Source organism: Pantherophis guttatus, chromosome 1 (genome assembly GCF_059756535.1).
Source record: "Pantherophis guttatus breed Tessera chromosome 1, ASM5975653v1, whole genome shotgun sequence".
NCBI lineage: Eukaryota > Metazoa > Chordata > Lepidosauria > Squamata > Colubridae > Pantherophis > Pantherophis guttatus.
Window position 1 is genome coordinate 24521350 of NC_142063.1, and position 72089 is coordinate 24593438.

At 40.2% G+C, this 72089-nt stretch overlaps 1 long non-coding RNA gene across 1 annotated transcript; it reads right to left on the reverse strand.

Annotated features, from left to right (window-relative positions):
- Positions 1-11863: 11863 nt before the first annotated feature.
- LOC148116359 (uncharacterized) lies at positions 11864-46445 on the reverse strand. Its single transcript, XR_015733476.1, has 2 exons — positions 46168-46445; positions 11864-12002 (listed from the first exon to the last, which is right to left on the reverse strand). It is a non-coding gene; the product is annotated as an uncharacterized LOC148116359 (long non-coding RNA).
- Positions 46446-72089: the final 25644 nt, after the last annotated feature.

Sequence of the window (72089 nt, forward strand, 5' to 3'; positions counted from 1 at the left end):
AGAGCCTTGAGTAATCTTCTATTCCTTCTTTAGGAGATTTTATTCCTCCCTGATTAATACTGTTTATTTGTGATTTTTGGACAGCGCTAGCTTTTTCCAGGCAATATTTTGGCCTTGTAGACAGCTCTGAATAAATCTTAATTTCCATTTCTTTCTTTGTTGATTTACTTTCCATTTTCTACCTAGAGAGGCTCAGTCTCCACTGCTCTAAAGATTTCTTCCAATAGATCATTTTTTGTGCGTGCATTTGTTTCAGTTCTAATGGATCCTATGCAAGGCTTCTACTTAAGGGGGAATTGAGTACTTTTTGATGGCTAGGAGTCTTAAGAACTTAGAGGGCTCCTTCCTTCCTTCCTTCCTTCCTTCCTTCCTTCCTTCCTTCCTTCCTCCCTCCCTCCCTCCCTCCCTCCCTCCCTCCCTCCCTCCCTTTTCTTTCTTATCTTTTTTCTCATAGTCTTTTTCCCATAGTCTTTTTAAGAACAGTATTACCCAAATGGCTACAATCGGTTTTAATCCAGTTTTTTTCTCATTGTAGTTAATCAGAGGACAGCAAGAGTTGAATATATGATCCTCTCCCACCATTTTTCTTTGCCATTGGTATTTAAAAACATACTGCTCCCACTTCAGAAATATCATTTAGTCTTCAGGACAACTAGCCCTTGATAGATATATACTCCATGTATTTATCCAATCTAAAGTCATCCAATCAGTGAGCATCACCATCTCATAGGATAATGAATTCAAACTATATGAATTATGCTTTCTTGCATCTGTTTTAAATCTCCTTCCCTTCGGCTTCATTGGCTGCCAATTGAGCTTTCCCTGTCCAGTGTCTGCCACCTATACCCACTCTTCCAAGCCAAAAAGTCCTGAATATTTTAGTTTTTTTCCCCCATAAGGATACCCATCCTGTAGCCCAATCATTTCAATTGTCCTCTTCTCCTTCTTGCTGTGTCAGTAGGATCCAGTGGTGAAATCCATTTTTTTTAACTACCGGTTCTGTGGGCGTGGCTTGGTGGGCGTGGTGTGGCTTGGTGGGCATGGCAGGGGAAGGACACTGCAAAATCTCTATTCCCACCCTAAGGGAAGGATACTGCAAAATACCCATTCCCTCCCCACTCCTGGGGGAAGGATACTGCAAAATCTCCATTCCCACCCCTCTTCAGGGGAAGGATACTGCAAAATCTCCATTCCCATCCCACTCCAGGGGAAGAATACTGCAAAATCTCCATTCCCACCCCACTTTGGGACCAGCCAGAGGTGGTATTTGCCGGTTGGTTCTCCAAACTACTCAAAATTTCTGCTACCAGTTCTCTGAACTACTCAAAATTTCCGCTACCAGTTCTCTGAACTACTCAAAATTTCCGCTATCGGTTCTTCAGAACCTGTCAGAACTTGCTGGATTTCACCCCTGGTACGATCTCACTGTTGCTTTTTCCTCCCCTCCTGGTAGCAATCACAGGATTGCTGTATAATTTATGCCCAGCAATACAACAATTTCCTGAACTGAAGGAAGATGGAAAAGGCTTCAAAAGGGAAAGCAATGGAAGAAAGAAGGAAGATTAGATTATTGTTTCACTGATTTTTAATTGGAAAATTTAATTTTCCCTCCATGGTTTTTCAGGAGACTTCCAGCAGGTTATGCTCAATGACTTTAATAGAAATCCTGAATTTCTCTGAGGATTTTTGTGAAGATGGACTAGCAAAGATATTTTCCTCATTTTAGGTTCTCTGTTAGTTTTCCCTTTATCATTTCTACTCCTTATGGTCAAGTTCTGTTTTTCTTTTCAGGAATTGACTTTTTCTCCCCTCTCCAATACCAACATCATTTTAGACAGAAGGGAAATGGAGTAATATGTTGATCTATGAATTAATCCTGAAACTTTTAGTCCAATCATATACAGATGTTTCTGAAAGGAAAACTGAAAATAAAGAGCTTAGTCTGAATCCCCATGTCTTTCTATCTTTATGGGAGAAACATTGAATGGGGGTAGAAGAAGCTTTGTTTCATAATTTACAGAGGGGGCTTCAATCAATCTCCCAGGACAACAGTAACATAGAATGAAAATAGAAAGTTACCTATTTTCCCAGTGATGTATGTATCATATAAATCTTATCTATCTCACTCCCTTTATTTCAGGGCACATTTCTGTTCCAGCAGATTTATGGATGGCTTTTAAATTGAATTTGTCAAACCATTTAGGATTTTATTTACTTTTGAATATGTTCAAAATGTCTGGAACCAGAAGCGTCTGTTGGATAGAAGGCAAAATGACAAAAGCAGCATCCTGCAATTGTTCTGTAGACTCTGACCTCCTTTCTGTGATTCATATCCTGGTTATCTCCCATATGAACTGTTGCAATGGATCCTATATGAGCCGCGGTGGTGCAGTGGTTAGAGTGCAGTACTGCAGGCTCCTTCTCCTGACTGCCACCTGCCTGCAATTTGACAATTCAATTCTCACCAGGCTCAAGGTTGACTCAGCCTTCCGTCCTTCTGAGGTGGGTAAAATGAGGATCCAAATTGTTGGGGTCAATATGCTGACTCTGTAAACGGCTTAGAGAGGGCTGTAAAGCACTGTAAAGCGGTATATAAGACTAAGTGCTACTGCTATTGCTATACGGAGCTTCCCTTGAAGAATATCCAGAAGCTGTAGCTGGTGCAGAATGGACTGCCGCAAGCAATGCTGGGCTCACCAAGGGTTACACAGATAACACTCTGTTACACAGGCTGTATTTGGTGGTGATTTGCTTCTGGGTCCAATTCAAGGTTTTGGTATGAGCAGTGGTGGGTTGCCCCCAGTTCAGACCGGTTCGCAAGAACTGGTAGTAAAACCAGCGGGAGGCTCCACCCACTGCCCCAGATGTCATCATAGGCACTCTGCGCAACGGTTCACGATCCCATTGCGAACTGGTAGTAAAGGTAAGTAGAACCCACCCTGGGTATGAGGCCAGGTTATTTGAGGAATGATCTCATTCCAGTTATATCATCCTGTCCCACCCAGCTAGACAAGGAGAATTTAATAAGTTGAAAGATTTTGAAAAGGGGGGGGGGTTTCCAGGAAGAGACTCTTCTCTGCCATTTTCCCTGCCCTCTGGAACACTTTACTCCCAGAAGCGAAGCAAGCTCTAACTCTTCTGGTCTCCAGAAATAATGTTTAGACCTCGCTCTGCCAATTGGCGGGTGGGTCAAAGAGGGATACGCAACCTTGGGATGGTTGATGTCATTGGGAAGTTCTCTCCACCTTGTTAACTAGTTAACTTTTAATACTATAATCCTATCTTTTGAATTTTGTTTTCAACTTTGTTCTTATTTATACTTTTATATTTTGATATTTTTTTAAGTGTATATAACCCAGAGTCAGGTGAGATGGGCAGTATAGAAATGGGATGGATGGATGGATAGAAGGATGGATGGATGAATATATAATGTGACATCTGAATGCCCAAATCCACAGCCTGGAGCTGTGTTGTATCATAACAATGCAATTCTGTTTTCATTATTCCCCACAATACTTTCTTTCCCTGGTCCATGCTTCTGGCTAGAACAGATGGCTTCTTCTTTCTTTTCAGATCATAGCAAAGTGTGCACCTTCATTCACTAACTTCTTTTTCCCATGCCTTCCTGGAAGACCATGCACATTTTTGTGAGAAGAGAAGGGACAAAGAAAAAAAATGAAAGGAAATCAAATTTTAACTCATTATTTGAAGGGACTAAAGATTAAGACCATTAAAAATAAAAGGAAGGAATATGAAGTTTATTTATTTAATCAAGCTTAAAATAGATATGCTGTTATCCAGGGGTGGGTTCTACCTACCTTTACTACCAGTTTGCAACAGGGCTGCGCGCGCACACTCGCTTCGCTCGCACACACATATGATCTTCTGCGCATGTGCAGAAGCATTTTGATGACATCGGGGTCGGTGGGCGAAGCCTCCTGCCGGTTTTACTACCAGTCCTACAGAACCGGTGAAAACCGGGGGCAACCCACCACTGCTGTTATCTCTGGTAACCCTTAATGGGCTTTTGCTGACATCAGGACTGAAATGAGAAGCTTTAAGGATTTGTTTATAGATAAGAGATGAGATATGGGAAGAAGAGATCATTTGTGTATTTTAAGGGAAGCCGATAAGTTACTAAAAATGTTTATACTTGTGATAAAGATAGAAATAATTTCTTTATATATTTTCCTTTTTATTTACAATATTATTTTTTTCTTTTTTGAATTTGCATTAGTATCTTTGCAATTATAATTATAATATTTAATAAAGTTACCATCAAAAAGGGCATTCATTTCCTAACCTATGTTCTATCTAGGCAAATATTACCAATGTTATCAGCTGGAAGCATCTGTCCTTACATGTTTTGTATTCCTAATTACCAGTAATCCTTAAAGAGGGATATTTATTGTATGAATTACCAGTTATACCAGGTACATTACCCTAAACCATCCTCCCATCACCACAGTAACTAATGTTATCCTGTTGTCATATTTAACTGTGTTCTAGGGGAAAAAAACCCAGATTATTGACTGAGTTCATGAATTATTTATGTCATAAATAAATGACATAAATAAGGTGGAATGCTAGTACAACGTGCAAAGAAAAGTCTTTAAATCAAGACTTAATTAGTTGGCTCAGAAAGATGGGAAGTTGACATGCAATCCAGCCAACCTTAAATAGACATAAGCTTTACTGTCCCCATTGTTTAACCCTCCCTGTCCCTGTAACTCACCTGATTTCACCCCATAGCCTTGTTGGGTGGTTTCACAAGTTCACAAGGAGCCTGGATAGCTCAGCAGACTAATGCATTGTAATTTAACTCCAGCTGTCTGCAGTTACTGTAAGTTCGAATCTCCCCAGGCTCAAGGTTGACTCAGCCTTCCATCCTTTCTAAGGTAGGTAAATTGAGGACCCAGTTTGTAGGGGCAATAAGCTGACTTTGTATAAAATATACAAAAGTATGAAGGCTATTGCTTAGCACATTGTAAGCCGCCCTGAGTCTCCGGAGAAGGGCAGCATATAAATCAAATTTAAAAAAAAAGTTGAGGCATAAGGGAGATAATACTACCACAAGCACAGTACAGCAAAGAACAATTTGAGCCCCTTTCACAGATGGGGCTGGGGATAAGAGGAAGGCAAAGAGTATGAGAACACATTGGGGGAAAAAGATGGAGGGCAGGAAGAGAAAGGGAGAGAGTGGGAGGGAGAGAAAAGTTGCCACAGTTTAGGAGCTCTAAAGTTACAGAAAGCAAGCAATAACTTTTGGTATTGATTGATTGATTTTATTTATTTAATTTGTCGAACATGTATGAGATAACGGATATAAGTATAAACATGGATATGAACACAGGAAATGGGTATGGTAAATGGGGACAGTAGGACAGGGATGGTAGGCATGCTGGTGCGCTTATGCATGCCACTTACAGACCTCTTAGGAATGGTCCACAGTAGACAGTTTAAGATTAAAGTTATGGGGGTTTGAGGATGTAAAAACAGAGTCAGGTACTGCATTTCAGGCATTGACCACTCTGTTGCTGAAGTTGAGTTTGGAGCGGTCCAAGCCCAAAATTTCAAGCCTGGTAGCATAAGGTATTCTATTGTGAGCAGAGGAGTTGAGTACTCTTCTCATGAAATACCTCTGGACTTGCTCAATTGTATTAATGTTCGATACACAGTGCGGATTCCAGGCAGACGAGCTGTATTCAAGAATTGGTCTAGCAAAGGTTTTATATTTGTATTGTTGTTGAGGAAAAGAAATGCCCCTCAACTGCATCTTATTCTGTATCAGTAGTTGAAGCATAAAGGTGGATAGTCATCATGTCAAAGGATGTCCATGAAGTCTAATTAATATTAATTGGTCATTACCTGCATTGTACCAATGTACTGTCTTTGATATATCCTTTCTGATTATGAAGGAACGTAAAGAACACCATTCCTTTCTTGTTTTCCATGTCCTGAATAACAAAGTATGTCCAATTTCAGTCCAGTTAAATTATTTGATGCATAAAATTCAAAGTGTAGTTACTATATTTTTTGGACTATAAGACGCACCAGAGTATAAGACACACCTTAGTTTTTGGGGAGGAAGATAAGAAAAAAGCTGATTGGTGGGTGGGCCGGCCTCCCGGAATACCCACAATCAGCTGTTCCCAGAGGTGAACTTTAGCAACAGGTTCGTTGGTTGTGAGCTCTGCGCCTTGCTTTTTCAGCCTTTGAAACCTCTGTTTCAGAGGCTTTTTTTTTTCAGCCTCTGAAACCTCCGTTCCAGAGGCTGGGCGGAGCTACATTCATATATAAGACACACCCACATTTTCACCCTCTTTTAGGGGGAAAAAAGGTGTGTCTTATACTCTGAAAAATGTGGTAATTCATTTCATTTTTTGCCCTGTTGAGGTTTCTTACATTCATGCCGTTATGTCCCATGTTCTTCCTTTCTTCCTTCCTTCCTTCCTTCCTTCCTTCCTTCCTTCCTTCCTTCCTTCCTTCCTTCCTTCATTCTATTCTATTCTATTCTATTCTATTCTATTCTATTCTATTCTATTCTATTCTATTCTATTCTATTCTATTCTAATATTCTATATCATATTAATATATATATCCTATTCTATTCTCATATTGTCTCAGTCAAGACAACAATGAATCTGCATACAGATGGGAGGTTGAACAACTAGCCTTGTGGTGCAACCAGAACAATCTTGAACTAAATACACTCAAAACCATATAAATGGTGGTGGATTTTAGAAGAAACCCTCCTACACTATCACCTCTTACAATACTAGATGACACAGTATCAACAATAGAGTCATTCAGGTTTCTAGGTTCTATCATATCTCAAGACTTAAAATGGACACCTAACATCAAAAACGTCATCAAAAAAGCACAACAAAGAATGTTTTTTTCTGTGCCAACTCAGAAAGCTCAAACTGCCCAAAGAGCTGCTGATTCTGTTCTACAGAGGAATTATTGAGTCTGTCATCTGCACCTCCATAACTGTCTGGTTTGGCTCTGCAGCCAAACAAGACAAACACAGACTTCAACAGATAATTAAAACTGCAGAAAAAATAATTGCTACCAACCTGCCTTCCATTGAGAATCTGTATACTACACGAGTCAAAAAGAGAGCTGTGAAAATATCTACGGACCCCTCACATCCTGGACATGAATTGCTTCAATTTCTACACTCAAAACGATGCTATAGGGCACTGCACACCAGAACAATTAGACACAAGGACAGTTTTTTCCAAAATGCCATCACTCTGCTTAAGAATTAATTCCCACAACACTGTCAAATAATTTACTAAGACTGCATTACTATTCTTCTTCTCTTTCTTACTAGTATCTATCTCTTCTTATTACTATAACCATATTGCTTGTATCTTTCAATTTGTATTGTTTTGATTTGTTTCATAGTATGATTTGATAGTTTATTAGTAACCTTGACTATCACTAACTGTTATATCTTTTTATTCTTGATGAATGTATTTTATTCTCCTTATGTACACTGAGAACATATACACCAAAGACAAATTCCTTGTGTGTCCAATCACACTTGGCCAATAAAGAATTCTATTCTATTCTATTCTATTCTATTCTATTCTATTCTATTCTATTCTATTCTATTCTATTCTATTCTATTCTATTCTATTCTATTCTATCCTATCCTATCCTATCCTATCCTATCCTATCCTTATCCCTATCCCTATCCCTATCCCTATCCCTATCCCTATCCCTAGTCTAGTCTAGTCTAGTCTAGTCTAGTCTAGTCTAGTCTAGTCTAGTCTAGTCTAGTCTAGACTATTCTATTCTTCTATCCTATCCCAATTCTGTATTGCAACCTTATATCAGCATTAGCAACTAGACCTCCTGCAGGCTTTAATCTAGCCACTTTATAAACAACATTAGTACGCCAAAATATCCTCAGTTGTTCCTCAACTGCACATTAAGTGTCATCATTTGTGGGACCCATGTGGAGCAAGGAACTTGAAAGTACCCCAAAAATATGTAGTTAAACTTATAGGCTCAAGTATATACTTTGGGTAGAGATGCATTTTCCTGCCTTCAAGAAATGTCTTGAGAAGGTTGACTATTTTCATTTCTCTCCTGGCACTGAATTGTCCATCTGCTGGCTGTGCAGAAGTTCCCTGAATGGAGAATTAGATGTGTACTTACCAACCTATGCAACCCCATGGGAGGAGTTCTTTTATGATTCATGGCACTCAAAATAATCAATTCTAAAATAATAGCTCTATTTGACATCCACCAAAGCAGTTGGAATTATGTTTAGCATGGAGCTGATCCAGGTGTTTTATAAGAAAGGGCTATTAGCAGCTATTACTATTAAGAGTGGAAAGGTTGTGCAGGAAATATCCTGAAAGGGCAAATGAGACTTAAATTATTGAAATCATTTTTTCCCCAAGTATGGAGGAAAAAGAAGAAAAAAGGCACTTTTTGTCATATGTCCCCATTCTGCTTCCATCTGTGATGAATATAAAGCAACCCTAGGTGTGTATTCAGAACATCAGAAATTGGATTGAACTTTGGGCACAAAACTGAATTATCAGGCCCGAGTACATAGACGAGAAAAGAAGGCTTTAGAAAGCCTAAAACTATATTTATTGAGATTGATTATAACAAAAGAATCTGGCACACATGATTATGCTGTCTTCCCAAGCTCCACCCTCTTATATTTCAGTGAATCAGGAAGGTACCTTCCAGAGCTGCTTCAGAATATCATCTGATTTCTCAGGGCTTAGAGCAAGGGTGTCAAACTTGCGGCGTCAGATTGTCATCATGTGACGTATCGTGACTTTTTTCTCCTTTACTAAACTGGGGGTGGGGATGGCTAGCCTTGACGCATCAGGCTCGCAGGCCATGAGATTGACCCAGTGGTGGGTTGCTACCAGTTCACCCTGGATCGGGCGAACTGGTAGCGGCAGCAATGGGAGGCTCCGCCCACCCACCCAGACATCTCTGCGCATGCGCAGAAGCATTGCACACGCGCATGCCCACCCGTGAACTGGTAGCAACCGAAATTGAAACCCACTACTGGATTGACACCCCTGGTTAAGAAAATGTTATTTTAACTCAAGGCAGCATACTAATACTTCTGCCTTCTATTTTCTCCACAATAACTCTGTGAGGTGGGATGGGCTGAAAGAACATGGTTAGCCCAAAGTCATCTAGCTGGCTTCCATGCCTAAGGAAGGACTAGAAATCATGGTCTCGGTTTCTAGCCCAGTATCTTACCCACTACACCCAATTAGCTCTTGTAGAAAGTTAGCACCCATGCCTCTCCTAGAAGAATGAAATATTTTGAGAAATATTAAAAAGGCAGAATGTTATATTTTCCTAAAGGGAGAAATATGCTCTTGGAGACAGAAAGCAGCCCCCACCTTTCTTAATAGCCCTCAGCAGATGTCAGACCTTAAGAGATAAAGAGGTAGATAGTTCTATTCATAAGCAAATACCCTCACCCAAGATCCAACAAAAGTAGGATTAGCCCTCAGCCATAATAGGAATTGCCCAACGCTCCTTCATTGCATCAACCCAAACTTCAACCAAACGTAGCTCAGACAAACTCCTAGGATTTGTACACGGCCCCATGGGAGTCTGGCAACAGCCAATAGAATACATGTTCTTGCACAGGAACAGAAAGTTCAAGGAGCTTTGGTGGCTCAGCAGAGTAATTAACATCCACTTACATCTGCTGCCTGCAATTACTGCAACTTCAAATCTCACCAGGTTTAAGGTTGACTCAGGCTTCCATCCTTTCTAAGGTAGGTAAAATGAGGACCCAGATTATGGGGGCAATAAACTGACTTTGTATAAATATACAAAAGTATGAAGGCTATTGCTTAACGCATTGTAAGCCACCCCGAGTCTCCGGAGAAGGGCAGCATATAAATCAAATTAAAAAAAAAAGTGCAAAGCCCATTCCATTCTCTAATCAAGGTGCAACTACCCCAAAAGCAGAATGGGATTAATTTCCACCCTGACAAAGAGAAGGTATAAATAAACCCCAATCTCATCTCCATGTGATCAGCTACCCAGAATCACCCATGTAGTTCTGCTTCATCATTAAACCATTTTTCCAATCAGCTTCCATGTTTCCAGTGTTTTTCTCCCAGCTTTGAACAGACCCAGATGAATATTTCTTCCAACACTCTCAAAATGAAAAATAACAATCCAGTAACATTCCATTAAAAAATAACAAGTCAAAACATCAGCCAGCTAGAAGCAGACCAAGATGTGATCCAAAGTAACTTACAATTATATTTAGTATAAGTCTTCAGCTAAAATCTGTCTGTCCAGCATAGCCTTTAGCATCATTAGAGCACTCCAGTCCTTGCACCATACTGTTTCTTCAGAAGAGATTATTGTTATGGGTTGTTGCACAATCAGCCAGATGTTTAGATTAGATTTGACATTTTAGCATAGAATAACAGACTTGAAAGGGACCTTGGAGGTCTTCTAGTCCAACCCCCTGCTTAGGCAGGAAACTGTACACCACTTCAGACAAATGGTTATCCAACATCTTCTTAAAAACCTCCAGTGTTGGAGCATTCACAACTTTCTGGAGGCAAGTTGTTCCACTGATTAATTGTTCTAACTGTCAGGAAATTTCTCCTTACCTGTGTTTTCCTGAAAATAAGACTCTGTCATATTTTTTTGAACCCTGAAATAAGCGCTTGGCCTTATTGCCATGTGCTCAAAAGCCCAATTAGACTTATTATAAAGGGATGTCTTATTTTGGGGAAAACAGGTTAGTTCTAAGTTGTTTCTCTCCTTGATTAGTTTCCATCCATCTCTTCTTTGTGGCAACCCCTGAGATATTGGAACACTGCTATCATGTCATCCCCTAGTCCTTCTTTTCATTAAACTAGACATACCCAATTCCTGCAACCATCCTTCATATGTTTTATCCTCTAATCCCCCCATCATCTTTGTTGCTCTTCTCTGAACTCTTTCTAGAGTCTCACCATCTTTTTTACATCATGGCAACCAAAATTGGATGCAGTATTCCAAGTGTGGCCTTACCAAGGCATTATAAAGTGGTATTAATACTTCACATGATCTTGATTCTATCCCTCTGTATATGGAGCCTAGAACTCTGTTGGCTTTTTTGGCAGCTGCTGGCCATGCCCACCCCTGTTTAGCAAAGGGGGGGAAAGTCACACTATGTCATGTGACAATGACATGATGACATGAGTTTGACACCCCTGTCCTAGATGGTAGATAGATGGTAGAAAGCAGGGGTGAAATGCTCCGGGTTCAGACTGGATTGCCCAATCCAGTAGCGATGGCGGCGGGTGCTTCAGAGAACTGGTAGCAAAAATCCCTGCCCCCCCATGCCCAGCTGAGCCCCGCAATCATCAGCGGCTTTATTTTATTGTTAAAAGCATTTTTTCTACAACCTCTCCGGCCGAAAAAATGCTTTTAAAAGTTAAAAAAAAAGCCTCTGATGGTTGTGTGGCTCAGCTGGGATCGTCAGAGGCTTTTAAAAGAAAAAAAAAGAGGTTGTAGAAAAAATGCTTTTAAAAGCCTCTAACGATCCCAGCTGAGTTGCCTGATCGGCAGAGACTTTTTAAAGCATTTTTTTACAACCTCTTCTGCTGAAGAGGTTTTAGAAAAAATGGTTTTAAAAGGGGAAAAAATTGGCCACGCCCACCCAGTCACATAACCCCCCCCACCAAGCCACGCCCACAGAACTGGTAGTAACAAATTATACATTTCACCACTGGTAGAGAGATAGATGGCCCAACAGACAGATAGTTTTCTCATGTAGTTGTCATTATGTATCTAATGGACAAACACCTCCAGTAATTTTTTTGTTTACAATAAGAGGAAAGAAAAATAAATATTGTTGGACATTAGATAGAAAATTTATGTGGAAGAAAATTCTGTTACTGTTATTTGTGGAAAGAAGATTTAATTTCTCATAGAAAAATGTCCTTGTTGATTTTTATTGTGCATTGTGAGGCTTTCTCCAGGCACATCACCTAAGATGAGAGAAAGGAGAAATATGTTTTAAATGTTGCACAATTAGCAACTAACTCAGCAGCTATATTGCAGATGGATATGCAAAACTTTATTGTCATGAAGAAAAAGGTATATAGCTTTTGTGGGAAGGAGGAGGAGAAAGAAAGAGAGAAAATTCCCACAACCTCAGCCTACTTAATAGCCATGTTGGCAAGAAATTCCAAGTGCTTAGTTCAACATACCTAGAGAGGGGGAAAGTTTGCATAAACTCAAATCAGCTGGTTAACCAATATCTTAATGCAAGACAGCTCTAGATGACTATCACACTAAGCTGACTTGAGCTGAATTTGGGAGCCCTCCAGATTTCAGTGGCCTGGCTCCAGGGTTTGAGGCTTTGTGTGTTTCCCACAAGGAACCTGAGGAAAAAAGTCAAACGTTCTCTGGCTAATCTTAAAAGTACCCTCTCTTTGTAAATGAATAGCATCCTATGAAGCTCAAAAGCCAATAAAAGCACAATGAATTTGCAAGTCTGCACACTTGGTAAGCATAGATTAGCAGGTTGGAGATGAGCCAATGCAACCTTAGCACTATGTCACTTAAAAAAGCAAACTGCCTTGTAAAAGACATTTTCTTAACACCAAAAAAATTCACATAACAACCAGAGACCAAGCCCAACACACATGAACTTCAGGAGGAAGAGAGATGTACATTTACCATTATACATAAATGGTGAGGAGGTGGAGAGGGTTGGTAGTTTTAAATTTCTGGGCATTTATATCTCGGAGGACCTCTCATGGACTATGAATGCTAACATGCTTGTGAAGAAGGCACAGAAGAGGCTGTACTTCCTGTGAATGCTCAGGAAGATAAATCTATCTCAGCATCTACTTCTGTCCTACTATCGCAGCACCATTGAGAGTGTCCTGACATACGACATTCTTGCATGGTATGGGAGCAGCTCTGCAGTGGACATAAAAGCTCTACAGAGAATTATTAAAACTGCCCAGAATATTATCGGGCTCCAGCTACAAGCCCTGGATGACATCTTCGCATCTCGCTGTTTAAGGAAGTTGCACAACATTCTCAGAGACTCTTCCCATCCTGCTTACAATCTTTTTGGGCTGTTGCTTCTGGCAGAAGATACAGAACAACTAAAACTCGGACCACACATCTTCTGAATAGTTTTTACCCCAGAGCTATAATTACACTCAACAATGAACTAAAGGGCCACCATCAGTGAGCTGTTGGACAGCATTATTTGGTCTGCTGTATGGAAGCTTGGGTGGTTTTGGGGTGGGGAATTTGGGGTGGGTGGGGGTGTGTTTGGGGGTTGTCATGTGTGTTGGGCTTGGTCTCTGGGTGTTATGTGAATTTTGTTGTATGGGTATACTGTGTATACACGTACAATGACAATAAACTTTATATAATAAAGCAAACTGCCTTGTAAAAGACATTTTCCATAATTCCTAGCAAATCACACATTCCATTAGGGCCTCTGAGAACCAGTTGTTTCTGCTATGAATGGCCACTTAATGAGCCTGAATCACTTCAATCTGGGAGAGGAAACTCCCAAGAGAAAGATGTACTTCAACATCTATCTCCGGTGGTCATTATAATGCCATTGACATTTAAGCTGCTTCTTGACCAACCCCCCCCCCCCAACCCCCACTTGTTTCTTTAGTTTGCTAAAAGGGGAGAATTAATAGTCTTTGTCCATCACATCAAGGAAGTTAAAAATTGGTGCTGATTTAATTGGCTTCCTCTGACATGAAGGGGAGGTAAGGCTTTACAGGGGAAAAAATAGATGGTTATTTTAAACCATGATTTGATGAACCTGCTGTAGTTATTATTGGTATCTCAGACATGGAAATTACTGTCTCCTGCTTCTCATTTGATCTGCCAATATTAGGAACTCTGGACCTTGTATACTGGTAGCTGAAAAGCTCAGCACATATGTTAAGACAGACATGGCTAGCAAAGCGCCCTCAAGACCTTTTTATTCCATCAAGCTGGCCTGGCCTAATCTTCATTTTCTCCCCTTTTCTTTTTAAAATGTAAATTTTAATTTGTTTTTAAATTATTGGGGTGTTTTAATTCTGTTTGGGGCCAAACTGTTTAATTCGGTTTTATTCAGCTTTTAAATTTTGTATATATGTATTTTACTTTGTGGCTGTTCACTGCCCGGAGTCCTTCGGGAGTAGGACGGTATATAAATCCAATAAACTAAACTAAACTAAACTAAAGCTTCTGACTTAATGCTATTAACCATGAAATTTCCTAATTTGATGCTAAGCCTGCAGATCTCTCATTTCAGAGAATGACAGGTAGGAAAATGAACAGAACAACAGAACAGAACAGAACAGATAAGAACAGATAAGAAAAGTACAGAACAGAATAGAATTCTTTATTGGCCAAGTGTATTTGAACACACAAGGAATTTGTCTCTGGTGCATAAGCTCTCAGTGTACATACAATCAACAAAGTGATAGTTCATAGATCATAAATCATATTTACCATAATTAATCATAAGATACAAAGAACAAGTGATAAATCATAAGATACCTATAGGAGAAGGTAATAGGAAAGATGAGAAGATAAGAAAGAGAAGAGGAGAAAGAGGAGAAGGATCATAGCAATACAGCCTACTACATGAGTAAGTATCTTTAGGTCTAAGCTAGTGCTGTGGGAATTAGGTGTTCAGCAGAGTGATGGCATGGGGAAAAACTATCTTTGTGTCTAATTGTTTTGATATTTAATGCCCTAAAGTGGCATCATGAGGGGAGAGGTTTATGTCCAGGATGTGAGGGGATCTGAGAACTGTAAGAGAGATTTTGATAGAGAAGGAAAAAGGGGAGAAGAAAGAAGGGAGACATGATAGCAGTGTTCCAATATCTCAGGGGCTGCTACAAATAAGAGGGAATCAAGCTATTCTCTAAAGCACCAGAGGACAAGACAAGAAGCAATGGGTGGAAACTAATCAAGGAGAAAAGCAACCTAGAATTAAGAAGAAAGTTCCTGACAGTTAGAACAATTAACCAGTGGAACAGCTTGCCTCCAGAAGTTGTAAATGCTCTAACACTGGAAGTTGTTAAGAAGACGTTGGATAACCATTTGTCTGAAGTGGTGTAGGGTTTCCTGCCTAAGCAGGTGGTTGGACTAGAAGACCTCCAAGGTCCCTTTCAACTCTGTTATTCTAGTCTAGTCTAGTCTAGTCTAGTCTAGTCTAGTCTAGTCTAGTCTAGTCTAGTCTAATCTAGTCTAGTCTAGTCTAGTCTAGTCTAGTCTAGTCTATTGAATTGCTTGCAATGTTTCTCTTGGAAAAATGTTCTAGCGTTGGAAAAAATATTATTTCTGTCAATATTTTCCACCATTTGTTTTGCAAGTTATAAACTTTGAAACAAAGGGACCAGTAGGGGTTAGCCAACCAAGCCAGAGAGCTGTTTTGTTTTGTTTTGTTTTGTTTTGTTTTGTTTTGTTTTGTTTTGTTTTGTTTTGTTTTGTTTTGTTTTGTTTTGTTTTGTTTTGTTTTGTTTTGTTTTGTTTTGTTTACCAATTTTCACCTTGTTGCTATCTTTAGGAGTTAAAGAAAAATACTGTGTCATTCAATCCATCTATCATCTGATTCAAATAAAGCACACAGCTAGCTTATTCTTTTTTTTATGACAATCATAGGGAAGAAGGGAGAGCAGTTTAGGAAGGGGCAGCTAGACTTTGCCTGTAAATGATTGTTTGTACCTGTCAGAAATATGTTTTTGCTTATTATATGAAATATGACAGCTGGCAGAAATCCTGCATCTTGAGATTCAAATGACACATTTTCCCTTTCAAATGCTAAACCTACTAAATTAATCTATTTGACATTATTTCCAGAAAGTCAATGCCAACTGGATTTGTACACTAATCAATAAGACTGGGATTTGGGACCTTTCTAGACCATGGCCTGTGACTAAAATTCATTCCTCATATATTATAATCTCTAAAGTGGGCTGTTTTTACTTTTTGAATGTGACGGCAAAGGGGATGCAATCAGCCAATCAATCCCTATTGGAAATCCGATCCAGAATTTTTCAACCTTAGCAACTTTAAGATGTATAGACTTCAATTCCCAGAATTTCCCAGCCAGCAAGTTATTCTGATTTTAATGCTAATTTTATTGATTCTATTGTACACCACCCAGAGCCCTTCTCTGAGGCAGATGGGTGGTTAAGAAATATGAAATATAAATAAATTTAAAAAATCAAGGGTGTGGACTCATATTAACCAATGCTGAACCAACATTATTGTTCAACCTGATATTTCTGTTCCTTATCCTCCATATTTCCAAAACTCAACTTCATAAATTACTTTCCTGGTATCTTATTGTCTGCTTAAGATACTTGTAATGGGTTGAGTCTTTTTGTTTCAAACCTCCACCATATATTTTTTGTTGTTGTTAGTTGCAAAATCATGTCCGACCCACTGTGACCCCATGGACAATGTTCCTCCAGGCTTTCCTGTCCTCTACCATCCTCTGGAGTCCATTTAAGTTCACATCTACTGCTTCAGTGACTCCATCTCGTTCTCTGTCATCCCCTTCTTCTTTTGCCCTCAATCTTTCCCAGCATTAGGCTCTTCTCCAGTGAGTCTTTCCTTCTCATTACGTGGCCAAAGTATTTGCGTTGCATCTTCAGGATTGATCTCCTCTAGGACTGACCTGTTTGATCACCTTGCAGTCCAAGGGACTCGCAGGAGTCTTCTCCAGCATCATAGTTCAAAGGCCTCAATTCTTTGATGCTCAGCCTTTCTTATGGTCCAACTTTCACAGTCATACATTGCAACTGGAAAAACCATAGCCTTGACTATACGCACTTTTGATGGCAGGTTGATGTCTCTGCTTTTTAGTAGCTGTCTAGATTTGCCATGACTTTCCTCCCCAGGAGCAAGCATCTTTCAATTTCTTGGCTGCAGTCCTCATCTGCGCTGATCTTGGAGCCCAGGAAAATAAAATCTGTCACTACCTCCATTTCTTCCCCATCTATTTACCAGGAATTGAGAAGGCAAGATGTCATGATCTTAGTTTTCTTAATGTTGAGTTTCAAGTCAACTTTTGCACTCTCCTTCTTCACCCGCATCAAGAGGCTCTTTAGTTCCTCTTCACTTTCTGCCATATATTTTAGTTTCTTTATATTCCTAAATCTTTCTCCATTCAAGTATCCATAGAAGAATCTTCATAGGGAAAGAAGACACCAACTATTCTAATCACAGTCTTTCATCTTGTTGAACAAAATATGAAATCTCTTTCTTTCTTCTTCTTCTTCGTCTTTTTTTTTTTGACAGTATGATAATAAATCTTCAATTGCCAGTATCTTTCTCTGCATAGTATTCAAGAGATTAGTTTTAAATGAGTAGTTTAATCCAACTCTCCCTTCCCCCAAATGTTTTGATGCTAATTAAATCAAACCATGGCATTTTTAGAAACATGTCAATATCCATAGGCATACTCACAAGGGAAGAAGGAAACAATAACACACTACCCTTCCTGAATATCCTCATCAGCAGAGAAAAAGACAGAAAGAAATTAGAAATGCAATTCTATTGAAAAACTGCCCACATTAACCAAGTGCTACATTACCAAAGTAACAACCTATCCTCCTACAAAAGGAGCTGTGTTAGAGCATCATTCAGATGAATACAAGTGCACTGCAGTGACCCAGAACAAGAGAAAAAGGAAGCAGACTGCCAATATATCATCCTCCAACAAGACACACAACTTTATCAAAAAGTGCCTGATCACCTCACCCACTACAAGCTATGAAAAGGATAATAGTGCCATATATCAAGAAATCTCAGAAACTACCAAGAGACTTTTACAATCACATGTAACACACCAACCAACTAAAGTCCTTCAAAATATTTTAAGTAAACCAAAAGACTCAGTAGCCCCCCCCCAAAAAAAACCCTAGAAAGTCATCTACGATATAAGTGCAAGACTTCAACAATCACTATGTAGCACCCACAGACTAGCATCCATGAACACCAACTAGCTGTCAGAAGACATGAAAACAATTGCTTAATTTTACAACACATGGACAGTCAGTAGTGTTTTGAAACTATTAGCATCTTAGACTAAACCAAATCCAAAAATGCTAGGGAATTCCTGTAAGCTTAGCATTTAGACAAATCAGCCATCAACAGGCACATAGAGATAAATAGCAATAGCAATAGCAGATTTATATACCACTTCACAGAGCTTTACTGCCCTCTCTAAGCAGTTTACAGAGTCAACATATTTTCCCCAACAATCTGTGTCATCATTTTATTGACCTCAGAAGGATGGAAGCCTGAGTCAACCTTAAGCTGGTCAGGATCAAATTCCTGGGTATGGGTAGAGGTAGCTTACAATACTGCATTCCAACCACTGCACCCACCACGGTTCTAAAACCACATTTACACACCATTCAGAGGAGATAATTAAAAGCTAAGAAGGAAATAAAAAGACCAGAACAACTCACCTGCAATCAACACCCAGATAAGCAGAGTTTAATACCAGGATGAATACAAGACAAACAATCAAGTGGAAAACAATTTCCTAATAAAAGGACTACCAAGGAGGAAGTCCAGCCATTCCAACACTGGTGAGGCAAGCTATAAACAGGGAGCAAATCACATACTCACTCACACTGATGATATTATCTAGTTGTTTAATGAAGCATTTTCAAACAAGCAAGCAAGCTCAGAGAGTACTAAGAACTCCACATAATGTATACAAATCATGCCTCGCGGGTGGCCGAAGGGATTTGCTGAATCTTCAGTTTCAACTTTGTCACCTCACACCTCTATCTGTGTTGTGGCCCCGCCCTCTGAGCCTGTCCCATCGGAGGAAGAAAGCTCCGAGCATGAGGAAGAGGAGTCAGCCAGGCCTCCCTCTCCAGGCCCCTCCCCTCTGGCATTGTCTCAAGTGCCGGCCGAGGGAGAAGAGACAGCTGATTCGAATCAAAGTGATAATGAAACATCATTCCTGGACGCACGCCTCCGAAGGCGTGATAAACGTTTGCAGCAGCTTGGGAGGCGTGCTAGGGATTAGAACTGAGTCACTGGACCACACCCCAGAGACTATATAATAGAGGGTAGTGGTCAAGGATCTTTTGTGACGAACAAAGTAAACCTTGGACAGTCACTAAAGCCTCGTCCAGAACTGCTGGGAGGAATATTATTTCTGTTTGGACTTTCTTGAACGTTCGTATCTTATCTGTCTGTTTGTGAAAATAAAGTCCCTTGGCAGACGGTGTGTCTATCGCTGCCAAGAGGGAGATAAGAACTGGGTGCGTTCCAAAGTGTTTCCTTAACCCTCGGCTGGCTATGTTGTGTGTGTGTGGGGACGGGGACAGATCAATCTGCATCTGATGCAACATTTTAGTCTTCTCCTGTATTTGTGATTCATTCACCATAATGGTGATCAGGAGTGGGTTCTAAATTTTTTTACTATCAGTTCTGTGAGCATGGCTATTTTGTGGGCGTGGCTTGGTGGGGGGTAATGTGACTGGGTGGACGTGGCCAACTTTTTTTTTACTTTTAAAAGCATTTTTTCAGCTGAAGTGGTTGTAGAAACAATGCTTTTAAAAGCCTTTGACGATCCCAACTGAGCTGCACGATCATCAGAGGCTTTTTTCTTTTACTTTTAAAAGCATTTTTTCAGCCGCAGAGGTTGTAGAAAAAATGCTTTTAAAAGTTAAAAAAAAAGCCTCTGATGAGGTGGGCGGGGTAAGTGAGCGGCAACCGGGCCAGGGACTGGTTCAGGGGCGTGACCAGCCAATGTTATTACTGGTTCTCTGAACTACTACAAATTTTTACTATCGGTTCTTGTGAACCGGGAGCAACCCACCACTGATGGCAATCCTATCAGTCTTCATTGGACTGCTAGATTTTCAAAACCCTTGGTGCTACTTTAGAAACTAAAAGCTTAAGTTGTAAGCCAGAAACACTTTCTAATGAATTTGGCATCCTAAATCAATAAGCCTCAATCATAGGGTAAAAGTGTGGAAAATTCTCCTCATCTCCAACACATAGTTGCCAGTTATCATCATTGCAGCTGTCAGAAAGCAGCACCAGAAGATAATAGATCACTTGTCAGACAGAGACTCCCATTCGCCTCACCAGGTTCCCATTTTTCCCCATTATGTGAACTATCGTTTTTCTAGTATGTCTCCAAGTTGCATTCGGCCTCTGATTTATTCTCTGTTCATTTCGTAAAAATGATTATGTGTCTCTTACCTGTGATTTATAACCATAAATCATCTTTGCCCTGAAAACAGTTGCACGGTATCTACTTCTCTCAACATTTATAAATCTGAAATGTTATTGTGCCTCTTGGCAGCTGAAGAACAAGTTGCCAGACCTGTGCTGAGAATGCATTCAAACTCTGCTTAGGGAAAGAGTGAAGGCACATGTCCTCCCTCTGGATACCTGGTTCTTTGCAAAAGAGAGGTTAATGGAATTCATTGACGGAAGACCTCTTGAACAGGAAATGCCAATCAGGATGTGCTAGATCTGAGTTTTCTAAATTTAGCGTTGGGTGAGCATAGATGGATTACCCTCTTAGCTGCCTAGTTAACATTAGTCATTACACATAGCTAAGGGTCTTATGGTGACTTAGTGTGTGCCAAATCTGGTGAGCTATAATTCTATGGACGATTCTTTGCTGGGTTCTTCAGGCAGAAGAAGAGAATATTTCTCTTGAAGTGGAATCCTTTGGTGCTCTTTGAACTTGGTTTTCTTGAAGGCATTTCCTTATGTGACTAGATAACATCATTGGTGTTAGAAGGGAATGAGGTTTGTTCTCTGACAAAGTTCTTCAGATGTAGCAGATCATGAAAATGGACCATGAAAATTGGGGGCAGAATAATTTTGTTAGTCTTTTAAACTCAAACTGCCCAAAGAGCTGCTGATACAGTTCTATAGAGGAATTATTGTGTCTGTCATCTACATCTCTATAACTGTCTGGTTTGGTTCTGCAACCCAATAAGACAGACACAGACTTCAGAGGATAATTAGAACTGCAGAAAACACAATTACTAACAACCTGCCTTCCATTGAGGACCTGTATACTGCACGAGTCAAAAAGAGGGATGTGAAAATATTTACAGACCCCTCGCATACTGGACATAAATTGTTTCAACTCTCTAAACAATGCTATAGAGCACTACACACCAGAACAACTAGACACAAGAACAGTTTTTCTTCCCAAATATCATCACTCTGCTAAACAATTAATTTCTTCAATACTATCAAACTATTCACTAAGGCTGCATTACTATTAGTCTTCTCATCGTTCCTATCACCCATCTCCTCCCATTTATGACCACATGACTGTAACTTTGTTGCTTGTATCCTTACAATTTATATTGATATTGTTTCCTAGGATTTGATTGCTTATTTGTACCCTATGACTATCATTAAGTGTTGTACCTTACGATTCTTGACGAATGTATCTTTTCTTTTTATGTACACTGAGAGCATAGGCACCAAAGACAAATTCCTTGTGTCCAATCACACTTGGCCAATAAAGAATTCTATTCTATTCTGTTCTGTTCTGTTCTGTTCTGTTCTGTTCTGTTCTGTTCTGTTCTACTCTACTCTACTCTACTCTACTCTACTCTACTCTACTCTACTCTACTCTACTCTACTCTACTCTACTCTACTCTACCCTCTCCTATCCTATCCTATCCTAGAGAGCAGTGGTGATCTACCCCAGTACTGATCATGTGGCAGAATCCTTCCTTAATCTACCTGGTGATAACTTAATATCACCAAGAGACAAGTAGAAGCCAACTACAATGCCACAGGTTCTTCCCTAAATGTGAAACAACTTGCACAGAAATTTCATTCATGTAATTCTTGTCTTAAGGGATCCAAAATTAGGAAGAATGGCAAAACTACAGAAAGGGGTTAGAAATTTCCACAAGGCTGCTACTTTAGCTTACTTTGCACAAACTTATGCAGTGTCACAATAACATCAAAGGACAAGGGCAAGAATTTGGAGTTTTTTGAACCAGTAGGTCATATTGCTCATTCTTGTCACATTAATTCTGCTATTGAGATGCTCTCGCTGACATCCTCCCATAATCGGGTCCCAATGTCTCAGTTTCCCCCCCTTCCCAGTCTTAGATGTATTCTGCCTTCTTTCAGCATCAGTGTACAATTGGATAGTCCATATGCAAAAAGGCATTATATATCAGAGGTGAAATCCAGCAGATTCTGACATGTTCTGGAGAACTGGTAGCAGAAATTTTGAGTAGTTTGGAGAACCAGCAAATGTCACCTCTGGCTGGCCCCAGAGTGGGGTGGGAATGGAGATTTTGCAGTATCCTTTTCCTGGAGTGGGTAGGAAATGGGGATTTTGCAGTATGCTTCCTCTGCCATGCCCACCAAGCCACACCCACAGAACCGGTAGTAAAAAAATTTGAATTTCACCACTGTTATATATTATAATAATAGCAACAAAAATAAATTATAAAGCTATTAGAGAACAAATTATATGCTTAAAAGAAAAAAAATGTAAACTATACGGTTTAAAAATAATTAAAATACGATAAGAGAAATAATGGTACAAAGAAGTAAACAAAATGAAGAGAACCAGAAACCAGAAAACTGGGGGTGTGGGGAGGGGTGGATAGAGATAGGAAACAAAACCATAAAAAGCTACAGTCCCTTCTCTCAAAGAAAGCAAATATGAAACTATTCAACTTTCAAACTATGAAACTATTCAGTTTCTAACTCTTAACATTATATTAATGGTAATTATTTGACAAAGTGCTCCCACATAAGGGTCTACTGTTAGCGATCATTTAAATAGTACTTTTTCCATAATGGGCCTCCCACATCTGTTCCTCAGATTCCCCAGTGTAGAACCCATTGCTTCTGTCACTAACTCCATTCAACTTGCCTTTGGATATCCTCTTTTTCTTTTTCTTTCTACCTTTCCTAGCATTTGGGGCTCCTCCAGAGAATAGGTTTTTGCATAATGGCAATTTGACCTGGTCATTTGTTTCTCAGGTGAGAACTCCGGATTGATTTATCCAATGATACATTTGATTGTCTTCTTGGGTATCCATGGTATTCTCAGAAATCTTGTCCAATGTCAAAGTGTCAATACTTGTCCTTTCCTGCTTCTTCAAAGTCCAACTTTCACTTCCATAGAATATTCCAGGGAATACCATGGCTTGCACAATTCTGATTTTTTTTAATGTATGGACACATCACAGTATCTGAATATCTTTTCTAAGTCCTTCATGGACACTTTACCAAATAGTACTCTGGACTGCTACTTTCTTTACCATTGATTATCAATTCTAAAAGGCATACATTATCCTCCTCTTTGATATATCTCCACTGTCAGTTCTAAGGCTGGCTAGACCTGATGTCATATGTTTAGTTATGTTAAGACTTCTATATAGTCTTCCATTTTTTTCGTTGTGGCCTATGACATGTACAAAAGTATACATTATGAAATAATGTGTTCAGGCACATTGTAATGAGGATATTTTGTATTGATGGAATATTGCTTAAAAAATCTATATCAGGAAAAATAACATACTGGGGCTTCCCAGGTGGGAAAGAAGCCAATTCATGGAGGAGAAGGAAGTGCACTATGAATCTAAAAGTCAATTGCACTTTTTTTCTATTATCTATCTGTTATCTATCTATCTATCTATCTATCTATCTATCTATCTACCATCTATCTTCTCTTTCTCTCTCTCTCTCTCTCTATCTATCTACAGTCTCTCTCTCTCTCTCTCTCTCTCTCTCTCTCTCTCTCTCTCTCTCTCTCATTCAGAAACCTCCCATCTCCCTCGCTTCTTACTGTCAAGAAAAAAGTGAGCAATGTTAAATTGGTTTCAATGCCAAATGATCATTTCCCAGTTTCAGGAGCTACTGTATGTTACTTACTAGGGAAGAATTTTTACTTTTGGAGATGATAACTTGGCCATACCAAACAAAACAAAACAAAACTGGTCACTGATGGCTTCATTCCTGAAAGAGGAAATCATTTTACTATGACCTGTAGGAATGGAAAATGGAACCTGAGAAGCAGAAGCCAGGAAAAACCTGAAATTGTTAAAGCAGGAATGAAGCATACACAATTGTTTTAGGAAGAAGTGTATTTAGCTGGGTAATGTGTCCACTTTAAAACAGTGGGCACTTATTAAGATCACACAATGTGATGATGACACTCAAAAGGCAGCTAATAGCTTAATATGTGCTTGACTGTAACTGAATAAACAACAGGATATATCTATAAGAATGAATTAATATCCTCTAGATATCATAGTTTCACCTGCATATGTACCTATTAAATATCCACCTATAGCACACACTGAGGAATTTGTTAGCAAATAACGAGAGGTGATAAATGAAACATCCAAAAAGAGTGTAATACCGGTACTACTAATGTGTGATTAGTCAACAATTCAAGAAAAATAACAAGAAAAGAATGAGAAGTGTTATTAAGAAGATAAGAAAAAAAAAGAAATCCCAAGGAAATGTGCAGATAGAGTAGGAATACTCAAAGGTAATAACTGAAGAGATAAATGAAGTAAGAAGAAAATGGAAAAGCAATAAGGAAACAGTTTAAAAAGAGGACTATAGAATGATAGAACCATAAAGAATTATATTCAGGAATCAATTTCATTAAAAAGGGATGTGTGAGAAGTCATAAACCTGCAGTCAAATTGAAAAGCAACAGGCGCAGACTGAACATCCCCTGAATTGGTAGAACAGGTAGTTAATGTGAAACACAACTGTCTGGTTTAAAGATTGGAAAAGATTGGTGTATACCCTAATTCCTCTCATAAGCAAAGTTTTATTGAAGAACTTTCAAAGAATACATTCACAAATGAAAAGAAAAAGAAAGTTAATACGTTTTTTTAAAAAAGGCAGAGAGCATGAGATCAGAAAGCTATCATAAAATGAATAATGGGGAGGAGAAGAGAATTTAAGAAAAAAAAAAGATTGATTTTGTGGGGTCCTTGGTGCTTTCTAAGCTTGACTGTTTTCTTGCACATGTTTCATTACCCAACTAAGTAATAACTAGTTAACATCTAACATCAGCAGCACTGATGTTACCTAGGTGGGTAATGAAATGTCTTCAAGAAAGCAACCAAACTCAGAGAGCACCAAGGACCTCACAGTTCAATCCCCAGCTACAAATATTCTCTTCTAAAGATTTGTTTTATTAACTATAGCAAGCCCTTTGTGTAGATCATGTCAAAATGTGAAATATATCAAGGTTAATTTAATACATCTAAATTATACTTCTGACAAAACTTTACAAAGAAAAAGAAGCTATGCAAAGACTAAGTTAAAATATAGTTCGCATAGAGAAGTGAGGGATACAAAGCTGAATACTGCCTGTCTAGCTTTTGATTGATTGATTATGTGCCTTTGAGATGGCATAAATAATTAGCAATCTCATATACTTTCTCCAGGATGATCTGTCCCCAACCTGTCAGTTCTAAGGCTGGTTGTTGTACCTGTTGTCGTCAGTTTTGTCTTTTTTGTATAGCCCCATTTTTTTCCTGCCTTAAAATTAGATGTAAAAATATTGAAATGGTGGGTAGTTTTTGCCTAATAGGATCAACCACTGCTACTATTAATAATAATAAAACAGCAGCCAAGAAATATACAACCAACGAGCACTTACTAACATAGGAATGATAGCTATTCAGTTGCCATGATTAGTCTATATCAGTGATGACTAACCTTTTTGCTGTCGTGTGCCAAAAGCGTGGGGAACGTGGGGGGAGGGTTATGCGCGTGTGTGCCCACACCCATAATTCAATGCACCCTGCCCCCACTGTGCATGCACGTGCAACCCCCCGCGCTCCCCCCACTTTTGGCACATAATGGCCCAGTGGGCCTGATTGGCCTGGTTTTCACCCTCCCCAGGCTCCAGAGGCTTTCTTGGAGCCTGGGGAGAGTGAAAATGGCTTTTCCCACCCCTCCCAGAGGCCCTCCGGAGGCTGGAAACAGCCCATTTGCAGACTTCCAGTGGGACTGGAAGGCCTGTTTTTCGCTCTCCCCGGGCCCCAGAGCCTTTCTAGGAGCCTGGTGAGAGTGAAAACGGCCTTCCCCATCCACTCAGAGGCCCTCTGGAGGCTGGAAATGGCCCTGTTTGTCAACTTCCACCAGAACTGAGTTAGGGCAATGCTCACGTGCCCACTGATATGGCTCCGCCTGCCACCTGTGGCATGCATGCCATAGGTTTGCCATCACAGGTCTATATTAAAAGAAATAATGTCATGCAAGAAATGCTTTTCTCTGTGATACTGTCAGGATTCGGAGTCGTCTCAAATAAACTGCATTTCAAACAAATAGTCCTTAATCGAAATCTTTCATTTATTAGGCACAACAATCGAAAACTCCGACTTAGTCGCAGCCAACACTGACTTCCTGGTCCAAACCCTCCCTTTCCTTTTCCCACTGCTCTGCTTCTCATTGGCCATCTTCCAAGTCCCTCTGCTGTTATCTACTACTTCAGCTCAAAGGAATTTCCCCTCTCCCAACCCATCTCCTAGGGGATAGTATCTCCAGGGAAAATAAGTAGGTGAAAAGTCAAGCATCCTCTTGCCAGATGCCCCCCACCTTCTCCTTCTTATGTCAGCACTGGAGTGAATGCAGCTTGGAGTGCTGACAGATACTATATGGATGCAAAAGTTGGAGTTTGAAAAAGCAGGATAGGAAGAGTAACAATGTTTTTGAATTTTTGTCAAGGGCTCAGTGTCTTTCCCAGGATGTAGGTGCCTTGGTGTTGAACTGGCTATTTGCCAGTTAAATACTTGTAAATCAAACTAGCATGTGAAATTGATATTGGCCACATAGAACCAAACAGCCACTTTTGCTTATCCAATTATCGTACTTCCCTAATTATTGTCTAACATTACTGGATGCCAGAAAATCAAATGGACATCTCCAGAGATTCCTGGTAAAAGAAGGAGTGGTATGTAGTCATACAAGGCATCTATGAATGGGTCTGTTTCCAAACAGCCCAGAGTCCAAGATGGGTACAAGGAGGATGGAGGGTAACTTGTCAAATCAAAGAAAACAAGAGATCTGCAAGTGACAACCGACTAGTCTGCCACCATGGATGTTTGGCAGCTATAAATTTTGACAACACAGACTACCACAAGGTCAGAAGATAACAAATTGGAGACAAGCGGATGTTTAGTTGTCATTTTTTTTAGATGCCTATTTGCTTCTGTCCTTGTTTCCAAGCAGTTACATGAAGGGGGAATTAAAAACTACCTCTCTCCGGTATCCATGTTCATGGCATGCAGCAGACTCTCTTTCCATACTCTCAGTTCTAGTCCATAAAATAACTATTGATTTTTTTTCCCCCAACCTGTTCTGTATGTTCACAGCAGCCCTGCGTGGTCATTTCATGAAAATCTCTGAAGGCTAAAAAGGAAGAGGAAGAACAGGTTGCAGGAAACTTCATTTTTTTAGGAGCAGGGGAATATTTGCTATTTTTCACTCTTTTTTAAAAAAATTGATTTATATGCCGCCCTTCTCCGGAGACTCAGGACGGCTTACAATGCGTTAAGCAATAGCCTTCATACTTTTGTATATTTATACAAAGTCAGCTTATTGCCCCCACAAACTGGGTCCTCATTTAACCTACCTTAGAAAGGATGGAAGGCTGAGTCAACCTTGAGCCTGGTGAGATTTGAACTTACAGTAATTGCAGACAGCTGGTGTTAATCACAATGCTATTAGTCTGCTGAGCTACCAGGCTCTTTTCACTCTTCCTTTTCAGCTCCATGACTAAAAACATACACCACCACCACCCCGGCCAATTGGTTTCAGTGCTTAATACTGGAGAGGACTAGGAAGGAAATATCAGCCGTTTGAGGTTAGCAAATGAACACCACAAGAAATACTAGAACTCTACTTTCTTGATATTCAGGAGGTCCTGGGAAGGTCTGTTGTAATTCTGGATGGTTGTTAAGCAAGCAGACATAAGTTAAGGACTATCTGTAGGCTATAATAACAGCATCCCCACAGAGTTTCTCTTTCCTTCCTTCTTATGTTCAAGATAGTCAAGGCAGGTGAATCTTGAGTTTGTTTCTCACACGTTCCTGTTTTCCTCAACTAAAATCATATTTTACTAGAAGTTGTCACATATTTTTATCAACACCATCTCTGTTTTCCTTTACAGGGTGAGATCAGTCCCTCTGTTATCATCTTGTTTGATAACAGTAAGTCAATGAAGATCTATGGGATAGAGTTTATTTATCTACTGTGTTTGTTTGTTTGTTTACTTATTTATTTACTTACTTACTTAAAAGGGAAAGGTTCCCCTCACACATATGTGCTAGTCATTCCCGATTCTAGGGGGCGGTGCTCATCTCCATTTCAAAGCTGAAGAACCAGTGCTGTCCAAAGACATCTCCGTGGTCATGTGGCTGGCATGACTAAACACCAAAGGCGCATGGAACACTGTTACCTTCCCACCAAAGGTGGTCCCTATTTTTCTACTTGCATTTTTTACGTGCTTTCAAACTGCTAGGTTGGCAGAAGCTGGGACAAGTAACGGGAACTCACCCCATTATGTGGCACTAGGGATTTGAACCGCTGAACTGCTGACCTTTCGATCATCAAGCTCAGTGTCTTAGCTCCTGAGCCACCGCATCCCTACTTATTTACTTACATAACCACTATTCTCATCAAGGTGACTCTAGACAGCATGAAGAGATTAAAACCAAAGATATAACAATACAATTTATAAAACAATATATAAGGCAAAGGGTACCCTAGTCCCAGGATGGAAAAAGGAATTCTACTTCATCATATGTGGGGTAAACGTCGTGGAGGACACGGTGCATATAATATTCGAATGTAGTCTCTATCAAGAAGTAAGAAAACAATATCTGTCCCCAATTATAAATAAATTTCCCCACTGGAATATAAGCCAAAAATTAGCATTTCTGTTGAGGGCTGACTCTCCTCCCCTGGTAAGAGCGATCACTCGATACCTTAAAAGAATGACGGCAATACAAGCCAGTTATATCAAAAAAATTTTTATCGATTGTAAGGAAGATGAGCTCAGTTAGAGAGGAGCTATCCTATTTGGGTTATCTAGTCTTGGCAACTTAGCTATTGAAATTTGATATTGTAAAATTTTAATGTCATCTATCATATATTTTTAGATTGCTATTTTTGTAACTGTTTTATCTTTTTCCCTTTTTCTTTTCTGTTTTGTTTGAAAAGGCCTTCGGGCTATTCAATAAACTATACTACTACTACTACTACTACTTCATCACTAATACAGCAATTAAACAACCAACTCATAGGACTTTCTCAATCTCCCAGCCCAAATACCAGCGGGAATATCTAGATCTTTGATGCCTTGTGAAAGGCAATTCAGAACTCCAGAGAAAAGCTGTTCCACAGGCCAAGTGCAGCATCAAGAAGGCAGAGATGTGACAAATTAGGATGTGCTGAAAGGGTTATAGAGAATTCCCTCTTGTACAATGTTAAAGTTAGAGCAATCTACCTTTGGTGAGCCATTGGTGAGGGATTCAGGGTAGATATATGGAAATATTTATCTGCCCAGATAAGGCCTTTCTCATGGGAAGAGGGCTGGGAAGCAGGCAAGTGGCCCAATTTTAATACATGGAGTAAACTCCATTCAAAACAAGTATTTGGGGAATCCTGAAAATTATAAGTTGATCAATGTTGCACTCAGAGCAGAAAAAAAAATGCATTTAGAGCCAGTTTGGTCTTGTGGTTAAGATACCAGATTAGAAACCAGGAGACTGTGAGTTCTAGTGCTGCCTTAGGCATAAAAGCCAGCTGGATGACTTTGGGCCAGTCACCCTCTCTCAGGCCAACTTACCTCAGAGGATTGTTATTGTGGGGAAAACATGAAGAGGAAAGAGTATTAGGTATGTTTGCTTTCTTGAATTGTTTATAAAAATAATAAAACCAGGACAAAAAATATATAAAATAAATAATATGATTCTAAGAATCACTTTAGTAGTTCGGGATTTCTACCCTTCCTGATTTACTGATGCATAAACTTCAGTGTAGAAACAACAGTGGAGGGAAAATAATTTAATGGGTGTAGGATACAGATAGGTTAGGGGAAGGGAACTCAAATGAGATTTTCTTGGAAAATAAAAGTTTGGGAAAGCCTTACATCTAAAACATAGCAAAGTACTTAATTTCCTTTGGTAAAATGTAGGAAGAGCTATCAATTAGGGCAGCTTTAAAAAGGAATTTGACAAACATATGAAAGCCAAAACTGTCAAAAGCTAATTATATGCTTTTGAATGCCATTTTCTAGAATAGAGGAGTAGGAACATGTTATGGTCCACATGCTAGTAGATCCCGTTGATTGATCAGTGTTGACTCATAGTGACCACATACTTTAGATTGATTTTCTCCAAAACAATATGTCCTGAACCTGGTCTTCCATTAAATTTCCATTAGCGCACCCATCACTGCTATAATTGAGTCTGTCCATACTGTTAGTCATCCTCTGCTTCTCTTTCTTTTCATCTTTCCTAACATCATAGACTCTTCCAAAGCATAGTTTTTTGCCTAATGTGTCTAAAGGGTGTTACTTTGTGCCTGGTCATTTGTGCTTAAAACCAGATGTATGGATTGATTTATCTGATGATTCACTTTTTGGCTTTCTTGGCTCTGCATCAGTGGTGAAATTCAGCTGCCTCTATCTGGATTGCACGATCATTTTTGACCGTCTGCTCATGCGCAGAAGGCTCTGCACATGCGTGGAGATGCACGCACGCATAGCGAGTGCATGCATGAGCGCTCACATTTACAAACTGGTAGTAAAGGTAAGTGAATACCACCCCTGCTCTGCATAGTATTCTCAGTAATCTGATTGATTGATTTATCCATTTCTTTTGATTTGTAGAGGCTACCCAACTCCCAAATGAAAAAATATATACTGTGTTTCCCCGAAAATAAGACCCTGTCTTATATTTTTTTGAACCCTGAAATAAGCAACTGGCCTTATTGCAGTGGTGAAATCCAATTTTTTTTACTACTGGTTCTGTGGGCATGGCTTAGTGGGCGTGGTGTGGCATGGTGGGTGTGGCAGGGGAAGGATATTGCAAAATCTCCATTCCCACCCCACTCCAGGGGAAGGATACTGCAAAATTCCCATTCCCTCCCCACTCCTGAGGAAAGGATATTGCAAAATCTCCATTACCACCCCACTCTGGGGCCAGCCAGAGGTGGTATTTGCTGGTTCTCTGAACTACTCAAAATTTCTGCTACCGGTTCTCCAGAACCTGTCAGAACCTGCTGGATTTCATCCCTGCCTTATTGCCATGCACTTAAAAGCCCGATTGGGCTTATTATCAGGGGATGTCTTATTTTTGGGGAAACAGGGTAATTAAAACATAGTTTAAAAACCAACCAAAACAAAACATAACTGCCTGGAGAAGTCAACACCAAAATTCACAAAGATATATCATTTTTTTTTAACCCAGCTTCTTCAGAGTCCAACTTTCACTTATATAGAGTGTCACAAAGTGACACAGAGTTCCATAGAATGTCACATTGTATGTTTCTGATCTTTGTAAGTATAAACACATCAGAGCACCTGGATATCTTTCTCAAAGCCTTCATTGCTAGTCTCCCAAATGCTAGTCTGCAGCATGTTTTTGACTGCTGCTTGATCTGATTATAAAATAACTACATCGTTGGTGTCTCTTGATGTCACTTGACAAGACTTTTCTTACAGTCTTATATTTCAATTGTCAATGTTAAGTTCACTGTAAAGTTTATCTGTAAATATTCCATACCCTAAAAAGAAATTCAGGTGTATTGGGGACATACACATACATAGGTGTTTGAGCCATATGTGAACATGCATGTGAATGCAGATGCAATTGAATAGAAATTAGATCAGCAACCTATAGTGTTGGCTTTGATTCTAAATCCCTGCTCTCTTTAGACTGAAATTCAGGAGAGAAGGATGTGGATCAGATTGAATCACTAAGACAAAGGAATAAAATGGGGAAAATATTCTTGCTCTCCATATGGCTACAACAGTGAATAGATATTGAGTCCTCCAAGGCATCTAAAAGTTCTGTTCCATTATCACCTCCAATATATGGTCGGCTTCAGTGGTGGCATTCAATTTGTTTTTACTACCGGTTCTGTGGGCATGGCTTGGTGGATGTGGTGTGGCTTAGTGGGCACGGCTTGGTGGGCACGGCTTGGTGGGTGTGGCAGGGGAAGGATGCTGCAAAATCTCCATTCCCATCCCACCCTGGGGTCAGCCAGAGATTTGCCGGTTCTCCAAACTGCTGAAAATTTCTGCTACCGGTTCTCCAGAACCTGTCAGAACCTGCTTTTTTTGCACCCCTGGTCTGCTTGCTATTTTTTCCCTATGACAAAGTGAAGAAAAATCAGTTTTTGACTTTAGGAATCAGTTACGTCCTTCATTTGTGCCACTTTTTTGAAGAAAGCAAATTTATCCTGTCTCTCCTACATCTTGAGAGTCCCCACAAGTTCCTGGTTGCAGATTTCAGCCTACATTTCCATCACTAAAAGTAAATGCATCCCTTCAATCTGCCTGCGATTCTGTAAAAAAGGGCATGAATTGCCTCATAGAAAAACAAAACTGTGAATGGGGACAGTTGCGTTTCTGCTCAAGACAAGAATAATTTCTCTACAAAGAAACCTGCATGTCAGGTAGAACTTGTTCAGAACGTCAGATGTCAAAATTTCTGCATATGAATTAAATACTGGTGTGGATTATAAATTATCTCAGTACGTTCAGCAGAAACGGTGGAGTCAAAAGCAAATATATTCTGTAAAACCATCGAGAATTTCCTCATTTCCTTACACACACGCAAAAAAAAAAGAGCCTTGGTAGTACAGTGGTTTAATGCACCCTGTAATTAACACAGCTGCCTGCAATTTCTGCAGGTTCGAATCTTACCAGGCTCAAGGTTGACTCAGCCTTCCATCCTTTCTAAGGTAGGTTAAATGAGGACCCAGTTTGTGGGGGCAATAAGCTGACTTTGTATAAATATACAAAAGTATGAAGGCTATTGCTTAACGCATTGTAAGCCACCCTGAGTCTCCGGAGAAGGGCGGCATATCAATCAAATTAAAAAAAAAAAATCTCCATCCCTTGGTTTGCAAGTCCATCTTCTGAAGTATCAATTGTTCAAAAATTAGCAATTTCTAACATGATTATTAGAGAGTTTCTGTAAAATACTCTTATCTAATACAGCCACCCTTTAACTGGAAAAGTTAGACATTCTGGGATATACAGTATTAATAAGCCTTAGTCAGACCACATTTAGAATACTGCACCTAATTTTTGGTCACCATATTATAAAAAAAGATATTGAGACTTTGGGAAAGAATGCAGAAAAGAGCAACAAAGATGATTAGGGTGCTGCAGGCTAAACATATGAAGAAGTGTTGCAGGCATTGGGTATGTCTATTATAGAAGTACTAGGAGTGAAAAGAAGGACTAGGAGTGACATGATAGCAGTCTTCCAATATTTGAGGGACTGCCACATTTTTCAAACCATCTGAAGAGAAGAAACAATGGATGGAAACTAATCAAGAAGAGAAGCAACCTAGAACTAAGGAGAAATTTCCTAACAGTGAGAACAATTAACCAGTGGAACGCCTTGCCTTCAGAAGTTGTGGGTGCTGAAGAAGCTTCTTGGATCAAAAGTGAAGGGTCTTCAAGCAAAACAAAGAAAGTCCAGTTGCCTTTTGGAAAAGCACATTTGGGACATAGACTAAGCGGTTGATTTCTGTGACCCAATCCAGATTTATAAACCACCAGCACAGCTTGTTTTGAAGCTAGAAATTTGAAACAACCCCAACTAGAATTCATATGAGAAAGCTCTCCCCACCCAAACCTTACGTTCTACTCCCCATACTGCTAAATTTTCATTTTTTGCACTCTCCCCTGTGTATTGCAGTTTGATATAGAAATATATCAGTGGACAAGTGTTGTAGAAGTGTTACAAAGCCTGCAATTTCACACACTAGTGAAGCTCATTCTAGGACAATTATGTTTTTTAGCTTGTCCCTAATTGTAAGATGGGAGGAATACTTCAGCTTTTAAATTTATTAAAGACAAGCTGTTGCAGAGTAACTAAATAAAACAAATAGAAGACTGAATAGTGTTTTCAAGAGTGGGAAATGGAGTGGGGAATGCTTGGCGATATTCCTTTCTTTGTAAGAGAACAGGTTCCAATTTTCCTCTCCCAAATGTTAGAAGGTATGGCTATCAATCTTTTCAATCCAGAAACTGATAGATAACTGCATTGTTGGAAAGCTCCCAGCTTGGCAGGGAGGAATGATCAAGCACGTAGCTGGTCTGGAGTCATTGTACAACTACAAGAGCTAGGGCAGACTCCTTTTAAGTTCTTTGGAGCCTTATCTAATTGTTCCCAGGAGTAGACTGCCAGACTGGGGAGATTTCTGTATCATAGGCAGAACATAATAAAGTAGTTTGTTTGAACTTTGCACATGAGTCTAATTGTTTGCACTTGAAATATAGAGTAACATAGATTGCACCCAAATATTTGAATTCTGAAAAAGAATAGGAATTGTGGTTTTATTTCAAATGGTGAAATAATACTTACATTGGACTAAAGTCAATAGAAATTGTGAGGGCTTGCTTGTGGATGTGAATGTACTAACTGGATGCTTGGTGAATTGTTTGAAGATATGAGTCAATCAAGAATGATAATGTTCCTTCCTTCCTTCCTTCCTTCCTTCCTTCCTTCCTTCCTTCCTTCCTTCCTTCCTTCCTCTGAAAATTCTTCAATCAGATATGTTGAAAGCAATTATGTTAAAATTGAGAAAGTCTGGTGCATTAAGCAAAAGCAAATAATAAAAATAAGTTTATTATCTAGAAAATAATTTTTACTTTTTTTGTCACAAGCAGCAAATGGTGGAATATTAGCTGCCATTACTGAAAGCATCAGCATTCAGTGCTGCTTTCTGCCACTTTGGTTATCCTTGGGATTGATGAGCACAAAATACTGTGTGCTACACAATACATTGACCTCCTCACCCTTTCCCCTAATGAGAATGATGCCACTTTCAAATCAAATGAAGATGGGAGAAGACTTGGCTAGTTTTCTCTCCTTGCACTCAGGAAGATAAATCTATCTCAGCATCTACTTCTGTCCTACTATTGCAGCACCATTGAGAGTGTCCTGACATACTGCATTCTTGCATGGTATGGGAGCAGCTCTGTAGCGGACAAAAATGCTCTACAGAGAATCATTAAAACTGCCCAGAATATCATCGGGCTCCAGCTACCAGCCCTGGACGACATATTCAAATCTCACTGTTTGAGGAAATTGCATAACATTCTCAGAAACTCTTCCCATCCTGCTTACAATCTTTTTGGACTGTTGCCTTCTGGCAGAAGATACAGAACAATTAAAACTCGGACCACACGTTTTCTGAATAGTTTTTATCCCAGAGCTATAATTGCACTTAACAATGAACTAAAGGGCCACCATCAGTGAGCTGTTGGACAGTATTACTTGGTCTGTTGTGTGGATGTTTGAGTGGTTTAGGGGTGGGGAATTGTGGGGGGTGGGAGTGTGTTTGGGGATTGTTATGTGTGTTGGACCTGGTCTTTGGGTGTTAAGTGAATTTCGTTGTATGGGTATACTGTGTATACACGTAGATTGACAATAAAGTATTATTATTATTATTATTATTATTATTATTATTATTATTATTATTATTATACCAATCACATGACAGGCAAAAATTAATTCTTGAAGAAACATCAAGGTAACTTTTAAGAATTTGGAAATCAATTTGAAAGCAAGCCAGGCAGTCTATTTCTAATGCTATTTTAAAAGGAAGTTCAAAATTTATTGTATAAATAGCATTATAGGAAATGTCAGAAAATTGTTCCAGGATATTCTTCTTATGTATCAAAATAAGTGAGATGGAATTTTAAACCAAAATAGTCAGCTATGGTAAGTGGGTTATAGAACACTAGACCAAGATGGGTGTGATTAAAATCTACATCCATATAACTTCAAATATACTTCACAAGATTATCATGCAGATGAAATAAGAACAACACCCCGATGGTATATTAATCAATTATTTGGATAAAGAGTGAAAAAAAATATTCCTATTATTCACTCTGGTTTTTTTTTTTTCCTGATTCTATTCCTTTATTCTTCTAGGTCTTTTTTATGTTGATGCATTTTCTGGGTTTACTTAATTTGTTATGCAAATACTTCAATAAAAATCATTACAACTAGAAGCTTAACTAAGAATTATGCCAAGAGAAAAGATTGACTATGTTGCCGAGTCATTCATCCATACTGCAAGCCTGAAGGAGTTTTCCAAAAATGCTCCTACTTTTCAGTGTTGATTTGGATATTTAGAATTGCTAGAGTTGGAGCAGTGAAATTTATTTCTTCATTATTAGGATTAGGCCTACATATCTAAATAAACATGAAAAAAAATTGAAGTTTTTGGAGCACAACCAAACTATATAGTACAATTGGTAGTGGATAGTTCAGGGGGAAAAAAAACTTTGCAAATAACTCTGAGCTGTGAAATTCTGTGTATTAATAAAGGAGAATATTTGTAGCTCAGGATTGACATTATCCTAATGTTTTATTACCCTAACTAGGTAACATCATCATTAGCACTGATGATGTTGCCTAGTTTGAGTAATGAAATACCTACAAGAAAACAAGCAAGCTCAGAGAGCACCAAGGACCTCTCAATTATGTATGTATTATTTTCTACCAGTCGACCACCTCCCTCAGTGCCTGAAGGGCCTGGTCCAACATTGTCCTCAGCCCCTGGCATGCCTTCCTGTTGGACGGTCCCAGATCCTTCTCCTCCTCCTCCTCCTCCTCCACTTCCTCCTCCTCCTCCTCCTCCTCCTCCTCCTCCTCCTCCTCCTCCTCCGAACTGGACTCTGTTGGGGCCATGACACTGGTCTTCAACTAGCCAGAAGTTTTACTTCCACAGAATTGGCCAAGCCACAGCAAGAACAGCTAAAATAGTTTGTTCTACAAGAACAGTGTCCATATCACTTTTATATTGTGGCATTTGCTGGATTATTGTATTGTGTTTTTATTATTGTTGCTGGCTACCCAGAGTTATCTTTCACAACATTGGCATTTTCAAATCCACATTCATGTCAACCTCTGTCTCTATTTTAGCCAGTAAATAGCACTAGCAATAGTACTTAGATTTATATACCACCCCACAGTCCTTTACAGCACTCTCTGGGCGCTTTACAGTATAAGCAATATTTGCACATTGCCCCCAACAATCTAGGTCCTCATTTGACTGACCTCAGAAGGATGGAAGGCTGAGCTGGTCAGAATTGAACTCCTGGCTGTGTGTAGAGTTTGCCTGCAATACTGCATTCTAACCACTGCACCACAAGGACTGCTCTCATGCTGTTTCTCTTATGTAGCATCAGTTTATAGTGGCAAAGAGCCTTGAAAATAATTTCTGAGTATTGTACATTGTTCCCAAACAGCCTAAATTTCTTCAATAGTCAAATAATGTTTCTCCATTATATTAATAGTTCCCTTCTCCTTTAATCAGAGTCATCAGTTCTCATTGGTTTTCTCCAGTAATCTTCAAAGTCCCCTCTTATCCAATCAGGAAAACCTTCCCACAGGAACTTTCCCATTGAGCAAAGTTGTGGGTATTCCTACTCCTTTCCTTGATTCAGAAAGGAGTTCTGAAAAGCCAACCCACGTATCAGCATCCCTCTTTGATATAGCCATTGGCTCCACTGTTGCAGAAGTATCTTTAGTTCACTATTGCTTCCCCGAGAAGTCCCCTGTTTGGGAGAGTTTTGAACAAAAAGGGTGATATGTTGCAAAGATAAATAATGCAAAAACAAGAGTAATTTGTTATTTTTTTAAAAAAAGAGGTTTCTTCAGTAATTCATCTTCATGTATTATAACTTATGGAAAGTTGCAGATAAAATGAATATAGATTTTTGGGCAGCTTTCAATTCAATAGCATTTAACATTTCAGAAGCATTTCTAGTTTTTGTTTTCCAAATCACTCTTCTCTCTGAAAAAAAGATCCACCAACAACAAAATCCCTGGTAGATCTGTGATTTTATATGTAAAATGCTCTCTGTCAATCTCCATGATCTGAAATGCTGCCAGTCACACTGAAATGAAGAGCAGATGGAGAGAAGATGGAGAGAAACAACCTAGAACTAAGCAGAAATTTCCTAACAGTGAGAAACAATTAACCAGTGGAACTGTTCTGCCCCAGCTACGGACTCCAAAGAACCCAGCACACACAAAGTCTGTACAAACCTTAGTTTACTAAATTAAATCAGACTTTTTACAAACAAAGGCTGTTAATTAACTTTCTTAACAGCCTATAAGAATCCAAAGAATAAATAATCGTAATCTTACTATGGTTGGCAGAAAGCCCAGAAGCAATTTGCAGAGAACTAAAATCAAGACGTGAAGGAGAGTGAACGAAGTTGTTCCCTGCAAATTGCCTCAGTGGTCGTCCTTCCTTAAATAGGCTAACGGAGTGGCCAATTAGCCCCAAGCCTTACTCTCGAGGAAACCTCCTCCTGAGGAGCCACTCCTGCCTTTTGGCAGCTCTGCGTGCCTGTGCATCGAGAAGAGGTTCCTCCTCTTTTTTCTCTTCACTTAAGGGAGCTTCTGGAGGTTCTGAAGGCCCTGGCTGAATCCCGGCCTCTGGCACCACATCTTCTCCAGCCTCCTCATTGTCTGACTTGAGTGCCACCTGCACAGGCTGCTGGTGGAGCACCACACCAGCCTCCTCGCTGTCGGAATCAGCTACTAGTTGCACAGGTCACTAACGGGCCACAACAGGAACAGCTTGCCTCCTGAAGTTATGGGTACTCAATCACTGGCAGTTTTTAAGAGGAGATTGGACAACCATTTGTCTGAAATGGTATAGGGTCTCCTGCTTGTGCAGGGAGTTGGACTAGATGACCTCCAAGGTCCCTTCCAACTCTGTTATAATTCTGTTATTCTATTCTGATCTGATAAGGTAACTGCCATCTTTCTGTTTTCTCATCAAACTGTAGAATTTACTGTCACAGGATATAGTGATGGCCACAAGCTTGGCTAGGTTTAGACTATTGTGGGTCTGCGAGAAGTGGCTGAAGGCCATGAGTGGCACCAGAAGTTGACATCAGACTCCTGCATTAGCTAACACCGCGCAGAAGAGATGAGATTCTCCGAAGTTCCCATCACATCATCTGCCTGTTTGTTTCTCCCTTTCTAGAACATCCATAGCAAATCACTATTAATGTTTTGTTGTGCCATCTTCAAGTAAACATAATAAAGCAAATAACAACCCTAATTGCATCAGGAAATGAAGAGAGAGATGATTAGAGCCAATCCGATTGCTGACTGCAGAGCCCCAGGGAAGCTCATAAATAATCCTTAACCTTTATGCCGAACAGAAAATTACCGCATCCCATATCTGAAGCAAACAGGCAAAGCTCCAGGATAAAAGTAAAGTTTTATTGCTCTTCTTTAGCCGCATAGATAGAGGAAGACTACAGTTCTCTATGGTTTTCTTTTCCCTCTATTTATATCTCGCTCTTTAAGATGATATTCTTTCCAAAATTACAATGTTTCTTGAATAATTCCTAGGACCGGTAGATACAGTAAGGTATGTTTAGCAAATTTTAAAAGTTCAGGGCAAATCCATCACTTCCTTACCCATCTTTTCCTCTTTGTACCATTGGACTGTGAAAATGTGACCCTTGAACAAGGGTCACATAAAACAATAAAAGAAGAAGAAGAGAGAAGAAAGAAACAACAAGATAACCCTATGCTACCTGAAGAAAGACAATTGCAATACAAAGAAAATTAAATGAGTAGCATGCCCTCTGATTGTCTGTATGTACAACCCCATGACAAATAAAAATTATCTAACTATTCAACAGAGTAGTTAGAGCTGGGAGAAAAACATAAAGGATGACCTTGAAACTCTGTGATTGAATCCCCAACTTGTCATATATGGTAATGACATCAACATATATGCAACATAAGGTGACGATTTGAAGTTTTTTGTGGAGGAAGATATGTATTCTACACATGTAACTCAATCATTTTTCCTCTAAAGCTTAATATATTGATAGAAAAGGGGAACAAGGAGACATAACTTGTATCCCAAGTCTCCTCTTCAACTGCTTAGTGAACTAGATGACATGTTTGGTTGCTGATTTTATCCGACAATACAATTTCCACCAATGGATGCATTTTTCTATTTAGTTTTTCAATTGCAAACTGTATCATAAAGTTTAGCAAACTCTGCTTCTTTTCAGATTGCCTTGTTACTTTGTAGGCTGATTTTTTCCCCCTCTTCCTAGTTACCAATGTGCATAAGAGCATATGTATATTGATTAAAACTCCAAGTCAAAAATGAATCTTTGGGAGATTGCCCAACTGTGCCTGGGTTCATTTTTGCACTTTGATCTAATCAAAGCTACTGTGGCACAGATCTGAGTCTACTTCTTTAATGAGGACTGTGGTACTGTGAGATCTAAGGATAAATGTCGCAACCAGGATAAAAATAAATATTTAGCTTAACTCAAAGATACCCTTTTCCAGTCTTGAGCTGCTAATGTAGGCTCCCTGAAAAAAAAAGTCCATGTTGGAGTAGAGAAGGAAAGAATAGTTAATGCCAGAATCTGCTGGTAGATGCTTCTCCTGGTATCTTCCAGGTCTCCCTCTCCTCCCCCTCCCCCTCCTCCTCCTCCTTCTCCTCCTCCTCCTCCTCCTCCTCTACCACAATATATCCCAGCCTACATATGCCAGCTTGCGGTATAATCAGTGTAATCTTTATTTCTAGGAATTCCTCTGAGTCCCAGATAGGTCCCATAAACATTTTTAGGATAAGAAATGGAGGTAGCTGCAGTCTACCACTTTGTCTGGAACTGTATGTACCTATCCCTAAAGAAAAAAGAAATGTATACAGAGGCTGGAAGAAGTGTAAGGAGTAATATTCAGGGAGGAACCTAAAATAAAGGGCAGGTAATATTCTCATAAATCAGTGCTTTCTTGCCCACTATCAGTGTTTTATGATAGGCAAAGTCAAGAAACATGAGTCACTAGGAATCTTGAAATGTATGATACAGAGTCTTAACAGACCTCTGCAAACTGTCAAAGTCTCTACCTACTTTCAGTGAAACCTAAGACAATCAAGACAAAATAATTTTGAGTGCCTTTCTCATACTTTCTACTTTTCCTGAACACAAATATCTTTTTATATTTTGACAATCTCATCGTTCTTGTCTAAATGAAGTAGGCATTCTATCCAGTGGGGGTTTCAAATTTTTTTACTACCGGTTCTGTGGGTGTGGCTTGGTGGGTGTGGCATGGCTTGGTGGACGTGGCAGGGGAAGGATACTGTAAAATCTCCATTCCCACCCCACTCCAGGGGAAGGTTACTGCAAAATCCCTATTTCTTCCTGATCAGCTGGGACTTGGGAGGCAGAGAATAGATGGGGGCGGGGCCAGTGAGAATTTTTACTACCGGTTCTCCGAACTACTCAAAATTTCTGCTACCGGTTCTCCAGAACTGGTCAGAACCTGCTGAAACCCACCTCTGATTCTATCACACACACACACACACACACACACACATGACAGCCTATGTTCCAATGGATAATTTTCATAGGATCCATTTGCAAGAATGCTCCCAAATGATAACATCATTCAAAATATACCTACCAACTGTAATCATTTTCACAGATCTTCTTCGAATCTGTTCTAGTTTCCCAAAAATTTTTAAATGAGATGCCCTAGATCTGGTTATAATATTGGAATCTGACCAGTGCTGAATAAAGTGGAAATATTACTTTCCATGATTTGGAAATAATACTTTTATTGATGCAGCCTAAAATTAGTTTACTCTTTTAATTAGGTGAAAACTGCCGTAACCTTTAGAGTTGGTTTTCACCGGCTGTGCCAATATGATATATCCAATAAACATGTTCTTTGAGGAATCTACCTGCCTCTGAGATTTGCTTTCAAAGGGTGTGTTACTCAGAATGCTGACATGCAACTGATTTCTGGAAACAAGCATAATTTTTTTCAAAGCATTTGAAGACTGACTACTTAACAGTTTGTTAATTCTAACCTTGTTAGAATGACTGATATGTAGGTATCCAGTTTTTTTTTTCTCCTCGTCTTTTAAAAATCTGAGGATAAAGTTTGATATCCATCTGTTTTTGCCCCTTCTCATATTCTCCAAGATTTCCCAAAGATATACACAAAACTGTAGCCAGATCACCATGTCCTTCAATATTTTCTTCAATATTTTGAAACAATTAATTTGACCTTGAAGATTTAAACTCCATTAAAATAAATAGCTATTTTTCTGATCCGCTTCCTATTAATTTTTTGTTCTGAGTCTTCATTCTGCTCTTCACAATTGCCTAGTTAGAACACATAGCTTCTTGTTGGAGAAAATGGTGACTAATAAAGAGTTGAAATTTGGACAAAATAGGAGGGTTCATTGTCCCAAATGAAATATGTTTATGCAAAAGCCACCTCAGGTTTTTATTAGACAATTCAGACAGATCAATACTGTAGAGGAAGAAGGGATATGGCTGATAATGGATGCAAGATCACTTTACTTAAGTATTCCGCAGGAAGACGCTTCAGTTATCTGTTGAAAGGGAAAAAAACCCACCCACACACATATTTTTAAAAATTTTCTCAAAAATTACTTTTGAGAGAAAGGGGGGAGGGAGGGAGGGAGGGAGAGGGAGGAGGATTTATTTTTTCCTTTTAGTAATATATGGATTATAAATATCCATTAGGATTCTGCAGAACTTTGGATTTAAAGAGCAAAATATGTTTTGGACAGTTTGTGCACAAGCATGTTTCCTGTGTCCAAAACCCACCTTAAATAAAAGATGTCTTCTTTTCAAGATCCTGTGTCAGCTGCAGAGGGCAGCTGTGCAAGGACAGGAAAAGATGCAGCTATTTTAAGGATTTCCTGACTGATTCTATCTGTCAATCTGTGGGCACTCCACATGGCATTTTGCCCTTTATATCTCAATCTTTGCACAGATGTGTCTGCATCCCAAGAATAGACGATCCCTTAATAAAATAATTTGAAGTCAAGGATACTTTTTTTCAGAACATGTTTTTTATACTGAGACATACTGTATAGTCATATTGTAATGTTAGAGTACTGGTTTATTTAGCACAACATTGCCTATTCTAATTTATTGATTTATTTGAAAGATTTATATAATTGCCAATGTTGTGAGAGACAACTCTGGGTAGCTAACAGCAATAATAAAAACACAATACAATAATCCAACAAACAACAAGAAAAGACCGACATCCAATCAATAACCTGTATCCACCTATACATCCCCCCTGGGCTCCAAAATTGCTATCACAGTGCTGAAGGAAAAGCTAGGTCAACAGCTTTCTGGAAAGCTAATGGTGGGCGTCTGCTGGATTTCAATGGAGAGATGATCCGTAAGGTTGAGGCTGCTATGGAAAAGACACACTTCATAGATCCGCCTGTTTGAGGGAAGGGTTTTGGCGTGTGCTCACTTTATCCAATATAGTGGCTATTAGGATGGACTAATCTCCTCAGGGAGAAATGGTGCTGCAGATAACCTGGTCCTGGGCCATATAGGGCTTTAAAGGTAATAACGTCAGGTATAAACAACCAGACCCACACTTGGAGAGTTCAGTAAGTTGTTTCATGACTCAAGCCTAAACACAGGAATCTTCTCAGACTTACAATTTGTACCTGGATGAAACTAGATAAGGTTCAAAGGCATTCAAGGTGAATTGGACTTCACCCTCTTATGCCCACTTTGAGATTCTAGACTAAATCCTTGTTTGACTCCCCCCCCCTGGCTTGGCCAGTCTCTTCTACAAGCAACCAGCACCTTGAATTGCTCACAGAAAGGAAACTGGGAAACAGTGCAGCTCCCACAGCAATGGTATAGCATGGATGAATTGAGAGGTGCCTAGTAGCAATAGCAATAGCACTTAGACTTACATACTACTTCACAGTGCTTTACAGCCCTCTCTAAGCAGTTTACAGAGTCAGCATATTGCCCCCAACAATTTGGGTCCTCATTTTACTGACCTCAGAAGGATGGAAGGCTGAGTTAAACTTGAGCCTGGTGAGATTTGAACTGCCAAATCGCAGTCAGCCGGCAGTCAGCAGAAGTAGCCTGCAGTCCTGCATTCTAAGCACTGCACCATCATGGCTCATAAGGTACTGCATTCTGGACTAGCTGCAGTTTCTGGGTGGTTCTTAATGTATAGCTGTTGCAATAGTCCAAGCAGGATGGCAACCAAGGGCTGAGTGATTGTGAGCAAGGACTCAGTGTTTGCAATTGGTGTACAAGATGTATCTGGGCAGAGGGCCTCCATAGCCATGATTGCTACCTGCTCCTCAAGCAAGTGCTACAAACCTAAGAGAATACCAGATCTGTCTGGGGAAGGCATGTTATCTTTCCTATTGAAAGCTAAAGATAACAAATCATCAGACCAAGGGGGACCAAAAACCCAAAGTCACAGTGTCTTAGTAGGATTGAGCTGAATCCACTTCCTCCCCTTCCAGACCCTTACTTACTCCAGACATATGGATCACTATTAAAACAGCATCATCTGCCCAGTCAGGGGTAAAGATATGTAACTGGGTGGTCCTTGGTGCTCTCTGAGCTTGCTTGTTTTCTTGCAGACATTTCATTACCCTAACTAGGCCTAAGCAAACCAAAAGACCCAGCAACCCCAGAAGACAAAACAGGAGTCATCTACAACATGCAATGTAAGAACTGCAACAACCACCATATAGGACAAACAGCCAGAAGACTGGCATCCATGAACACCAAATGACAGTCAGTTGGTGACGGAAACATGATGGGAATTCTTCAATTTCACAACATATAGACAGATTTAACCATAGTTTCAATTGGGAAAATGTGACCATCCTAGACCAAGTCAAAAAATGATAGTGAATTTCTAAAAACCTGACACTCTGACAAATCAACTATCAATGGACATGTTAGACAAATTGACAACATCTATAGAGTATAGACTTATGAGAAAGAGACAATCAAGAAGTCCAAAAGAGAACAAAAAGACTCCAGCACCTCTGTCAGTAATCAACAATGAGATCAGCATAAATTAACTCCAAGGTTAACTTTAGACTAACAATCAAGTAAACAATACCCCAATCAAGAAACTGCCAAAGAGCCCATCAGTAAACAGCCCAACCAAAGAATCTCTAAGACACAGTGATAGGCAAGCCACCAGAATATAAACTGACAGCAAACAGCACTCCTTACTAGCACTGATGATGTTACCTAGTTAGGGTAACGAAAGGTCTCCATGTCAACCGTGAGCTACAAATATTCTCCTTTATTGATATAACTGGGTACCATCTGGGTATTATTTGCATACTTATGGATACCACACTATGTGCCATTGAATGATCTCAGAGTTTAATATAGATGTTAAAAAGGAGTGGCAAGAGCCCTGAGGCATCTCACATTGTAAGGGCTATTGCTGAATCTATTGCTTCTCACCCATCATGGGTATTGGCCACAGCGGAAGGAGACCACTGTAAAACAGTGCCTCCCACTCTCATCCCCTGAAGCCTGTCCAGAAGGAGACCATGATACTTTTTGAAGATATTGAAAACTAGTAATGGAGCCACAAGGACCAGGACAGTGGAACCATCTCTATCCCAAGTCTTCCAAATGTCATCCACAAGTGCAACCAATGGTGTTTCTGGATTATATACCCTGAACTAAACCTTGACTAGAAATTTTTGATATTATCTGCTATATGCAGAGCTCACTGCAGGTGAAAAGGAAGGGAGGGAAGGTTGGAGACTAGGAGAATGGAATCTTGGAGTCTTGAGAATGGGGTGCACCATCACATACTTCAAAGTGGATGGGAGCATCCCTTCCTCAAAGAGGCATTAGCCATCACATGAACCCAATCCAACCCAACCCAACCCTCTTGCCACTTCCAAGATGACCTTAACTAGCCAGAAGTGGCATGTGTCCTGAACATAGGAGGCCAAAATCATAGATGCAATGCCTCTGTCTACTTCATAGTATTGAGTAGCTCAAACACCTCTCATAAAACTGAGCTCTCAGTCACTTCAGATCAATCTGCCTACCTAGTATCTAACTCCTAGCATAGTTGAGCAATTTTGTCTAAAAGATGTTGAGAATATTCTTTATATGGTTTAGCATCTTCTTCCATGAAGGTCCACCAGCTGGGCCACCAGCTGCCTGCAGATGCAAGAAGAATGACAAGAAGAATGGAGAAGTATGATTGTATCATTGTCCTCACTGCCATAAGGTAAGCCCTACGAAAGGTTCTTACCTGTGTTTGGTCAGCTTTGCTCTGCATCTTTCACCAGCAATGCTCTAGACCAGAGATGGAGAACTGTGGCCCCTTTATGATTTGTGGACTTCAGATTCCAGAATTCTTTAGCCAGCTTCATTCACAACCTATTTAAATATAAATACCAAATGCTGAATTTTGGCCGTTTTTCATAGAAGGCCATTATTATGTCAAACTGTGACCCTACTATAGTTGTTCACTGGTTTTCTCTGGTACACTAATGATATTTTGGGAAAGAATATTTGGATCAGTTAATGGAATAGTCTAAGAATACGCGCACATACTTTGAAACACATTAAGATAACAGAAGAATAGACTTTGTCAGGAAAGCAAATGTCTTTTCTTCTATCATAATTCAGAACGTCTACAGATAGCAGTATCTATTTAAAGATTCGTTTCTCCCAGTAAGAGCTTACCGGTATGGGTTTCGTTTTTGTTTTTTGTTTTTTGTAATGTTTGAGAGATAATTTTGCTAAGCTAAATGACTGTAAACTAGGGAATACCAACTCAAGCCTCCCTCCCAGCGCCCAAACATAAGCTGCCTCAAGGAAACTATTTTAAATTCTAATCTCATTCGTGATCAGATAAATACAGTGTTGAAGAATGTTTTTGTTTTTCCAATTAGCTATCAGGTTTCACTGTTTCATCAAATACTTTATTATACAGAATGCGAAGGAAACAGGTGTCGCTATCAATAATATTCTATGTAAACATGAGTAAATAACTGGTTTCTATGATTTCTGGGTGTGGGAGAAGAAGAAAGAATGCCTATCTTCAACTTTTTTTCTTGCACTGAATCAAATATAAGACTATCGCAAAATTGTCTGTAATTCGAAACCACCCAGAGTGATTAAGAAACCAAAATCAAATCAAATCAATGTATAATGAACACATATGTATGTTTATTTTATTTCTTGTAGCTTTTGGCAACTTCTGCATGCCCAGCTTCCCCAAATTGGTGCCCTCCAGATATGTTAATATTACTATTATTATAATTCCAAGAGATCATGGCCAAGAGGTCAGCCAGGTAGGAAATTCTAGAAGTTGTAATAAGGCTATAGGTAAAGGCTATTGCATGCAATGTCAGCCTGTTCTGACCTAGGTGTTCCCAAACCATGACTCAAACTCCTTGTGCCGACAAAAACCACTTTTTATTAAGTTACTGTGAATTTATCACATTCACATCCAACAAAGTCTTTCAAGAGAGCATTTACAGTCACATACCTTATCTGGCTTGGAGAGCTGCCAAGCCGATATCTTCAAAACTTGGCAAGGATTCTCTGAGAGTCGCGAACCAATTAAGTGAACTGATTGTCTCCTGCAAACTCCCCTCCCTGTTCACTCCTCTTTTATTCCCTATGGAAGGGGCCATTCATCGTCCACCTGTGGCCTTACTCCCAAGTTGACCCTTGTTCCGCGGCGGTTCCCTTCATCTGGTAACTCTGTGCTTGTGCACACTGGGAACAGGCTCCAGCTGTTCGTCTGCCTCACTGATGTCTGACTTCAAAGGCAACTGATAACTGTCAGATGGCCCTGGCCCCATCTCTGCCTCTGACGCAGAGCCTTCCCCAGACTCTAGGACTGGCCCATGTTCCTCCCCAACCTCCTCACTGTCCGAATCTGCTGCCAGCTCTGCTGGCAGCTGGCAGGCCACAACACAGCCATCTTCAACCAGTCTGCAGGTAACTGCAGCTATGGCCAAATATTCAGATGGATATTGGAGCAGAAAAAAGTTGTATTTTATAATTACAGGTAGTCCTCAATTTACAACAGTTCATTTAATGACCAAAGTTACAATGGCACTGAAAAAGTGATTTATGACCATTTTTTCACACTTAGAACCATTGCAGCATCCTCATGCTCAAAATTCAAACACTTGGCAATTGATTCATATTTATGACGGTTGCAGTGTCCCAGGGTCATGTGATCCCTTTTTGTGACCTTCTGACAAGCAAAGTCAATGGGGAAGGCAGATTCACTCAGCAGCCATGTTACTAACTTAACAACTGCAGTGATTCACTTAACAAATGTGGTAAGAAAGGCTGTAAAATGGAGCAAAACTCACTTAACAAATGTCTCATTTAGCAACAGAAATTTGGGGCTCAATTGTGGACATAAGTCGAGGACTACCTGGATTCCTTCCCACGTGGTTGGTCAAATTACCTTGTTGAATGATTCAAAATACCTGTAGCTCTTGTATTCTGTTACAATAAGAACAACAATGCGGCACCATGTAGACTAATAAAAAAAATTTCCAGCACGATAGCCAACTTCATCGGATCTGGTGGAAAGGGATTGTAATTTATGAAAGCTTAGCCATAATAAATTTATTAGTATTTAAAGTGTCGTAAGACTCTTTCCCCTTCTTGCAAAATGATGAGTGGTTCTGCAGTGATTTAAGAAGCCATTTTGTTATATGATTTTGTAATTACACCCTGAGGAAAAGTATTCATCCAAATGCAAAACTGGACCATAAGAGCAGTCGTGTTTTTCAATACAATTGTGACTCTTCTGCTCTGTTGTTTCTTGATGGGAACAAATGATCACAATCACGTGAAGCTGACTTGCTTCAAGCGGGGCCATTTAGTTGAGATTAATCTAATGCCATCTCCTTTGAAAATGATACTCCAAAGACTTCTCCTTTTTTCTTATCAGCCTCTAAGACTGAAGTATATCCTCTGTCTAAGCAAGGCATATTTCCTTCTCTTAGCATAATCATCATCCCAAGTGGGGTGTTAAGTATCCAATGATTTTTTGCTTTTGAAATGTGGTCAACCCATATTGAGAAATAACCTGCAGAACGTCTAATTAGTTTATTTCCCTCCCATTGATTCAAGAGGTTCATGGGGAAGGGAGATAAATGCATGAAGGATGGTAGGGTTAATCTGATGCCTGTCAACTCGCAAAGCATTTCTAGTCTGCTCTCGAGTTGCCAAGGACAGAAAGGGGGAGAACTGATGGAGCAGTTCGAGAGCCACGTGCAAAAACACATTCCATGCATACCTTTCTCTAAGATTGGATCTCAGATTACCAGAGCCGGCTGGTGAGGCATGTTTTCTACAGCCCGCGAAAGTGCCTAGTTGGAGAATGTGATTTATGACACAGCCTGAGAGGAGGTGGGGGGAAACCAGGGTCAGAGTTGAGCCATAAATTATGTGCGGCAGAGTTGACTACACTTGGGAAGTTGCTGACATGTTGCTCCTAATAAATAACTGGATTTCTTTTGAAACTTGGCTCGAGGCTCATGAGTTAATTAGGGCATCTGTCGGAACCCTGATAGTACCTTCTTTACTGGTTAAAAAGACAAGGAATGTCATGTATCCATTTTGTGGACCAAATGGACCACTGAAAAACCTGGATGTTTTTTGGGGATTTCAACAAAGGTATTTGGGGAATCCAGATTAGGTGATCTCCTTTTCCTTGACAATGGATTTCTTTTTATTATCTGAAACATATATATTATATTTAATGTCTTCTTGGATGGTTCTCCAAGAGAGGCAAAATGGTTTTACCATGTCTGGATTGCATATCTGATGAGTTTTGAGAAGTTCAGCCCTGTCATTTTTCAATGGCACTATTCCCCCTCTTGCAAGTGGCTGGTTAATTCAAAGAAAGGCTGTTTAAGTTATTTTTATTTTATTTTTTTACATTCTATCTTCCTCCCTTCCACACATTCCACGCAGAGTGGAACAATCTAACTATAATTTACAACTGATTGATTGAGCAATCAATCCACAGGCTGTGATTCCCCCCCCCATCTCTGGAGGTTTTGGAGACAAGGCTGGATAGCCACTTCTCATGAATGATTTAATTGGCTTTCCTGCACCTTACAGAGGGTTGGACTAGATAATCCTTGTTCTCCCTTCTAACTTTATAATTCTGTGATTCTATTGGACAGGGTGATCCTTGTTTAATTGATAGATTATGTACCATCAACTCTTTGCAGAAACATAGATGGACTTTCTCCAGAACAATCTCTCTGCAATTTATTGCCTCTGAAATTGAGGTCATCCTCCTTCTTGCTGGCTATCCTCTTCTCTTTCCTTTCACCTTTCCCAATATTATGGTTCACTCAAGAAAGTGCGTGTCCTAAATAGAAATTGACCCTAGGCATTTCTAATTCTACAATTCTATTTTTGTGATTATTATCATTTATTCCCTAATGATTTCCTGGTTCTTCTATAAACTGTTCCCTTCCCTTCCTAATTTTCTAACTGCTTTGCTTAGTTTCACAAACTAACAAGCAAGCACATTTACTTACAAGTTAGACATATGAAGAAAGGTTGCAGGAACTGGGTATGTTTAGTTTAATGAAAAGAAGGACTAGGGGAGACATGATAGCAGTGTTCCAATATCTCAGGGGTTGCCACAAAGAAGAGGGAGTCAAACTATCCTCCAAAGCACCTGATGGTAGAACAAGAAGCAATGGGTGAAAACTAATCAAGGAGAGAAGCAGCTTAGAACTAAGGGGAAATTTTCTGACAGTTAGAACAATTAATAAGTGGAGCAACTTGCCTGCAGAAGTTGTGAATGCTCCAACACTGGAAGTTTTTAAGAAGATGTTGGATAACCATTTGTCTGAAGTGGTGTAGGATTTCCTGCCTGGGCAGGGGGTTGGACTAGAAGACCTCCAAGGTCCCTTCCAACTCTGTTATTCTATTCTATTCTAAATCCCCGCATCTTGTCCTTGGTATTGGAAGCTTTAAGATGTTAGGGGAAGGGGGAAAAATGGCCCTTTTCCTATGTCACAGATCAGTGAGGTGCTTATTGTGTTCTGGGAACTCTCAAGAGGCTTTAATTGTCCCAGTCAATGAACCCCCAGTGGGTAAATTTAGCCTTAAACAAAACCAATGGTGCATGTAAGTAAACTAACCCCTCAGTCAGCTGTGAAATGAAAACTGCTGACTGCGGGGTTAACTACCCTGTTTTTTTTCTGAGACTGAACTGACATCCCATGAAGACCTCTCTATACACAATGCCTATACACTCTCACAGTTAGATAGCAAAGAGTGCATAGACATAGGGTCAGTGGTGAAATTCATTATTTTTTTTTGCTGCCGGTTCTGTGGGTGTGGCTTGGTGGGCGTGGCAGGGGAAGGATACTGCAAAATCCCCATTCCCTCCCCACTCCTGGTAGAAGAATATTGCAAAATCTCCATTCCCACTCCGCTCTGGGGCCAGCCAGAGATGGCATTTGCCGGTTCTCCAAACTACTCAAAATTTCCGCTACCAGTTCTCCAGAACCTGTCAGAACCTGCTGGATTTCACCCCTGCATGGGGTCAGAAGTGGACAAGACCTTCTAACCAAATCTGCCTATTGTGATGAGGACTGTAACTGGGCCACCCATTTTTTTTTTCCTTTTTTTCTCTAGGTTGGGGGAGGGGAAGAGAAATAAATGCAACAGAAGTTGAAGCTAGTGGAAAGGACAGTTGAGGGGCTATCACAAAGAAAAGGGGGTTGCCATAGTCTCCAAAACACCTGAGGGCAGGACAAGAAGTGGTGGGTGAAAGCTTGTCAAAGAGAGATCCAACCTAGAAGTAAGGAAAAATTTCCTGACAGTGACAACAATTAGTCAATGGAACGGCTTGCCTCCAGAAATTGTGGGTGCTCCATCATTGGAGGTTTTCCAAGAAAACATTGGTCAATCTTTTATCCAGGATGGAATGAGGACTCTTGCATTGGTAGGGGGTTGAACTAAAAGACCTCCAAGGTCTCTTCCAGCCCTTTGTTTACCAGCTTCTATGATGAGAGAGATTTTTTTAAAAAATGGCCACTTCAATAGAGGGGAAATCATCCCTGAGTGTGTACTGGCTACTTTTTTTATTGTTTAACTCACTAAGCTTCCTATGCCAGTTGTTTGCTATTTGCCAGATAAGTTTAATTTCAGTGAACAAAATGAAAATTCCTGCAGAATAAAGAAAAGAGCTCCTTCTTATTTTGCCTCTTTTCCATTATTCAATTTTTTAAAAAAATAGATCTAGTCAGAACAAGGTATATTCTGTTCCCCAAGTTTTTTTCTAGCCCTTTAACATGAGATCATTATGTGGGGAGTTTTAGGTTTGCACTTTTACTGTCTGCTGACAATCACTCTTGTTTTATGCAGCAGATAGCAGTAGCACTTAGACTTATATACCGCTTCATAGTGCTTTTACAGCCTTCTCTGAGTCAGCATCTTGCCCCCAACCATCTGGGTCCTCATTTTACCCACCTCGGAAGGATGGAAGGCTGTGTCAACCTTGAACCGGTAACATTTGAACTGCTGAACTGCAGCCAGCAGCCAGCTGAAGTAGCCTGCAGTACTGCACTCTAACCACTGCACCATCTCAGCTCTTGATAGATAGATAGATAGATAGATAGATAGATAGATAGATAGATAGATAGATAGATAAATAGATAGATAGATAGATATAGATATAGATATAGATAGATAGATAGATAGATAGATAGATATAAAGATATATGTGTGTGTGTGTGTGTATACAGTTACATAGACTTACATAGACTTACATAGACATAGACTAGACATAGACATAGACATAGACATAGACATAGACATATATATATATATATATATATATGCATATTCTTTCTAGCCAGGTTTTACCTACGTAAACTAAGTTGTTCTGCAGCTCTGGTTCTGTGAAATCTCATTCACAAGCTTCAGGGCTTTTTTTCTGTTGACAAACTGCAACTCTGTGTTGCTCTCTGGGAGACTCAGATAGCTATTTCTGCCTTTTAAGGCGTTGTCAGTGAGCCACACCCACTTCTCAGATATTCCCCCTGTAAAGGTACAATGTGTCTTTTTCTTTAGCTATCTGAGTCTCCCAGAGAGCAACACAAATATATATATTTGTCTATGTAAGTTTTCACGGGTATATATGTGTATATAGTTAATATTTCGGGTTTCTTCCTGTGTAATTGTGGATATATCCCTAAAAAGGTAGAAGCGACGTTTCGACAGAATCTCATCTGCCATCATCAGGCTTATGTGTATATATATATAAGCGAAATCACAATCCACTAGTTTCTAGGCTTTTTTCTGGCAGCCAGCAAGCACCCTGCTGCCCATTGGGAGACTAAAGAGATTTATCAGGGATATATGTATATCAGGGATGTAATCTAGCAGGTTCTGACAGATTCTAGAGAACCGGTAGTGGAAATTTTTAGTAGTTTGGAGAACCGGAAAATACCACCTCTGGCTGGCACCAGAGTGGGGTGGGAATGGGGATTTTGCAGTATCCTTCCCTTGCCATGCCCACCAAGCCATGCCCACCAAGCCACGCCCCCAGAACCGGTAGTAAAAAAATTTGGATTTTGCCATAGATGAGAGAGAGAGGGGGGGAGGGAGGGAGAGGGAGAGAGAGATGGATATATTTATTAGATTTGTTTTTGTTTTTAATCCCACCTTTTTATTTTATAAATAACTCAAGGCATGATACTCCTTCTTCTTCCTATTTTCTCCACAACACCAATGTTGTGTGTTGGGTTGAGTTGAGAGAGAGAAAGTGTCCCAGAGTCATCCAGCCTGCTTTAATGCCTAAGGTGAGACTAGAACGCTCCTGGTTTCTAAATCAGCATCTTTACTTTAACCACTACACCAAACTGGCTTTATTTTATTTTATATTTTATTTTATCAAATTTTATATGGTTGCCCGCCTCACAAGTAGTGACTCTGAGAAGCATGTAGCAAAAGATATAAAATTCACCTCTGGGAACAGCTGATTGGGGGGTATTCTGGGAGGCCGATCCACCTGCCAATCAGCTTTTTTCTTATTTTCCTCCCCAAAAACTAAGGTGCGTCTTATACTCTGAAAAATACAGTAGTTGGCTAGTTAGATATTGCAAGGTAGCACAAAAGGAATAAATTTAAGAAACTCTTCTGTAAAAACAATTTACTTTTTTTGAAGACTGTCATGGCTGAACATTGAGCAATTACAAGCTGTCCTGTTTAGGGGAAAACAAATGAAGTGTTCTGTGCAGGGAATATGATGCAGTTCAGACTAAAACAATGGAGAATTGTCCTGTTCTTTGTCTCACAGAAGATTTTTTTTAAGCTTGTCAGCTAAGTGACAGCAGCTGTAATTTGCAGTCAGAAATGCCTCCAGGAAGTGGTATTTGTTCTGGTTTCCAAACCCAAGAAGTTGTGAAATTCTATCTTTTGTGTGTGTGTGTGTGTGTGTGTGTGTGTGTGTGTGTGTGTGTATCATGCTTTAGAAAAACTTTCCACCATTATCTCACAGGGTATGATATTAGATGAGCACAAAATCTCTCTTGGACATCCTTTTCTCTTTGCTATTGTCATTAATAAAATAGTTACTATTTACTATCACCCAAATGATTTCCAAAAAGAAAAACAGTAAAAGAAAAGTTTCACAGAGGTTAAGTTGGAGCTGCATCATGGTACATGTGTAGAAATTATAGCAGATTGTTGTTGTTAGTTGCGAAGTCATGTTCAACCCATCATGACCCCATGGACAACTTTCCTCCAGGACTTCTACCATCCCACGGAGACCATTTAAGCTCATGCTGACTGCTTCAGCAACTCCATCCAGCCACCTCATTCTCTGTCATCCCCTTCTTCTTTTTGTTGTGACCCAGGCCCAAGTAGGTAGTAATCGACGCAAACAGTTCCAAAACAAACAGACTTTATTAGAACAGCTGAGAATTAACTCATTCTCAGCATAGTCCAAACTAAACTAAAACAAACTATTCATAATACAAATTCTTCAGTGTAATCACCAACCTTGGTATAATTAGGCAAACTGCCAAAGACTTCTCTTGGCAAAAGTTCAAAAGTAGAAGACGCCGACAAGAGATAAGTGCAGCAATACTAGCAACGTTGTTTTCCGACAGAGAGCCCAAGAGCCGTTGCTGGTCTTTTAAGCCTTATGGGAGGGGCCAATCATCTCTTGGCCCTACTCTTGAGTCGTCCTCTTTGCTTTAGCTGCTCTTGCCTTCTGGCAGCTCTTCTCATATGTGCACTAGGAACAGGCTTCTCCTGTTCTTCTGCCTCTTTACTATCAGCCTCTGGAGGCTCCAGAGTCTGCACATCACTCTCTGATGACCCTGGGCCCATCTCTGCCTCCGACACAGAGCCCTCATCCAGGCCTTCCCCAGCCTCCAGGACTGGCTCATGTTCTTCCTCAGCCTCATCGCTGTCCAACTCCACTGCCAGCTCTGCAGGCTGCTGGTGAACCACAACACTTTTGCCCTCAATCATTCCCAGCATTAGGCTCTTCTACAGTGAGTCCTTCCTTCTCATTAGGTGGACAAAGTATTTGAGTTTCATCTTCAGGATCTGACCTTCTAAAGAGCAGTCAGGGTTAATCTCTTCTAGGACTGACTGGTTTGATCGCCTTGAGGTCCAAGGGATTTGCAGGAGTCTTTATAGAAGATAGAAGCTGGCAAAATTATCCTTCTGATGGTCTGTTTCATAAGGGGCAATGTTGAGATAATAATCATTGGAATTTATGACAATTAAAAAAAACTTGGTTAGAAATTCATTAACCACCATTATCTCTTCAGTGATTTTTGAGAACCCTTGAGAAAGGGCTGAAAACATGTGAACTGGAAATGGTAAGGCAAGCCAAGCATATCCTTAAAAAGGCTAAATTTGTTCTTTGTGTCATTAAAAATAGGCAAACCTGAAGGACTATCTAGTATTATGATATTGTTATTTGTGAAACTTGATCCTAGTTTGGAAATAAGGCAGAGAGCTAAGACATCGCTAGTGGATAGCTCCTAGATTATTCCTGTATTTGAAAAAATGAATCTTCAGAGAATATTAGATTCAACTGTGATTCAACCAGGGAATCTATCCTTGGATATAGGAAACAATAGACTCCTTGTGGGTATTACTTACTGTTTGGTGAGTAGCAATTTTAGCTTTAGGTATGATAAATTGGATTATGGGGATTTCGTGCTGATTAAGATAAAGCTATGAGAAAGGTTAAAGAATCTTAAATTAAAACTGAGAGGAGAAATTTGAATAGACTCTTGTGCTGCTACATGAAAGGGAGAGAAGAGAAGAAGGAGGAAAAAAAATTCTAACCTAGGTTAATCTACTTGGAAATAAACCCCATTAAGTTCAATAGTTTTAGTTCCAGGTAAATGAATACAGACTGCATCCTTAATTTTATTTTTCAAACTTGTGAAAGGAATCATAGGTAGTATTTCTTCCATGCGAATTACTAGGAAGCAACGATGGAACAGAAGTATTAGATTCTTGTCTTTCCTGAGAGCTTTATACATGACCTGACTGATCCTTTTGTGACGCAAAATGGAGGTATCTTTAGAAATATCACACCTTACAGCAATAGCACTTAGATTTCTATACCTCTTCACAGTGCTTTACAGCCCTCTCTAAGTGGTTTACAGAGTCAGCATATTGCCCCCAACCATCTGGGTCCTCATTTTACCAACCTCAAAAGGATAGAAGGCTGAGTCAACCGTGAGCTGGTGAGATTCGAACTACCAAGTTGCAGGCAGTTGGAGGTCAGCAGTAGTAGCCTGCAGTACTGCATCCTAACCACTGTGCCACCACGGTTCAATATTATGGGGATTTTGTGCTGACTAAGATAAAGCTGTGAGGAGAAATGCAATGTCTCACTGTTCTTTTTTTTTTTTTTTAATTTGATTTATATGCCGCCCTTCTCCGGAGACTCAGGGCGGCTTACAATGCGCTAAGCAATAGCCTTCATTCTTTTGTATATTTATACAAAGTCAGCTTATTGCCCCCACAATCTGGGTCCTCAATTTACCTACCTTAGAAAGGATGGAAGGCTGAGTCAACCTTGAGCCTGGCGAGATTCGAACCTGCAGTAATTGCAGGCAGCTGGTCTTAATAACCAGCTTAATAACAGGGTGCCTTAGACCACTGTACTACCAAGGCTCTTGTTAAAAAACTATTTATATCCAATCTTGGAAAGATTATAAATTTACTTTGGTGCCCTGTGACAATATATTCAGTTGCCAGATGAAGGTTCCAGGGATCTCCTTCCTTAGAGATTGCTGTCAGGTTGGATCACCACTGGGATAACGTCTCAGGTTAACAAAGTTTGGTCCAGTTGCCACGATTCAACCTTTAAACACCTCTGGCCTGGATGAGTCTTCACTGACATACTGCAAGCCATCTGGGGAGAAACCCGTGAAGTTGGTGTGGCAAGAGTTGGTACATTCCAACAATTCTCTGACTAACTAATTTTGCTCTGACTGATGAAGTTGCTTTGATGAGCAACAAAACATCTCAGATTTAAAAGTTTGGACCAGTTGCCATGATTCAACCTTTAAACATCACCACTGATTAGAATGGTTAGATGGTTGACTTCTACAAAGCCACTACAACTGTTGATGTTATTACCATCATCATGATTCCTTCCTGTATGTCAAAGATACGTATTTATTAATTTGATTTCTATTGCTTCCTATTTCACACAACCAATCTTGGTTTACAAGATTAAAACACAGAAATCCATCAACAATAAACCCCTTGCTAGATCCCAAAGATAAATCATGAACCTGCTCACCATCAATAGCATGAAACCCCATCTATCCACCTGATCCAATGCTTGGAGAAATAACCAGGTTACAATGTATATATTTACTATATAAAAGGGATTTGGGTCTGTAAATAAAGTAGAACTTTGTAAATAAAGTAGAACTTTATCTGCTGTGGAATATAAAAATTATGTGGTAGAATGTATTCTAGAGTTGCAGGAGGAAGGGGCTCCTTCCCAGAGGGCAAAGAGACAATGGAGTTTGGAATATCTAGCGGGCAGGAAGGAAGCAAGGAACTTCCCTAGCAGTTCACATAGAATATCTATAGTCATTGCAGATAACTCTTTTAGTTTGGCAAGATTCTGTCTCAAGGTGAGCAACAATAAATAAACCATTCAGAAGTAATTCTGACTTTAATGCTCTTGATTCTTTGGGTCTAACACAATCAAACCCGACATATCACTCTTATAAGGTAAAGAGTTCCTGGAATTCAGCTCAACCTCTGGTGATGATTAGATCATTATTTTGTTATTTTCTTGTCAAGTTTGCCATTGTCTTGTTTTTAAATCTCTCCACTTGTGATATCTTATGGCTTCCAAGTACTAACCAGGACCAAACCTGCTTAGCTCTTTAACATCAGTTACAGTTGACTAGATTCTTGGGCATACAAACACAATAATTGTGGATGAAACTATCTACCGTCAGATATGAGAGAGAGAAAAAGATAAGCAATCTTATTGGAATCAAGAGTTACCCTTTCCTTAAAAAAAAAGATTCTTTAAAATTTCTGAAAGCCACAAGGAGTTGCCAAAGTATGTTAACATTCCCAGAAAGACAAAAACAGCATTTGGAGACTTTTGTGTTTTTAGCTGTTGAAGTAAGGGCAAGACTAGGAAAAAGATAAGTTACCATCCAATTTTACTGTTTATTTTAAACATTAAAAAACAACAACATTGTGCTAGACATTTGCCAAATGTCAGCATTGGCTATTGCAGGAGCCATGCCCCCAAAGACAACAGATAGACTATGGATCTCCTGGCTCAATCTAGGATATTGTATCCAAAGGCAGTAGGCTGGGAGAGATGAGATCCAGGTCCCACCCAGATTGATTCATTCTTGCCTGCAGCTTCTCCCTATGCCTGAATTGCCTTCCTTGTGTACATAAAAAAACTCTGTCATTTGTTGGCTTTCATCAAAACAGACTCCCTTATAGAACAAAAAGGGCTAAACTGCATTCAAAGCAGATACTAAACGCGGTGAATCCTTCCCTTCAGTTCATTAAGTCTGAATGAACACACAAAAATTAATATTCAACTTTCATTCTCATACAGCCAAATTAGAAAGCAGCTAAGAGGGAAAGAATGTAATCTAATTAAACTAATGAGAATTGTGCTAATAAATTGCTCTCCATTAATTCTCCCTAGCAGTTGCGGCAGCTCACAAAAGAATGAAAGGAATTCTACCTGCTCTTTCCCTTCAGACATTTTTGTTTTTATGAAATCCCCTGATTCTCCCTTTTTCTGGGAGTCTGTTCTCCCATAGATAAGGACCAGAGACTGACAGGTGAATAAAACTAAGCCCAGATGTATTTCTGCTATAAAAAACAAGCTTGCCACTTGAACTCTTAGCTAACTTATTCTTATTGAACCTTCTGGTTTCTAAAGCGATTCACCAGAGGTGAATTCTTAGAGGTGCCCTCAAATATATATATATTTTAAATGTTTTACCGAGACACCTGGTCTACCCCAACATGTGGGAGGGGGCATTCTTTATCAGCAAAACACACACACACACACACACACACACACACACACACACACACACACACATATGCATACATACATGCAGGGGTGGGCTTCAAAAATTTTAGCATTTTTTTGCAGTTCTCTGCCCGGTTGCTGTGTGGGCGTGGTCATGGTGGGTATGGACTAGTTGGCCTCCTGCACTATTGGGGGGGGTATTTTTGCCTTCCCCAGGTTCCAGAGACTTTTCTCGAGCCTCTGGGAGGGCGAAAACTGCCTCCCCCGGGCTCCGGAGACCCTCCGGAGCTTCTGGGAGGCCCATTTTTTCCCCCTCTCCGATCTTCCGTGTGGGCCCTGCACTTACCTCGCATCCAAAACAGGCTGCGTGGTGACTCCTGGGAGGGGTGGGGAGGGGTGGGATTTGGCCATAATAAATAAACTATCTAAACCATATCTGAATAGAAACAATTATCCTTTGGGGGATTTTAATGTGATATGTATGTGGTAGAATCTGTGGATGAAATGGGGAGAGAAGTTGAGAGACTGGCTAGCCTGGAATCACTGAAGGGGATGAAGCAGCAGAAAGCAGACACACCCTAAACCTTGGCGAACTTATCTAGTTGTTCTGTAGTGAGTGCACTTAGACTGGTGAGATTCTTGTACATAGGCAAATAGCAATAAACATACTACTCTGATCAGTTCACAGTGTTATTCTGGTTCTATGCCCCTGACATGGTATAATAGGTACCTTATACTTCTGCAAAATTTAAAACACCCTTTTTGTCCCTTGACCACCCCCTCAATATTCTACCAAGATCCCATATAGATCAAGTACTTCTGCCCTCACCATTCTGAGTGTCCCTGTTAGGGGATTTTAGGTAGCCTGTAAACCAAATATGGCTGATGCCTAATTTAAGCGTAGTTACACTGAGTTTGGACTGAATCACAAAACAAATGCATGAAAGAAGAATAAATTGATAAAGAGCAAGAGAATTGATGGACAAAGTTGTGATTGGATGGAGTGGATGAGCTTCTGAGAAGGACAGAAGTGAGAGGTTTAAAGAACAAAAGGTAGTGTTAAAGTCAGTGTATAGGTATATGGAGAAAACAAGGATGTTATTTTTAAAGCAGAACATTATGGGATGGTGTAAAAAACAGAGTTGATGTTAATTTGATTTTGTTCAGTTTTGTTTTCTCTTATCTCTTGCTTCCAATTACATTTGGCTACCATTTATTACTGGGTTTTTTTTCCCGTTGTTTTTTGCAGGAGAATAATGTGATGAGTATCTGTGTACATTGGTAAATGTATTATATTATGAATTTGTAGGATTCAGGCTTCGCTGATAAATGAGCTCCTACATTTTGCTGCTGAACCAAACTAAGGAATATGCACACTTTAAGATGCTCCTATTTTGTGTTTTTCCTGGCTTGACTTCAAAAACTGGTTTAAGAAATTCCCTTTGTTACTTTGGTTCAGTTTGCAAGATAATACAGTCTGGATGGCAGAGTACTATGTCTTTCCATTGGAAAGTTTCCTGCTATTGAGTCCTCTTACCCTTCTATTTCAGGAAATGAACTGAAAATTGTTCTCCTGCCTTGAACGTGTATGCTTTAACATGTGTATTATTATTATTATTATTATTATTATTATTATTATTATTATTATTATTATTTAATCTTTAGTGAGATTCACAGCCTTTGAGGCTGGTTAATAGCTCAGCAGCTCGAGTCCTAACCAAGGACCTAGGAACTGTTAAGGTATCGTCGGAGGATGTAAGCTGTTCCGAGTAAGGTGGTTTTTTGTAGAGTCAAAATGTTCAAGTCCGGCAAATTTAGAATTTCTAAATAGCGGGGCAGCCCTTTGGGTATTGCTCCAAGGGCTCCAATTACAATCGGGACAAGACACAATTTCTTTTTCCACAGTCGCTCAACTTCAATTTGCAAGTCCCGATACTTTGTGATTTTTTCTTGCTGCTTATCTTCAATCCGTGCATCACCAGGTATTGCAATGTCAATGAACCATACTTTTTTCTTTTCAACTATTGTTATGTCAGGTGTGTTGTGGACCAAGTGCCTGTCAGTCTGAATCCTAAAGTCCCACAAGATCTTGAGTTTCTCATTCTCTAAAACTTTCCCAACCTGATGTTCCCAGTGGTTTTTGCTGTACTCAAATCCAAACTTCTGGCACAATTTCCAGTGAATGATCTTAGAAACACGGTCATGGCATTGTAGGTAGACAGTTTGTGAAATTTTGCTGCATCCACTGATCAGGTGGTCGACTGTCTCATCTTTCTCATTGCAGAGGCAGCATTTGCTGTTGGTGGTAACATGTTGAATTTTTGCCTTCATGCAGTTTGTGGCTAGGGCTTGTTCTTGAGCTGCCAAAATAAAGCTTTATTATTATTAATAAATAAATTATTATTAATAAATAAAGCCAAAATAAAGCTTTATTATTATTATTATTATTATTATTATTATTATTATTATTATTATTATTATTATTATATTTATTTTTGTCAAACATATACAGTATTTTATGACAGATACAAGTATAAACATAATTATAAATACATGAAAAGGATACGAATAAAATAAAACATTAGGACAGGGATGGTAGGCATGTTGATGCACTTATGCAGGCCCCTTACAGACCTCTTAGGAATGGGGTGAGGTCTACAGTAGACAGTCTAAGTTTTGGGGATTTGGGAAGAAACCACAGAGTCAGGTAGTGCATTCCAGGCGTTGACAATATGTTCTGGTGTGTATAAGTACAGGTAGTCCTCAACTTACAATCATTTTTAGTAACCATTCAAAGTTACAGCAGCACTAAGTAAAATGACTTAAGACTGTTTTGACACTTACAACGGTTGTAGCTTCCCCATGTCACATGATCAAAATTCGGATGGTTGGCAACTGGTTCACATTTTTGAGGGCTGCAGTATCTCAGGATCAGGCGATCAACTTTGCAACCTTCTGACATGCAAAGTCATTGGGGAAGCCAGATTCCCTTGACAACCGTGTGACTAAGTTAACAATTGCAGTGATTCACTTAACAGCTGTGGCAAAAAATGTCATAATGTGGGGTAAAACTTACTTAACAAATATCTCACCTAGCAACATAAATTTGGGGCTCAATTGTGGTCATAAATCAAGGGCTACCTGTATGTATACTGCAGTGGTGGGTTTCAAAATATTTTACTATTGGTTCTGTGGGTGTGGCTTGGTGGGCATGGCTTGGTGGGTGTGGCAGGGGAAGGATACCATAAAATCTCCATTCCCACCCCAGATTGAAATATCTATATCAAATATTCAGGAGAAAGCTTAAAGATTCAGGAAGGCAACCTGAAGTACTCCAGATATTTTTAATAACAATTCCCATAACACTCTGCCAGCATTGCCAAGATAGGAAATCATGGAGATAGAAGAATGAAGAAATATTACTATTGCTATATCTCCATGATTTCCTATCTTCCTATTTTCCCCACAACAATAACCTGTGAGAAAGTTTGGCCTGAGAATAAGTGATTGGCTCTAAGTCACCCAGCCTGCTTTCATGCCTAAGGCAGGAATGGAATTCATGGTCTCCAAGTTTCTAACCTGGTGCCTTAACCACTAAACTGGAGTAGTTCACTAGGTCTTTTTCCAGGCCAGAGCCATGTTGGCCAGTATAATAGGCTTATACTGTTCATTACCACGACACCAAAAATATCACTTGAAGCCAAGATCACCAAACAGAGGCTGTCATACTTTGGTCATATCATCAGAATTGACTCACTTTAAAAAGTCAATCATGGTGGGAATGATCAGCAGAAAAAGCAGAAGTGTCCTCCCTAGTAACCCCTGGCTGGACACTACAAAAGATGACACTGAGATGACCTTGGAAGATCTGAAGGAGGCAGTGTGAGACAGAGGGGTATGGAGAGTGCTCATCCATAGATTGGCCAAGGGTCAGATACACCGAATGGCTGATGCCACCAATGCTACCTTAACCACTAGACCAAATATTTTGGCTAAGCACTCCTTATATTTGTCAATAGATGATCAAGTCTCCTAAAGTGTATATAAAATAAATCAAAGTTTCAGGTTAACTGAATTATTGAGCCCTTCCCATCTGCCAGATTCATTTGGAATTTAAAGCTGTAATGTCTGATAATCTGGTTTGCCTTGTAGTTTTGCGTCTTCGGCTTGCAAACCCTTTCCAGATTGTCTCGGTTGCCTGCTATTACACGTGTGATGCTCAGACAGCTACCATAGAACACACTCAAGTCTACAACTGCAAGATCAGAAGAAAGTCAAGTACAAGCTGTTTAGTTTGTTGAGTTTTCTATTTTCAGCTGTAACAACTTCTGGTGGCAGGGTGTGTACAGCCTTCTTTTCAAAATCTCATCTTACAAACAATCGAGCTTATATTTTCTATTCAGAGGATGGACTGGCAATGCAAGAAGTGAAAATACAAAATGACGGGACTTGCTTTTTTGAAGAGAAGCACAATTGAAGAGAATAGGCATTGCATTTTAATTAACAGCCAAATGAGATATGTTTGCAGATTTTGAAAAACAAAAATAGCAATTTCAGCAAAGGTTCTGAGAATAAGGAGAAATCTGATCCACTTTATTTAATAAGGCAGCCTTCCTGTCTGACATTATTTTTATTGGTTTTTTTTTAATTATCTCAAAAATTTTATAACCATTTAAATTTGCAGCGTTTCTTAACCTAGGAAGTCTGCATATGCATCTTCCTATAATTTGTGTGGTTTTGAATATAAAGTTCCTGAGAGTGTCTTTAAAAACTAATGATTCAGCTTTCATTTCTTGATATTTACATTGTCCCAATGAAACTTCATTATGTGAATTTGTCCAGTGTAAGCACTTTTCAAAAAAACACCACATTTGTACACGTTTAATTTTTATCATTATGGCAGAGGCACTCATACTAAAATAGTTATAGTTATGGCAGATGCCAACCAAGTACTCTCATTATTATGAAGTAAAGAGTGGCAGGACAAGAAGCAATGGATGGAAACTAATCAAGAAGAGAACCAATCTAGAACTAAGGAGAAATTTTCTGACCGTCAGAACAATTAATCTGTGAAACAACTTGCCTCCAGAAGTTGTGGGGGCTTCAACACTGAAGGTTTTTGAGATTGGACAACCATTTGTCTGAAATAGTATAGGGTCTCCTGCTTGAGCAAGACTGGAAGACTGCCAAGGTCCCTTCCAACTTTGTTATTCTGTTTTCTGTAGCAAAGTATTAACAAAGTAGGCTCATTTGACACAAAACAGGATCACTTTCTGAAATGAGTTTTTTATACTAATAGGAATAGCTTGAAGACAGCCTCTTGCTACGACAATGAGATCCCTAAGAGATATCAGATCAGATATATCAAAGATGAAGATAGCAATCTTCCAATGTTTGAGGGGCTGTCACAGAGAAGAAGGGAGTCAACCTATTCTCCAAAGCACTTGAGGACCAGACAAGAAGCAATGGATGCAAGGTTAACAAACAGAGCGCCAACCTAGAATGAAGAACAAATTTCCTATCAGTGAGAACAATTAATCAGTGGAACTGCTTGATTCCAGAAGTTGTGGGCGCTCCATCATTGGAGGGTTTTAAGAAAAGATTGGACAGCCATTTGTTCAGAATGGTGTAGGGTCTCCCACTTGAGCAGAATACAAGAACTCCAATTTATTTTTTTATTTTATTTTATTAAATTTCTATACCGCCCTTCTCCCGAACAACTCAGGGCGGTGAACAACCACAAGATAAAACACATAAATACAAAAATTTAAAATAAATTAAAAACGAATTAAATACTTGGCTGAACAAATTTAAAATACCCCATAGTTTAAAAACAAATTAAAATTTACATTTAAAAAGGGGAGAAGATTTAGGCCAGGCCAGCTTGATGAAATAAAAAAGTCTTAAGCGTGCGATGGAAGGTGTGCAGATCCGGGATCCTCCGTATCTCCGGGGGGAGCTCGTTCCAGATTGTAGGTACCCCCACAGAGAAGGCTCTCCCCCTAGGGGCTGCCAGTCGACATTGTTTGGCCAACAGCACCCGGAGGAGCCCCTCTCTATGGGAGCATACTGGCTGGTGGGAGGCTATTGGTGGTAGCAGGCGGTCCCGTAGATAACCAGGTCCTAAGCCATGGAGCGCTTTAAAGGTGATAACTAGAACCTTGAAGCGCACTCGGAAGACCACAGGGAGCCAGTGCAGCTCGCGCAGGAGAGATGTTACATGGGAACTCCACATCGCTCCCATAACCACCCGCGCAGCCGCACTCTGTGCCAGTTGGAGCCTCCGAGTGCACCTCAAGGGGAGCCCCATGTAGAGAGCGTTACAATAGTCCAGACGAGAGGTGACGAGGGCATGAGTGACTGTGTGTAGAGAGTCCCGATCTAGAAAGGGACGCAACTGGCGGATCAGGCGAACCTGATGAAAAATCCTCCCAGTCATGGCCATCAAGTGCTCTTCTAAAGACAGCAGTGAATCCAGGAGGACGCCCAAGTTGCGAGCCCTTTCCGTGGGGGCCAATGATTCACCCCCAATAGTCAGTGATGGCACCAGCTGACTATATCGGGACGTTGGAAACCACAGCCACTCAGTCTTGGATGGGTTGAGCCTGAGCCTGTTTCTCCCCATCCAGATCTGTACGGCCTCCAGGCACCGGGACATCACTTCAAGGGCATCGTTGGGGTGGTCCGGGGTGGAGATGTACAGCTGGGTGTTGTCAGCGTACTGATGGTACTTCATCCCGAAATTACGGATGATCTTGCCCAGCGGCTTTACATAAATGTTGAACAAAAGGGGCGAGAGGACCGATCCCTGCAGCACCCCACATATGAGGGGCCTCAGGGTCGACCTCTGCCCCCCTGTCAACACAGACTGCGACCGGTTGGAGAGAAAGGAGGAGAACCACCGTAGTACGGTGCCTCCCACCCCCGACTCTTCCAACCGGTGCAGCATGATACCATGGTCAATGGTATCAAAAGTATCAAAAACTGAGAGATCTAACAGGACCAGGACAGAGGAGCAACCCCTGTCCCGAGCCCTCCAGAGATCATCAACCAACGCGACCAATGCCGTTTCTGTGCTGTACCCAGGCCTGAAACCTGACTGGAACAGATCCAGATACGACGTTTCATCCAGGTACTGGGGAAGCTATCGCGCAACCAAGGTCCCGTCCAAGTATTATTCTGCATTCTATGCTTTGGCTTCTTTGATACAACAGAGGAATGAATCCTTTTCATAGCAGTAGTCATTGTGATTGCATCAGGAATAGGAAAGTATGGATTAATATATTAATGCCAGTTCCAGCCACTAATGCCAGTGATGTTACCTTATTAAGTAATGAAACATTGACAAGCAAACCAGAGATGACAAAGAACTGCACAGTTCAACCATGAGCTTCAGATATTCTCTTCTATTTCAGCCTTAACATTCTGTAGCAATCCGTGTCAAAAATGCCACTTAAGCCAACATAGTAATCATAATTATGAGGACCAAAATCCTAGTTCTAAGCAAGCAGAAGGTACCAAAGCATCTTGAGAAAGATGACTATAGTGTATTTGCCAACTTTTTGGACTATATACTTCAATTTCATGGGTAATTCTGATGGGTTTCTATAGCAGTGTCAGTAACATTCACCACTGCTATAACACCAGCTCACATATCCAGCACAGTCTACGGCATTAAGCCAAAGACAGTGAGTTGGTTTTGGCCACGTTGATGAAAAGAAGACAACAAATTAAAATGAACTGTAGCTATAAAAAAATGCTAGTGTCTTCTTTTTTCTCCTGCTTCAAAATGTACCCCCTCTTTTTCTCCCCTTTCAGTCATAGGTAGCTAAAGCATTTGAAGCTTTTTGGTGCCAGAATCACTGAAGTGACCAGGGAAGGACATTTATTTTGATTATCCTGCCTCATTACACAAACATAAATGTTATTTAAGCAAATGCAATCAAGCTGTCTTCTGGCTGTTCCAAGGAGGTCCACCATGGCCTGATGACAGAGCACGCCAGAGAACCCAGTGTGTTGGCACATTTGTCACTTGTTGGGTTTCCATGCAGAATCACTTTAATAAAGCATTTATCACAGCCTGGACATAAAAGACTCACAAAGAGAGAGAGAGAAAGATGGAACCACAGAGCTGTGCTGGAGATAAGCCCTGCAATGGTCTGGGAGACAGCAAATGGGATTAGTCAGTGGCCGTTGTTGAGACATATTTATAAAAGGGATGCTGCTTTTCTCATACAGCCCCATGGAACTGATGTGATCTCTTGTTTTTCTTTTCATTTGGTCCTGGCATGGATGTTACAAAGACTAGGACTATTGTTCCTCTGGCTATTGTCAATAGGAAGTCCTGGCAAACCTTTTTGGCACTGAGTGCCGAAACGGGTCATGTGTGCGTGTGCACGTGCCGAAAACTGTAAGAGCAGCCACCCGGTGCGCATGTGCATGCCGGGAAGATGATCTTCTGGTTTCTGGTATGCGCATGCGCACCAGACACCTGGTCTTCCAGTTTCTGGTGTGCATGTGTGCGTGAAGACCAGCTGGCCGGTGCGCATGCGTGTGCCGGAAACGGGAAGATCATCTTCCTTGCACGCACATGCGCACCGAGTGGCTGCTCTTCCAGTTTCTGGCACTCCTGTGCACGTGAAGACCAGTTGGCCAGTGCACCAGAAGAGCAACGGGAGATGGCTCATGTGCCTGGAGAGATGGCTCTGCATTCCACTTCCGGCACGCGTGCCATAGGTTTGCCATCACAGTCCTATGAAATGTAAGGGATCTACAGTCTTCTCAGAAGGAAAGCATGGGCACTGATGCCACCAAGAGTATTACTTAATGCTTGTGTCAGCTTTGGAAGCCATATTAGGCTAGAAGCTTCAATGCTGCCACCTTCTCATGTGTGGGAAAGTAGGAGGGGGGATTAAGGAGAAGGGTCGTTAGTAGACATAATAGCATTCTTCCTGTCGGTCAAGGTCAGGGCGATCCAGCATCTGGAGAAGGAATGGTCAGGGGGCTGGATAGAGATGGAGCGGACATTGATTGGAGCATGTGACCGACTGGGGGAAAAGGGGATGGTTTTGGGAGCTTTGACTTACTGAAGGAAAACCCAGGCTTTTCAGATTCGGGTTTTCCCAGATGTGCCAGTTTGCCTATTCTAGTAAAGAGAGAACTTTGGAAAATGCTTGCTTCCGCGTCTTTATTTGGAGTTGGGGCTTTTCTGGAACGCTGACAGCTTGCTTCATAAGCTTCATTATTACCATGGTCTTTCCATCAACTTCTAGATGCTCTCCTGTTTTACTGAGGTGCATCCCCTCCAAAAACCAGATATATCAGATAAATCAGCTATAGTGTTTGACACGCATCACAGCAGGGGGAATGCTATCTGGTAATGCAGGTGAAGTTCTCCAACTCCTCAGCATCAGGTCTCTTAATGCAAAACAAACCTCTTCAACAAGCACTTAGAACAAGGGTGTCAAACTCACGTCATCACAGCAGCATCACGTGACATGTCAAGACTTTTCCCCCCTTCGCTAAACTGGGCATGGGCATGGCCAGCACATGATGCATCCGGCCCACGGGCTGCAAGTTTGACAGTCCTGACTTAGAGCCTTTGGGGTGACAGACACACACTGGCTTCAATAAGGAGTTTTGATGCAAGAATTAGAAGTTAAGCACAGTACAGTGTTGAGTGATAGGAACCTGTTTTTAGTGTGTTTATATTATTTACAGTGTGTAAATTTTAGTGTTTAATCTTCAACCTGTTTTTATCAAAACGGAGTCTCTTTGAACATTCTGGATCTCTGTTTGTTTTGTTTGGGATTTTTTTTTTTGCAGAGGCCATCCAGACTGGGCTGATGTTAATGAGCTAGCCTATTAATAACCTTGCCTCCCAATCCTCCTGCTTTTTTCTTCCAAATTCTTGCACTGTCTCTCCTCATTTCTAAGCATTCTCAGCAGATCCTAAGGCTGTCACAGCTGGGAAGTGGCAAGAGTAGCTTGGGAGGAGCCTTTAGGCTCCAGGGCTAGCTATTTATTCTTCAACCTCTCAATTTTCCTTTCTGGTTTTGGCAGCCTTTGGAGCAGCTGCCTGTTTTGGGAGAGTTTTCAAAAGAAGTGGGGCGAGATGGCTGTTCAGCTGCTGGGTTTTCAAGTGCACAGTCCACAAATTAGCTCACTGGAATCAGAGAACTGCCAGGCATGGGTAGAGAGCCCAATATGAATGAACTCCTCTCTTGCACTGATAATAATAGGCTGGCCTAGAAAAAACTGCCCAGAGATCAGAAAGAACCAGTGCCACAAAGGCCTTAGGCAGCCAATAGGAGGTAGGCAAGCCCAATTCCCTGGCTACACAATCCCAACTATCATTCAGTAAAGCACCCATAGGTAGTGTATGTGATGAGGCATGTGTTGGGAGAAGAAGAAAAATGCTACTTGAGAATTGTTGTTGTTGTTAGCTGCGAAGTCGTGTCTGACCCATAGTGACCCCATGGACAACTTTCCTCCAAGCCTTCCTGTCCTCTACCATCCCCCAGAGGCCATTTAAGCTCATGCTGACTGCTTCAGTGACTCCATCCAGCCACCTCATTCTCTGTCGTCCCCTTCACCTTTTGCCCTCAATCGTTCCCAGCATTAGGCTCTTCTCCAGTGAGTCCTTCCTTCTCATTAGATTAGTATTTGAGTTTCATCTTCAGGATCTGCCCTTCTAAGGAGCAGTCAGGGTTGATCTCCTCTAGGACTGACCGGTTTGATCGCCTTGCAGTCCAAGGGACTCGCAGGAGTCTTCTCCAGCACCATAGTTCAAAGGCCTCAATTCTTTGATGCTCAGCCTTCCTCATGGTCCAACTTTCACAACCATACATTGCAACTGGGAAAACCATAGCCTTGACTATACACACTTTTGTTGGCAGGGTGATGTCTCTGCTTTTTAGTAAGCTATCTAGATTTGCCATAGCTTTCCTCCCCAGGAGCAAGCATCTTTTAATTTCTTGGCTATAGTCCCCATGTGCAGTGATCTTGGAGCCCAGGAAAATAAAATCTGTCACTACTTCCATTTCTTCCCCATCTATTTGCCAGGAATTGAGAAGGCCAGGAGCCATGATCTTAGTTTTCTTAATGTTGAGTTTCAAGCCAACTTTTGCACCCTCCTCCTTCACCTGCATTAGAAAGTTCTTTAGTTCCTCTTCACTTTCTGCCATTAGAGTGGTATCATCTGCATATCTGAGTTTGGTGATTTTTCTCCTGGCAATCTTAGTTCCAACTTGTGATTCATCTAACCCCACCTTTCGCATGATGTGCTCTGCATATAAAGTTGCCTTTGCAGTGGACTGAGGATGAAAGAGAGATAATGTCACGAAAACATGACCTACAAAAATTCTTATTGGGACAGCTACTTGCTATGGATAAGGGTAGATAAGGATGATCCATTAGAAATTTATTTATTTATTTATTTATTTATTATTAGATTTTTATACCGCCCCCTCTCCCGAAGGACTCGGGGCGGTGCACAGCCAAAGTTAAAAACATACAATATAAACAATTAAAATACGTTTAAAACAGAATTAAATCTAAAATGAACCCTTGGTGAAGCTGCCTTGCTCAAGCCTATGGGGAAGTCTCCTATGTATCTTTTTTTGCCCTCCTGTGGGAAGAACAAAGTCTACTTTTTCATTGGTGCCCTCTAGGAACACAAATGTCCACAGAAAATATGAACTGCACCTGAGTGATAGTCTCCCTGAGCCTTAAGGATCTCATGAAAAGGTACATACCATAGACATGGGCTCCCACTATCCCAAGAGATACTTAAGAGCAAATCTCTCCATTTGTTACCTGATCCTTTTAACTAGAAACAAGAAAAAGCCAGTGGGAGGGAGCCAAGAGAAGGAGAGAAGCATAAATAATCTTTTTCAATCATGCCCAGAAGGAAGCAGTCCAGCACTCTGCAAAATCAGAGTAATTTGCTTAAAGTGAGCTCTTCGTGTTTTGTTTGTCAAGCTGCTACGTCTTTGTTTACAGGTTAAATCCCAGCTGCCTCATCCTCTTAATGATCTTCAAATTAAAGCTGACCTTCCAATTTAGATCTTTTCAGAAGTTCATAGATGATAATTGCTGAACAGAATAACAGAAGGCCAACTAGATGGGACAACAGCAATTCCATGTCTTGTTACATGCATTCTATGTTCCATATTTATTAGTCATATCTAGTCTGCTTCTCCCTCCCTTCCTTCTCTTTTCCTTCCAGAACTATTAGGACTGCAGAAACCTTTGAAGATGTGATGCAAACATCATTTCAAAACTCATTGTAACTAACATCTCCCCATTCAACACACCCAGCATTTAAAGAGTGGAGTCAACTGCCATGTTGCTTTATTTCTCCAACAGTCCCTTCCAGCAATTCCACCAGTAGTAGCGAAATTGATGAGAAAGCTGCTGGGACTGCTCCATTTG